The sequence below is a fragment of the Macrosteles quadrilineatus genome, unplaced genomic scaffold (assembly GCF_028750875.1).
Source record: "Macrosteles quadrilineatus isolate MER2022 unplaced genomic scaffold, UCM_ALF_1.0 Scaffold_2__2_contigs__length_208266976, whole genome shotgun sequence".
Lineage (NCBI taxonomy): Eukaryota > Metazoa > Arthropoda > Insecta > Hemiptera > Cicadellidae > Macrosteles > Macrosteles quadrilineatus.
Genome location: NW_026542595.1, coordinates 90,837,684 through 90,909,772, shown reverse-complemented (window position 1 = coordinate 90,909,772; position 72,089 = coordinate 90,837,684). Strand labels below are relative to the sequence as shown.

Here is a 72,089-nt window from a genome sequence, read left to right as displayed (position 1 = left end):
TGCTTCATGAGTACTCCTAAAATTATAAAAGTTGATAAAGGTGGTCAACAATCGGGGGAAGGACGAGTGTGGATAAATCATTGAAAAGAAGAAACGAACAGAACAACTACATGTTCATGCTGAGCGTTGATTCACGAGCATATTATTACGTTAAAAGTTTTTACGCACACAGGTAGCCAGCCTGTAGTGCGAGACTCCTGAATTTATCAGACTACTCACTAAAAAAACCTCTAATCTGTTGGACACAGACCTGGAATTATTGGTCACTTTACTTCAAGTCAGGCCAACATGTGACCTAAGCCGTCAGGGCTCTCACAGTTTCTGGCATTTAGATTCTTTATGACATACTACCGCATCCCGGTCAAGGTCTAGCTTCTTGGCGTGAAGAACACTCTGTATGTAATATGTCACACGAGTCCAAATGTCCCCACCATCCGTCATCATCGGTGTGACCGTGTCCACCGACAGCAGTCCTACGAACTGTCGAGTCTCCTTTCCAAATGCTGGCAGTTGAAAAAAGTTGCTGAAAATTTTGTAAACCCTAATTTGATAATATCCGTAATTGTTGCATAAAAGCGAATACATCTAAGGTGACGGATTAAATATCCCCTCTTGCCCATTCTGTATATTTAATGCAAGTAATCATCTCAAATAAAAATTGAAACCATCACAATATTATAGAACAAAAAACAATCCAAGAGATGTAAACAATTTGGCACTAAGCAGTTTCCGGCGATGGTTTAAGCTTCGTTTAACATTACCCAGACAAGCGTCTTGATACTTGTGGGTCACATTTAAACAAGAGGTTTATCCCTCGTAAATTATATTTAAGTAGCGCACGAACAGCAAAGTGGCGATAAATTTTGCGACTTCCCTAACATTTGGCCTGCTTTATGAGATTAAAAGGATGTCGCAAACACTACAAGGGAAGCTTTAACATGACGTTTTTATATACCACGAGTAACGCATGTCATGCTTTTATGACTTATATTATAGCTGGAAGTAAAATAATGATTTAAAAAGGTTAATATGGTTTTTAATATACAGTGTGATTGAAAAGTCCCGGAACGGTGATATATATATCCTTTATCGATAAAGTAATACAATTTGGTACATGAATAAAAACCATTAATGTATATTATTTCAAGCTGTTATTACATTAAGGGGTTGTACATTTGATAGTAAGTGATTTTATTTCGACTGGCATATGTATCAAGTAACAATAAGAGTGTGTATTCTGATGTTATAAAAAAAACTTGCACTGAAATACTAAGATTATAAAGCAAGCTAGGATAAAGAAATTAAACTTGTTGTTTTAATTATTCAAAACCACTAGAAACGACGCAGTTGGCGCTCAAAGTGGTGTAGCATTGGACGAAATAACCTAACTATATCAGCTGACATCACCACTTTAGACAATTTGAAAATAATCAAACTTATCCGAGCCGAGAAGACAGTTATCTAATCCAGCAAAGTGTGAAAATTAGCACCATGAGAAAAAATGCAGAGTTTGTTGAAGCAGTTTATCAAAAGAAGTCTTAGTTACGCAACAGTTAAAAACACCGTGCATTGTAATGCTAAATACATGTTTTCAACAAGTGTTGAAAATACCTTTTAGTCATAGAAGTTTATTGAAAATAGTAAGATTTTTTATGACTTTCCTAGTTAAGTATATGGCAATCAAATTTTTTTAATAATCATAGTAACTTTTTTCTTTCAAGGATCTATGATGTAATTTCAGAACGAAAAAAAAAACTACAAAGTATGAGTCAATGCTAACAAAAATTCTATTGATCAACTAACATAATCTTAAACATGTCCTAAGTACACACATTTAAGTCCTAATAAATCGCATAGAAATACCGTTAAGTACCAGAATAGAAAACATTGTAATCTATAACCGCTGTTCTGTAAATACAGTAAAATAGCGTTGCGTTAAAATAACCCATCAAATTATAGCCTCCGTTCATAATTGATGACGCAATCGCAGCCCAGGTTGATTGATCACATAGAGCAACATGGACGACATTCGTAATCAATGAGGCAACAATCGTGCCAGTGACATGCACATTATGTCGGAGTGGATAGCAAACTGAATGTCGAAACAGAATACTTACTATGTCACAAATTTTGATGGTTAACATCATCGGGTTGAACTGTTAATTTTAAACAAGACCTAATATAGTTATTCTCATAACCATACTGTATAGTTCAATATTTTGGTTCAATTGCATAAAATGATGTTATAAGCAGTTTATAATTTAGCTAATTTTTAAAATCCTTTTTCTGATCATCATCTTATCAACTTCAACCATCATTTTGAATATCAAAGTAAATTTGATAACTGTATAAAAAATAGAGAAACTCAAACATCTTGATTGAAGAATACGTGTTCGTCACTTTTAAGATTTTGGTATATTATTAAGGTAGTTACCAATTTAAATTAATATTAAAATACATATATACTTATATACATTAAAGTCAAATATATCTATATCAACTCTAAAATCAAAACTACCTTTAAACTATAACAACAATCTATAAGTCTGAATGGTAATCGAAAGTATTTATGAAAATTATACAATTTTTTTACAGTTGACAATACAAAAGTTCCCATATTACATATCTCTTTCTTGGCTGCTAACAGCGTACCTAAAACATCTAATGAAAAATAATTTATTTGTTTTCTTGCAGCTTAAATGAAAAAGATCTTCCCAACATTTTTATATGGGTGAAAAGCTTACAAAACTGAATTTAAAAACTATTTCTCCTTTAACATATCACAGCTTTTATAGATTTTAGTGTAGTTACAGAGATTTTTTGAAAATAATTCACCCTTACAATTTGTTTTGCAGCTAATTTGGCAAATTCTATGATTTGCCTATTACAGCACCTGTAGTAAAATCTATTTCTGACAACTTGAATAAGCAAACAATAAAAATAGCTCTTAAGTCAAATAAAACATAGGTATATCTAGCCCATACAGAAGAACTCTGTTAAAAAGAATTTTTATAGTAAAATATATTTCCTACTTCAGGCCGGAAGCTAGCTTTGAACAACCAACCACTATAAAGATGTTCTGGTGAACAAACATAACTCAAGCGAAGTAAAATTGTAAACCAAATACACGAGGAGATATCTGCGAAAACTCAAACATAACTCGAACTTATCTCTTATTTTATTTGTTGACCTTTTTCGTTCAGACGTTTGACCTCTTTTAGATTAAAGGAGTTTTTACTGCGTAGACAGGATTTAATTAATACTAATTCACGAACATTTTTCAGGCAAATAAAATGCATAAATATCTTATAAATTATACCAGAAAACTAGCGGAAGGCCAAGTCTCTGGCACAGATTGTTAATGTGACGTAATAAGAATCCTAGGCAGCATTGTCGTGGGATCGTATCCCGACGCCCGCCAATAAATTTTATCCGCACAGTTTACTCTTGAACTGTACCGACTCACCTCTTATTTAGCTAGGTATGTTTCACACCCGAGTCTGAGTCATTCGTGGACAGGAAGTAAAAGGTGAAAGAGGCCACCTTTATAATTATCCATCAATAATCAAGAATAATTCCATTTATAGTGAGAAATATTGTGTTTATGATATCATATAAAGTTTTGAAAAAAAAAAAAAACTTAAATTACACTATGAGATTTCAAACCTTGTTGATAGGTTCAAGTTATGATCCAGCCGAACACTCAGTGCATACTGAGCAGATCATGCATTAATGCTCGCCTCCGTTCCCGTTATCTTGGGAATTAATATTGATGATAAATAAATACAACTAAAATCTAAACGATAACGAACAGAATCGGGAATTTACTAACTATTTTTTAATTAGTGCAACAAGCATTTATTATTAGAAATAATCTTCTAAAGTTGAAGTCGCTGTATAATTAGGCTACATGTTTTAATTCGTAGTAAGATTTTTTTATCCATTCTGGTCTTCCCCTTAGAGATTTTGTTTTTCCTTTCTTTAAAATTCTCTAAAGTCGTGTCTAATAGAATTCTCCTCGTATTATAGAAATTAAACTAAAGTAGTAAATTGTTATTAATAGATTTTGTAAGTAGTATATCCAATTATAACAAAAATGCTTTTAAATATACATTGATAGATTTGTTATAAATTGCATTCAAACTGTTTGACCGTAAGAAAATTTGTAACTTTGTGATCCTTTTTAATAGATTCAATAGAACAGTTTTATGTTTAGAAATTCATTTTATTTTTACGCATTGATAGTTTAAGGTTTTTGAATACTAAATGGTGTTTGTTATCGAACTATTTTTGTATTTGAGAGAATTTGTATGAAGATTTCAAATCTTACCTCGACTTTAAATATTTAAAATAACATATTACCCTAAGAATTTTATAGACAACCAGAGTAGTTACTTCTATTCATTGTGACCTCTTCGAGTTCTCTTCAACTTAACATTTTTATCAGTATAATCTTTAAGCGATAAGCTTTCCTTTGAGAAACCAATTTAAATTATTAATCCACATATTTTAAAGTAATCGAATATTTCATAATCGTTTATATTAACGAACCATTTACTGACTTACTTTAGCTGAAGCTTGAAAGATTAGTTCATTACGGAGACTGCCATTACCACTACCGATAATATTAAAACAGTTAAGCTGCCTAAGCTTGGTAAACAAACTTCGTAAGCTTGCATAACAATGAGGTGTTAAGACTAGGGACTAGAGATTTAAATATAATGAATGTCCGGGTTGCATAAACGCACTGAAAATTGGTTATTTGATATTTATTTGATATTTAATATTTATTTGCCACAATATTTATCCATCCATTGTGTTATTAAACGATACTTCTTTATAGAGTAGAACTAGATATGAATTGATAAAAAACTAGCTGACATTCACACTAAAATTATCAAAAGCACATTAAGAGGTCGTAATTAAGTGTCTGTAGAAGTTATGTTTTACCAATACATAATAACACGGGTGAACAGTTATATAATGCAGTTGTTGATGCCCAGTTTAAAACAGTTGTAATTGGAATAATACTAATCTGGAACAAAGCCTGTCATTCAGATGGTTAAATCTGTGTTTCATTAATTTAGTTGCGGTAAAACAATATATAAATAAGCTTACGCACTAATCCAATTTTGAACTAATTATACTCAGATCACATGTCAACATAATCCAAAATAATCTAATGCAATGGTAATTAATAAAATCACCAGTTATCAATTACACTTAATATAGGATATAACGTCATTACACTGTCACATATGCGATTCTGGCGTATCACATGGACAACACTTTTGCATGTAATAATAAGTTAGTGTCGAAGTTACAAAAGTAAAATAGTAATATCTCGATTTTTTATCAACAGTTTTATTAATCGACGATAGGTGTTTTAGTGGTGGATCTTAAAATTTGCGTACCTATTTTAAATGAAAAAATGAGAATAGGTTAGATCCAGGTATAAATGAGTAAATAATCCTTGTCAAACTATTAGAGAAATAATTTGAAAATGTCTTCATTTTGCAGCCATAAAAGACTTTTTTAAGTAACACTAGCTTCCGTACCCGGGCTTCGCAACGGGAATATCTACTATAACGCCTAATCTAAATACCTTTTAGGTAGTTCAAATTTATTTACAAAAAGCCACTAAATTTATACAACAAATTATAACTTTTATGCTAATTGTCTTACTGTTTACATGAAAATATACCAACAACATTATTCTCATAACTTAAGGTTATAGAACCTTTTTTATACCACAATCAATGGCAAAGTTTCGTATTAAATAAACCTGCAAAACAGTTTGAAAAATATTTGGTTTAATTTGTTTGGATCAGCTGTCTAAAATTGTTAAATAGGAATTTAGCACTTCTAAATGTTTACATTGAAAATTTAACGCAAAGGCAAACATCATCATTTCAAACATTGAATTTTCTCATGCTTCCATGGAGAACAATTAATATTTACTATTGAAAACCTCACCTCAAAACTTTGGACATCCAAGTGGCGTAGCCCGAGAGGAACTCAGTTAAGTGAATAGGCCTATGACATTCCTAGATATGTGGGCCATCTGTGTGCTTAATTTGGGCTGCATTGGTTTAGTATTTTAGTCGTGGCAGCCATACAGACAGACAGACACAACCTCAATTTTATTATAGTATAGATGAACGGACTTCTTTTATCATGATGCAAAAAAACAGGTATATCTTGAAATTCTCTATGTTGTGGTGGGGGGCGGGGTATAGCATCTAGTACAGATAGCAAGAAACACAGTGGTAGTACGTAGAAATCTTGCTTTTATAAAAGATTCCGAGGAAACCTTTTAGACTTAAAACTTGCAAAAAGATAGTTAAAAACACATTAAAACTACGAACACTAATTTTATTCCTAGGTGATTAACCGGTTGAAACCCTTCGACAAAACTAGTTTAGCGTGTACCAAAAAAAAGGATCAGTCGCTTTTATAATAGTTATATATTTATACAATTTAAACAATCAATATCATTTAATGTGCACGTGAGAAACTACAATTTCTACATACAACAAAACATAAGACTAAAGTAAACCACTTAGAAATATAAAGCAGGTCATTTGTCAGGCAGTGGCGAGATTTATTGCTACTTGACTCTCCTCGCACCACTTAAATATAATTTACGATGGTTAAACTCCTTGTAAAAACCTAACCTTGCAGCCTAAAGACAAAGGTCTTGAATAGTTTTACCAAAACCTTCCAACGTGCAAGAGTTTTTAAATATATTATAAAGTTCTAAAGAGTGAGTTTATAAAATGCTTTATTATTGATGGTTACATCGAGGGTTTTAAACATATGCTACGTAAGTGATAACGAATGTATGTAAATAATTAAATATAAAATTATTTATGCTATGTGCAACTGACTCATTTTTATTTCCTCGCTGAAATATAAGTATAGTCATAAGCTGTTATTGGAAAACGCGCATTTAACATTGGTTATACAGGGTGTGTCGTAATATTAATGTGAAATATTAATGTTAGTTATAATAAACAACAACTTATACTTATAAATAACAAAAACAAATGATTAAATCAGCTGTTCTTTTAAAACTCCTGATTTACGTAAAACAGATGATTGTAAAGATATTTGGACAATGTAAAAGAAGTATTAGCATTGTTTAAATGGGAAAAAGTGGTCACACATTACGAAAACAACTCGTTTCTCTGTTATTATTTATCCAATCTTAACAAATAAGGTACCATTGAAAACTACATAAAATTTACAAACTTTTGTATCTCTTTCAATTTTTTTGTAAAGTTAACGGTTTTCGTGAAATTTGGCATCAAAAATTTTAAATGGCCGCCATTTTTAAACGGTTAATGATTTTTTAGAATAATTTCTAACGATAATAGGTCATAATAAGGTGAACTTTTTAGCAAAATATCACAGCTGTATCTCAAACCGTTTAGGAGTTAGTAGGTTTTTTGTAAAAAAACCCAAAAATACTGACAGTCGGTAAACTAGACACCACAGACCCATGTTCCTATGGTGACATGTGTTTGTCTTGACCTAAGGAATAACGCTATATACAAGTGTCCAGAGAGTTACAGGACACCCTGTATAATATTTCATGTGATACAATATTCCATATTCCTCCAAATAAAATATAGTTCAGCGAACTAAGTTATTTTTACAATATATAACCTATATAGACAAAAGAAGGTAGGTGGAAACATTAACGTAAAAAACAGTTTGCAGTTTATGATGTTTCGCAATGTTAAGAGAAGGAATGGGATAATAACCAGATCTAAACATGTTTTTAAAGGATCTCGGGGTAAAAATAATTAAAAGTTGTTTTCAGTATTTTGACAGGGGTGGTTTGTAATTAATAACTCTGAAAAACCAAAGTTTTTAAATTAACACTGCAAATATATTGTAATTATTAATCTGCTCATTAAAAATGTTTGATCAAAAGATAAAACTACCATTAATTACCTTAGATTTGTTGTTCACAAAGAGGAATATGTCGAAAAACAAACATCAAACCTAGTAATTTTACCGTACAAAGCCCCAAAGTTTTCATAAACGTATTGGTTATTCATTTGCCGAAATTATGTTCTATCTAATCTGTATAAAAACCATAATTTAAGAACAATGTTTTAATAAAAACATCTTTGAGCAGCCGTTCTTTGTTTGCCATTTAGGTGTACGAAAAGAAAAGTTTTCAGGTAATCGAGTAATAAAAAAAAATATATATAAACAAATAACGTGTTTGAATGTAAATTTTAACTAGAGATTGTGCAATAAATAATAATAATAATACAATAATTGTTGACAAACGAGTGATTTCTTAAGGTTTAGCCGAGAATGTATATACTAATTCCCACAAACTTGTGAACTAAAAAGTGTAGACTCCAAGTGCGTTGGGAGTTGTGTTTTCGACATTGTATTTGTGAGCACAGTAGTAATTTGTTATTACGGGAATCAGCTGAAGTACGGATATATAGAAAAAGATTGTTTAGATAGGTATTTTTTCTATTACCGAAATTATGCCAAAATGTATATTTTTCGTAGTTTATTAATAACATGATGTATAAACTTGTTTTAACATAACTGAAAGGATTTCTGTGGTTCATTCTGTTCTGTATGTATTTAGAACAAATAATAAATGTATTTATCAAGGTACAATTTTAACCAACTTTATTCAACACATATTAAAAACAAAGTGAACATGTAAACATTATAACCAGCTGATAATAGTTATAGAATAAATTTAAGTAAATAAGTAAAGATAGACATTTAGGATGTAACACCTCCCCTTCTTAGTGAGTTTCATAAGTTAAGTCTATCGACGGGTTTATGTGTCCGTTTTGATCGTCTCACTGTCATAGCGGAAGCTGGTGCCACTGGAACATCTGACATGTTGTTACTGGTCTCTGGTGCCACTGGAACATCTGACATGTTGTTACTGGTCTCTGGTGCCACTGGAACATCTGACATGTTGTTACTGGTCTCTGGATCATCTGGTATGTTGGGATCATTGGCCTCTGGATTAATGTTGTGATAATTTTTTGCGTGGTTTTCGGTTGGTTCCTCTCTGACTTCTCCAAAATTTGTTGGTATGAATACTTGATTTTGCTCATTCCTTAATGAAAATTCACACAAGTCCCTCCCTGAGCGTCTAATTTGGTCTTGATGTCGTCTGATTGGGCCACTGCTTGTGGTTATTTCATAATTTCTTGGTCCTTCTTTTTTGTTGATCTTTCCAAACCCCCATTTGTTGCAGGTTCCATAGAGGCGGTAGGCGACAGGGTCTTGAGCTTTAAAGGACTTTTGCCTGTCACGGTCTTGAGCTTTAAAGGACTTTTGCCTGTCACAGTCTGTGTCAAACTTCTGGTTCATTTTTTGTGACAAATCAGGATACAATAAGTCAAGTCTTGATCGAATTTGACGTCCAATAAAGAGATGTGAAGGAGATTGTCCTGTAGTACTATGTGGAGCTCTTCGATAGGCCATTAAATATCTCTGCAGTTTTATTTCGATAGAGCCTTCCTCAAAGTGCATGGCTCTGATGGTATCTTTCAAGTCTTGCACATAGCGTTCTACTTGACCATTAGTAGCAGGATGGTAAGGTGCTGATCTCTTGTGTCTAATTCCATTTGATTTAAGAAATTTTTCAAACTCTAATGAAACAAATTGCCTTCCGTTGTCTGACACTAATATGTCAGGGATTCCAAAGGAGCCGAAGAATTTACGCAAAGCCTCAATAGTTTTATGTGAATTTATGGTTGTAAGTGTTACAATTTCTGGCCATTTACTGTAGGCATCCACAATTAGGAGAAAATAATGGCCATAAAATGGTCCAGCAAAATCAACATGAATTCTTTGCATAGGCCTTGAAGGATATTCCCAATGGTGAACTGGTGCTTTGGGTGATTCATGCTGTACTCGTTGACATCCCAAACAGTTTAAGGTCATATTCTCAATGTCTGCATCAATTTTAGGCCACCAAACATACGAACGAGCTAGTCCCTTCATGCGAACTATACCCACATGAGCCTCATGAAGTTCTTTCAAAATTCTTGCACGAAGTTGTTTGGGAATCACGACACGATTCCCTTTTAATAAGCATCCAAGCTGAATTGACCATTCTTGTTCGTTAGAAGACATCGGGTGATGGATTGGCTCCCCTCTGATTAGTGATTGATAAATATCTCTAAGATCTGGATCAGATTGTGTATTTTTTGCTATTTCTTCAGCTGTGACAGGTAAAGTGTAGATTTGTTCTATTTCATGAACATCGGCTGAGTCAATAACAGCAGCTTCTTCAACATTTTTAGGTAGTCTTGAAAGTGCATCAGCATTAACATTGTCTTTGGTTGATTTATACTTTATGTCAAATGAAAATGCCTGAAGGAATATAGCATAATGTTGTTGTCTTGTTGCGGCCATAAGTGGTATTCTATTTTTCGGTCCAAATATAGATACCAGGGGTTTGTGGTCTGTAACTAGGGTGAAATGACGTCCATAAAGGTATTGGTAAAAGTGTTTAACTCCAAAATAAATTGCCAGGGCTTCTTTTTGTATGACACTGTACTGTTTTTGTGTTTGTGATAGTGTTTTGGAAGCAAATGCAACAGGTCTTTCGTTTCCATCCGGAAACACATGAGAAAGAATTGCCGAAATTCCAGATTGACTAGCATCTGTTGCTAGAATGAGTGGTAAGTGTGGGTCAAAATGGCATAGTATATTCTCTGACATCATTTCCTCCTTCACCAATTGAAAATCATGTTCACATTCTTCAGTCCAATTAAAAGGTACATTAGCTCTTGTGAGATTAATAATGGCTTGCATCTTTTCACTTAAGTTTGGAATAAACTTTCGATAGTAACTTATCAAACCAAGGATTTGTCTAACTTCTTTCACATTACTTGGTCTCTTCAGGTTTCTTATTGCTTCAGTAATATGTTTACTTTTACTTATTCCCTTTGACGAGACATGGTAACCAAGAAAGTCAATCTCTGGTACAAGGAATTGAGATTTAGAAACATTAATGTGTAAATCGTTGTCTTTGAACCGATTTAATACAGCACGGAGTCTTTTCAAATGTTCTTCATCACTGTGGGCTGTTATTTTGACATCGTCAAAGAAAACATCAACACCATCAATACCTTGTAGAATATTTTCCATTGCTGATTGCCAAATAGCAGGTGCACTTGCAATTCCGAATGGTAGACGATTTACTCGATATAGACCTTTATGTGTATTGATTGTGAGTAATTCTCTGTATTCTTCTTTCACTGGCATGTGTAGGTAAGCTTCAGATATATCAATCTTTGTAAATTTAGTCGAATTACCCATTCTGGCCAAAATATCATCAATGCGGGGCATGTTGTGTTCTGGTATTACCAAATGGGGATTGAGGGTTACTTTGTAGTCTCCACACAGTCTGATATTCCCATTTGCCTTCATAATCGGTACAACTGGAGTAGCCCAAGAACTCTGATTCACCTTTGTAATTATACCTTCTTTTTCTAGTCTGTCGATTTCTGCACTAACTTTTGGTAACAAAGCATAAGGTAGTGGTCTAGCTTTTTTAAAAACTGGTGTAGTGTCAGGCTTTAAGTTAAGAAGTGCTTCTCCCCCTTTGAAACGTCCAACTCTTGGTTCAAATATGGATTTAAATTCCATTAAAATATTGTGTACTTTGGGATTTGAGTGTTTAACTCTATCCAAGTCAGCTCCGTGAACGTTATGTATGTCTGACCAATTTATTTTAATGGATCTCAGCCATTCCCTACCAAATATCGTATCTCTATTACCATCGACTATATACAATGGAAGATATTTGGTTTGGTTACCGTAACCAACCTGAACAATGGTTTTACCCAATGGAACAAATTCATTTTTGTTGAAATCTCTTAAGATTATGTCTGGATTCATTAAAGGTCTGTGTTTAGGAAAAAACTTGGAAAAGTTACTTTTTGACATCAAAGATACTCCTGCTCATGTATCTAGTTCAAACGGAATAGGTTTCCCATTTATTTTTATGTTTAACATAATTTTCCTAAATTTATCTTCTGAGGTATTCATAGAACAAATGTCAATAACATTAGTTTCCTTATAGAGGGATCCAACAGAATTGTTCATATTTTGTTGTAGAAATATTTCATTTTGATCTTCGAACGAGTCTGTTATTTGTTTTACATTTCTTGAAGTAGTGTTAAATGTAGTCTTATTTTGTCTTTGCAATTTGATAGGTGCATTAGGATTCCTAAAACAAATCTTTGCTAGATGCCCTATTTTTTTACAGAAGTTACATGTTGTATTTTTGTGTTTGCATTCAGATATGTATTCATGTAACTCTCCACAACGGTAACATTGTTTAATATTGGTACTGTTTTTAGGTTTTTGAAAACTTTTCTGTTGTACAACATTAAAGTTAACCGGCAATTCATTGTTTTCATGATTGAATTTTGATTGGATTGTTATTGAATCGTTTTGAGCCTTTTCAATTACTTGAGCCATGTCTACAGCTTTTTCAAAACTCAAATCACTGTCACTTAGAGTAATTAATCTTGTCTGTATTTTTTCATCCCTTAGTCCGAGTATGAATTGATTTCTCAGGGCTTTTGACAGAAATGTGCCGAAATTACAATATCTAGACAACTTTCTAAGATCCAATGAAAATTCAGAAATGTTTTCTCCTTCATATTGATGTCTACAATGAAATTTGAATGTCTCTGATACTTCATTTGGTTTCGGTGTAAAATGTGAATTAAGAGTTTGAACTAATTCAGCATAGGATTTAGTTATAGGTGATACAGGATGCAATATATCCCTAAGTTTACTGTAAGTGTCTGATCCAATACAGTGAAGTAACGTAATTTTCTTTTTATCTTCCGAAATGTTGTTATAAATGAATGATATCTCTAGTCTTTCCATATACATTTCCCATGTTTCATATCTTTCATTGAAGGGCCCAATCAATGCTGAGTTAATCATTTGAATGTTTTGAGAGGTATTTGAATTACTTGTACTCACCTCCATCGTCGCCAAATTGTTCTGTATGTATTTAGAACAAATAATAAATGTATTTATCAAGGTACAATTTTAACCAACTTTATTCAACACATATTAAAAACAAAGTGAACATGTAAACATTATAACCAGCTGATAATAGTTATAGAATAAATTTAAGTAAATAAGTAAAGATAGACATTTAGGATGTAACACATTCATTAATGCATGTTACAAAAATCAATTAATGCATTTTTTTTATAAATGGTTAACAAATCAACGAATGACTAAATAAATGTAACTTGCTATAGTTTTACAAATTAACATTTCTTCTGGTACACTTAAAATAATCATAGAGATTAAAAACATTTTAAAGGAAATATTTCTTATAATAGTAGTAGGCCTAAAGATGCTTATCATCTTAAAATGTTTTTTGTTAAGGTTGAATACCAACAATGTAACAAAAGATAATCGTGTAAAGTCTTCTTCTACTCGTAACTGAGTAAATAATTGGCGATACATAGCGTAGTAAAACTAATCATAAAACTACAAGACTTTGTCGTTACAATACAAGAGTGAACTGTTCTGACAAAAATTAGTGGCAATTGCCAAGATCCGTACCCAAGACATCGCTGCCTTGGGACCGAAGTCCGTGGCGCTACCAACTGAGCCACCGGTCCTCCAACTGTTAACTAGCTTTTAACAAGCAATCTTTGTTAAATAGTGTATAAATTAATACTAAAAATATAGTGAAATATTTTAAGTTAGAGATTTGTTGATTGAATTGCTTAAAACATAAGTTAACCTAGTAACTTCCTATTAACCTGTATTATTGATTTTTCTTATCTAACGCACACATGAAAGGATGAAGTATACCCTGAAGTGGATATTCAGATTGTTTCAAGAACTTTTCCCTAACACTTTGACTTGTCGATAAGAACCCTAATGTTCTGGGAAGGAAGACAAATGGGACGTTTCTGCAGCAAAAACATGTCCATACGTCTCATTCAATACGCCGTAAAACTTGACCAACATGGGAGATGTTCTGCGTAAGTGATTTACAGTTATGCCTTTGAAAGTCTTGATTAAAAACGTGTAACAAATTAAATTAACATTTACAATAAACGCAAAGACTTTGGAATAATTCAAGGTGATTCAAGCTTTCAAGGCATGTTGCTTTTGGCTGATAGAATCTGTTAGAGATGGATATAGTTATGTTGTACATGTTATTGCAGTATGATTTCTGTTTAATTGGATGGAAAGAGAATTAAAGTTGTGTTCAAGTTTAGATTTTTTACTATGGCACTTTTTACGAAACTATAAGTTGTATGAGTATTAAGTAATTAAGTTATTAAGTTGTATGAGTATTATGTTGTATTAAGTAAAATTATGTCCACATTAGTATGCATGACACCGTCAATTCTGTCTTTCAACGTTCCTTTTCAATCAGGCATCGGAATAAGAATTGTATACAACGATAGGATTGAACAAAATATTATAGGATAAGTTAAATTTTGCTGTATAGCCTAATAACACATAGTTGTTAATTTTTTTAGATAAACTGAACCTTAGTATATAAATTACACACACACAGTTGCCCTACTCCCCAGTTAGGCTGGTGGACTAAGTGGTCTGTCAGGTTACTAAATAGCAAATGCAGCACCGGTCATTCAGTTAATGACACAACGTTTGTCCTTCGCCAAGGGGATCAAGTGTTGCATTTGCAGCTGTCAATGTTGTACATTCTGTTACTGTTGATTTGTAGATTGCAGTTTCAACAGCCACTTTAAATCGTGTGAATGAACTTGGTGTTTAGATTTTCTTTTTTACTGAGAAATGCATTATGCTTTGCAATAATAGTTTTCGTTTAGTAATTTTTTTCTAAAAATAATAATTCGAAGTAAGGTTACGTATATTTATTTATCCGTACTTTAAACGTTCAAATATTTTTAGGACCTAATTAGCTGATATTTTTCAAAAGTTCATGTACCGTACAAAGTTGTATAGCCATTTTCGTATTTCGCGTTTAGGATTTTCCTTGTGCTATCATAGTTCAACGTAGGTTGTTGTTAAGTAAATTTTAATAAATAAACCCACAACTTTTACAGAAATTGTATTTACTTTCGTCATATTAAATGTTTTTGTGTCACTCATGTGATAAACATGTAAAATAGTACATTCATTATTCTCTTCTATGGTAAAGTTTTTGATAACAAATGTATGCAATGTTGTTGATAACAAATAGAGATACTACAACCGTTATTATGCAGTTGCCACAAATATCTTTTGAAAGCGTGTTCCACTTCAGAACAAGTGTAAAGCCAATACATTAGCACCAAAAGAATTAAATATGATTTAATACGATGTTTATAAATATTGTAGATTAAATAGAAGTAAAAAAAACTTACAAAACACGATTGAAAATAATTTTTTTGGGCTGCCTATCATTTGTTTATAACATTGTAAAAAATAAAAAAATTTAAATTGATCCATTATGGTGAAAAATCCACTATATTGACAAATTGTGATAAACCCTAATTAACTTTTAGGGAAAATTAAATCTGTTTATTGAATTTAGCATTGACATCAAAGTATGCTTGTCAGGTTGTTAAATATGATCGAACACGTAAGAATAGCAAAAAATAAAATATATTCTGAGGCTATCTATTGTCAATCAATTAGACGAATCAGCTATTTCAATCCAAGCAAACGTGTTAATAAGAGTTGAGTATTAAGGAAAACAGTAAAACATTAACTAGACAAGTTTTAATGATTGCTTAAACGACTTTTATAGTAAATAAAAAAATATGAGAGAAAGAACAAGCAATCCAAACACTGATCTCCATCCGATAAATAAATATACAATGTGCAGATTTGACGAATGTTTTAAAACGTAGTTTATATGATTCGTAACCAAAAAGCTTACTGGGTGATCTAAAATATCCGATCTATTACACCAGTTTAGAGTGAATGAAACTGAGGAACATCATCCCAGATGTCAGAGCACGTTATGTGGCCGAGATACTGAGCAAATCACATTTCATCTGTAGATGTGATCTTTTGGATCGAGGAAGCTTTCATCTACAGATATTTTTTATACAACCAATTTTTTTTACATGTTCATAAAAGATCTAAATGGATCGGATTTATTTAGGGCCTACATAACTTACGGTCTTTAACGTGTAGTAGCAGTTGCGCCGAGTAGCATTTGCGCCGCGGATTAAATCGTGCTTCCAGCGCCGCGGAGTTTGATTAGTTCAATGATGCAGAAGTGACGAGGGTCATAATTACTTACACATTACTTGACCGAGTTGCTTGTAAATAGTGTCGTTTTCCATACTCCTAATTAACTTGTAATAGTTATGCACTGTTGCACAAAAAAATGATGAAACACTTGTATACCACCACATGCAGTATTGAGTTAGTATAGATATTTTTCCTGAGCTATAATTATTATGACCATTAGATATTTTCTACTTATCACATTACTAATTTAGGAGAAAGGGGGACTTTTGTTTTCCTATGAAATTTTTAGAAAATAGTTGCACCAGGATAGTCTGCGGTGCTATGTGGAATGCAAACAGCTCGTCATATTGGTATTAGGGGGATTTGCTAGGGGTACAGTATATATCCCCATACCTTTCGTAGTAACCCACTCCCTTATGTTACCTTTGGTCACTCAATGGTGTTGTCATTATCAGTTTTGAGTAGAATTTAGCAGAATGAACATCGTAGAATCCACAAAGAAGGGCTCAATTTTCAATCATTTCGTCTACTACAATTCTGTAGCCTACATTATGTCATGATAACACTTAACTAAACAGACAATACCCCCGCCGCAGCAAACCTGCCAACTAAGTGAATTTCCATTTGTCTGAATTGATTTTCAATTGAATGTATGTAAATAAAATTAGGTTTAACGAGTACCTAGGTTAGCTGCTACAATGAAACTATTAAAGTGGAGTTTTAGTAAAATATAAATAGCTTAGTATAAAATAAATAAATTTGAAAGTTTGATCAAAATATATCCATAAACAAGCAAACTAAAATTACTCAAGTTATCGCGTTCACGGACGTATATAAATCTATACAAAATGGAAAAGTAAATTCGTCACGGGCCTAGGTCTTACGGTGCCACATACGGTAATAGCTACTTCCTATAGGGACATTATGGTACAGAAGACGTTAGTATCGTTAATTTATTTATATTATACCTATATGTGTAGGTAAATAACAACAAACAGGTTTCATTCCGATATTGGTGGTTCGTAAACTTAATCAAGGTGATTCAACCTTACACATTCATGCCAAATTTAATCAAAATCGTACGAGAAGCGATAAGCATAGGCCGGGAGCACGCCCGAGTTCACGTGCAAACCTCGCACTGTCAAGTTGATGATTTTTAAAATATTCGTGGGAATGGATGGTGATTTGTAATGTTTATTGAGTTGTATAATAGTATTGAACATTTACATGGGCTTGTATAGGCCGAAAGCAGGGTCATTAGAAAATGGCTAAAAAACTCACCCATGTTATTTTTATGGAGAAAAAGTGCCTAAAGTGAGGTCATATTACTATATTATACCTACTGTACTTTACATTTAATGGGTCAGTAAATGAAAGAATTAGCTTTTTCGCTTGATTCCGAATATAGTATATGAGGATTATATGTAGGGATATGCAGGCAAATATCAGGATTTTTGGAATTAGTGGCTAAAAAATTATCTCCATGTTATTCTTATGGGAAAAAACGCCTAAAGTGAGGTATCTTTGTGGTAATTGCCACTACACGTTTTAGAGAGTTATTTTGTAAACGTAATATGTACTTGTATTTCTAGACTTAAGATAAACTTAAATTGATATAAGCCCGTCTCAACTCCCAGGCTTCACGAACCGCGATGTATACAGTACTGCCAAACATGGAACATAAACAAACTAATTTTTTTCGTAATTTCCTCTCTTTTGAGTTATTGGTAATTAATTGGTTTTATGTAGCCTTTATACTGAAACGGCGGAGTTTACTGTGTATTGTTGTCAACCAGTGAACAATATTTGCAGATATTTTTGGTGGCATCAATTTTGCAGTTATTAGATTTAAAGTTATGTATGTGTAACCATTAGCACGGGTCACGAGGTGACTGCATGCACCCACTTTACGCTGAATGTAAAATGTGGTAGGAACTACGTCCTCAATAATCATATTAGTGCAGTTGATTGGTTCCGCCTTTGTTAACCTGTCAAAACTGCTAACCCTCATTTAATTAGCTGGCGCGGCGCTGGTGCTACGCGGCGCAAATACTACTCGGCGCAAATACTACTCAACCGGTTTTTAACGCGTCCCCATACAATGTAGCGAACATAATGGATGTAGGGAACACTAGGAACAATTGTGGCAGTGTACTAGATATGCCAACCATTTTACTCCCTAGAGAGTAAAATGTTACTGCGGGTGCATTTCCTTAAACGCATGCATTCAAAACGGCTGTTTTTGCTGTAGTATGACGAAAAGGTGTATTTAAATTCTTTGGCAAAAGTATGAATCCTGTTATTTAGTAAGTATACCTTTAATTTTTTTTACCGTCATTATCTTAAAATATTTGTAGCTATTTCTGAAACACCATATGGATTAGTATATTAAATACGGATAGTGAATAGAATACAAAAAGTGGATCCTTTTGTGTGCCTGACAATGGTGGCACTGAAGAACCACCGAAACATGTAGCAAGTTAAATTTCGACCCTACAAAACATGCCAAGGATATTCTGACAAGGTACCTTTTTACCATAATTAGTCAAATAAAATACGTAATATACAATGTTCATAACAGTAGAAGTGTAAATATACAGGGTGAAAATTAAGTCTTAGGACGACTTTATTACTTTAAAATGAAAAGAAATATCACAACAAAAGTTTGAATATCATTACTGGTAATAGTAAGCTATTTTTTTGTGTACATGTTGATCGGATATCACCTATGGGGGACGGAATCTTAAAGGTAAGCATAGGTTGGTATGTACTTTCGATTAAAGGTCTTGTTGAAACCGAAAACCGTACCACAAACAGACAACCGAGTAAAAAATGGCAGCCGTTCAAAGATGTCTTCAATCTGCCATTTTCAATTTTTAAATGGCTGCCATTTACTTATAGGTATTTTTGAGCTCAAATCTGTAGCATTGAGTTCTACTAATAAGTAGAACTTACTTCCTATGGGCCGTCCCCCATAAGACACATTAAATCATCATGTAAACAAAAATGTATCTTATTATTACCAGTAATTATATGCCAAACTTGATTGTGATAACTTTTTTCGTTTTAAAGTTATAAAGTCGTCATATGATTTAATTATTACCCTGTATGTTACAAGTGTTATCAGACGTACTTTTGTTTACTATACCTATAACTAATAAAACGTATTACGCTGATTTAGAATATACCATATAATAATATTTTAAAAACATTTTTGAAAGTAATTTTTTAAAATACACGTTTGATCTGCGTAAAACTGTTTACCAGCACGAACTTTGGAGATGAAAACATTGCATTTTAGATTAGAGCAATCTCGAAGTCACGAACACAATAAGATTTACAAAAATGCCGCAATATTTTCCACATAATGGCATCATTTGTAATAACGTGGTCGCCGGGGAAATAACTTATATCTTGTGGTGAAGACTCACTGCATTTATACTTATTATGGAGCAAGATAAGAAAATAACTGCTTTTTATGTCTGCCCTCTCACGATAACTATCCTCTCTGGGAAATCTTATATATATTTTATATAGTTGTTTTAGTAATATATTTTTTTTATATAACAGAATTAATATAAACCAAAAATAGATTTTCGAATCACTAAATAAATGTAATTCACTATAACATTACTAGTACTATATTTGTTACCAAAATATTTGATATGATGGTCTTTTATACAAAACTGTAGAACTGAACTAGAAAACTAGTTCAAGAACTGAATTAGAGAAACTAGCTCACAAACTGAACAACGCAAATATCATAAAACTAGTATAACCAGTGAGCAAACATTAATTAACATTTTTTTTTTAACGTTTGATTTATGTCAATGTTTTTGCCAATGTTTATTTACATCATTCGAAAACAAATAATGCACGTGAAATCCTGACATAGTTTATTTGAGAAATCCCTGATAGAAAAATGATATATATTTTTTAGATATAAAATTAGTGAAATTCAAAGTAAAAAAATATCTTGTTTATTATCTAAGAAATCATTTTTATTGTGTATATATTGATTGTCTGAGCTACTTTATTTTTATTTTACAGGCTTTATAACTCTACGAAATACATATTTTGTAACTATTATCAAAAGGTTAGAGTTTCTGACCTAAAGAGTAACAATTTATTAGTCAAGCAAGGTCCCTGATTTATCGCCTCTTGGCTATGTCCGCCAAGAGACTTTTGTGTAATTTACGATTTATGATACTAAAATACCTACTCTGTTCGTGTAATGTTTAAGGTCACGCTCCTCATACAATATAATCAACTGTGGAACAACCAACTTTTATGTTTAAAACTTTTACCAAACCCTAAATAAATATTATCAAACTATAACAGTGGACCTTCGAACTTAATTTTAGTGTTTGAAGCTAGACCTTGCTGTCATGTAGTTGAGATACAGTAGACAAGAATTTAAATTGTTAGAACAAACATAATTGGTTTCAATGCTCAAATATAGCATGATTTAATACCGCATAGCTGAATGAAAACATCATAAATATTAGAATTCATTCGGTAGCAATAATAACTAATGAGGTGCTAAAAGTTATCGAATGGGTGCACCCGATAAACACTTCATAAGCGACTAGTGACTTCAAGATTATCGGTAGATTGCCTGATTTATATAAGTTCAGTTCGTCTCACAACCTATAGATGAACATCTTCCGTTTATAATTAAAAGTTTTATGAGGTCATTGCCTTGGTTCGTTAATCTTATAGACCATGAGCCACCAATATGAAACCCTCCCCCCCCGTGGGAATTTATGACTTATACTTTTTTTTGTTGGTATTACCTACCAGATTAAGAATTCAGTTGTTTGCCTCTTTTAAATTACAGCGTATTCCGGAAAATAAAGAAAAACTGTTCAATTTAAAAACCGTTTTATTAAAATTACATAAGGGGACGTTAATTACTGGTGAAATATTTTTTTATGGACTTCTTCAGTATATATTCAAAGGCTTCAAATGAAAATAAAAAAGTTAAAAAAATACCCCCGCTGCAGCAAACCTGCAGGCAATGCGGATTTCAAATTGGCCTGAATTGATTTTCAATTAAATCTATTTAAATAACATTAGATTTAAAGAGTACCTCTAGGAAAGCAATTTTAAGAGATTCTAATTAAATTAAATAAATTTTATTTGAGACATTTTAGACGTAAATTTTACTGGAATGTAAGATTCCAGTAAAATTAACGTCTAAAACTTCGTTTTCCTCGTATCAAAATCGGATTTGCGGCAAAAATTTTATTTTTTTAATTCTCTTTAAAATAATGTGCCGATTGATATGGGTTGCCATTTAAAAAATTTCAACCCTGTTTGCGGGTGGGGGGTGAATTTCAAAATATCACCAAAAACAACCTTACATTACCTAGAAACGTGTATTGAAGCTTGTTTGAATTTTATTTGTGCTGAGACCATTCATTATTTAGCATGTTAGCCCATTGTTCTTTATTTTTACCATTAGCTAGGATTTTTTTCCAATCCCGTGGGATCTTGATTTTGGACATCTCATTAAGAACGTTTCTCCATATCCTCTTCTCTCTTTCAATGTTTTAATAGTTACATCTAAATAGGTATCCACAATAAAGTATACCCTGCTGAGTTTCGGAAAACTGCTGAAGGCAATCTGTGCTAGTTCACCAGAGGTTTCTGGAATATTAGTAAGAACCGAAAAGTAAGCCATACCGTCAATTACATACATACATTATTCAATCTTGAGAGGTTCGTCTATACCCTTGTTCTCCAAAGCATGGAGCAGTTTGGCCTTTTCTGTTTTGGTTGGGCATCCATCGACAGTGGCTGATGCCCATGGTACTGGATCTAATGGGTATGTCATCAGCTTCTCAAGGTTAATATCACGTTCTTGGGACAGCAGTAAAACTCCAGAAAAATATTTTTTATTGCTCATATCTCAACTAATCTGTTTGCATGCAGCTTTCCCTAGATTATCTACATTGAGTAAATTGTCTTCCACCGATTCGGGTACAGGTCCTCCAGCTGATAAACAGACCATCTAGGAATTCTGATCACAGTTTTCAACTTCAAGCAGAATAATGCATTGTTCAAAAGCATCAAGTACAGTACTTGCAAAATACTTTGCTCACTTCGTTTCATTTCATTTGCTTGCATGCCACTGAAAACAATCTGATGACTTCACCATACTTGCATTTTTAAGATTTAACTTGCTGTGGGCCCGTCCTACGCACAGGAATCAACTAATCTAATCAAAACAAACTAAAAAATCTATACTAAACGACCCATGCTGCACTGCGGCGTTAAAATAAATATCATATCCGAGAAATAATCAAATTGATTATTTTTGATTGTGTAATACAGTTTCTTAAACTTAACCGATTCAAACAATCAAACGATCAATAGCTCAAATTAAAGCCTATAATTGACTGATTATTTTGAAACTAAAACATATAAAAAAAAAATTAAACAATACTGAAGCTATTGATATTCAATCATAGAAAAACCTTATAATTTTTTTTTTATGTTGGATGTTCACCTTGCGTTTGCTTGAAAACCGTCCGATTTGAATAACTAATATCTTAAATGCAAGCCGGTATTTCACTGAAGGTTCTTAGACAAAAATATATAGGGTTATATAATTACAAATGGTAAAATACTGTACAATTTAAATTGAACTACGAATTAAAAAATATATCAAACCTATGTTTTTTGGTCGAGTAATAAAGTAGATAAATATACGATGATGCTTGATGTGAAATATATGTAGGCATACTACCAATTTAAGACCTCAATCATGAAGATCGGACGTGTAGAAGAGCCAAAGAAACTCGGAAAAGAAAAAAAACAAATTTAACTCCCTTTAGAAATACATGGGGGGTAAATTTAATTTACATATAAGCCGAGTGGGACTGTTGATAAATATATACTGATGCTTGATGTGAAATCTGTGCGTGCATACCTTCAATTTGAGACCTCGATGACGAAAATCGGGTGGGTAGAAGAGCCAAACGAACTCGGAAAAGAAAAACCAAATTTAACTCCCATAAGAAATACACGGGAAAAAATTTTGTTTACGTATAAGCCGAGTGGGACTGTAAGCAACTATATGCCGATGCTTGATGTGAAATCTGTGCGTTAATACCTTCAATTTGAGACCTCAATCATGAAAATCGGTCGGGTTGTAGAGCCAAACGAACTCACTAAAAAAAACCATTTTTTTTAAATATATATTCATGATATTTTCGTGTTTTCCGGAACATGCTGTAATTCACAAGTGGCAAACACCTAAAACCTTAAAGTACATGTCAATACAAACCAAAAAATGTATATGTCGAAAATTCCCACGGGGGGGGGAGGGGGGGTAAACGCCAGCCTCCGCTCTATTACCTTTGGGTTGTGATTGAGGATTAAATGTACAAATTTTATTCACGTACTTTAAAGTGTTATGGGTAAGAAAACAAGTTCTACCCATCGGTGAATAAATATTTGTTACTGATGTAAACTGATCATACTCGTATATAAATGAAGCCAAATAAAAAAAAAAATCATATTAATAGTTTTATCATGAGTACTTAAAAATTCACTAATTTACTGATCTATAAAATCTTTCAAGAATGTTTTATTCCCGTTCAATTCATAGCAATCAAATGCATACATATTCAAGGTGCTTTAGAAAGTTGTGTTCCTACTATTTAAGTTGCTAAACCTAGTGTTAACTAAGAGATACATTTAAAATCGAAAGTTTTATTCAAGCTCATATTAATTAAGATAAATCAGTGCTACTAAAATTGTCAACTATTTGCTTTTTAAATTGTGTTATCATATTCACAAATCTTTTCACAAGTTAAATTCACATCAAAATTTTAAATTTATCCAATAGGGTTTACGCAGTGCACGCACTGGGACTACAAACGAAATTTCCCTGTAGTGTAAATGTAGTATAATTTAAAATGCACTACAAATCATATGTAAATATTTGTCTGTTAATTATCACATTTTCTGTTCTAAAATTCTACTTTTAATCCATTTACGTTCGAATCAGTTCCATTTGACATATTTCGCTTTATTCTTATTGAAGTGTTAATTCAAAAGATACATTTAGAATCGAAAGTTTTACTCAAGCTCATATTAATTCAGATAAATCAGTGCTACTAAAATTGTCAACTATGTACATCGTTTTTTAAATTGTGTGCGTACCACAAACAAAATGTGTAAGGCTATCATATTCACAAATCTTTTTACAAGTTTAATTCACATCAAAATATAAAATTTATCCAATAGGGTTTACGCAGTGCATGCACTGGGACTACAAACGAAATTTCCCTGTAGTGTAAATGTAGTATAATTTAAAATGCACTACAAATCATATATAAATATTTGTCTGTTAATTATCACATTTTCTGTTTAAAAATTCTACTTTTAATCCTTTACGTTCGAATCAGTTCCATTTGACATATTTCGTTTTGATTCTGATTGACGTAAGTTTGAATTATTTCACTTCTGATCAGCTCACCTCCACTGAAAAATACCTTTTAAATGTTAAAAATCAAACCTAATTAATTTAAATCATATAAGATTATTTTGAGCCATATAGATTATGGCTCAAAATAATCTTATATGATGACATAATCTATTTAAGCTTGACTTTGGTAACCTTTGTCGTTACACACTTGCTCGGGCGATAAGTAACAACTACTACAGCAATCTGGTGGCAACAATGACACTAATAGCCTACTTATACATCACCTGTAACACATGACTGTGCTCGAGTATTCATAACAGTTGGATAACGATCTAATGTCAAAACCTAGTCAGCAATAATTCCTACGCATTGTGGTTGGTTCAGCGACTAATCTTTCGTTTGGCAAATACCTACGCGCGCCGCAGAAAACCTGCAGACTAAGCAAATTTCAATTCGATAGGATTTTGAGTCAAATATTTTCATAAACAAGTCATACTTATTCCATATTTGAGTAACATTAGATTTGACAAGTACTTTGATTTGCTGCTAAGTGGAATGGAACAGTGTTTGGGAGTAGTTTTATTTGAAGAGGATGAAGTAAATAAATTTGATTAAAATATAAATAATCAAACTACACCAGTTATCTTTTTCTCCATTAAAATAACATGGGAATTGTCCCATAATAGTTATGGTATTTATTTAGCCTACATAGCCAGAACATTGAACTAACAATTTAATATGAAACAACTAAAGCACCCATGACATTTAAAAATAAATAAATAACATTTTTATTCGAACCATTAATCTGATTACCGAGTGTTAGAAGTACTCTATGTATACTATCAACTGCCTGCCATTTGAGGATAAAATCATATGTTATTAATTGTTTTTTTTTTTTTTATTTACTTTACAATCTGTTCTATTATATATTGAACAATAAGTAAATACTATGTAATACGAAAAATTGACTTTGGAACATTAAAAATAGCTGTTAAGCACTCTCAACAACAAATTTTTCAATAAAAACACTTTACAAAAATCTGTAGGGCAGGTCGAGAATTGATGGCCTCTTAAGTCTGTAAATTGTATCCACGTTGTTTAATAAGTTAAGAGCTAAATGATTTTGATGAGATTCCAATTTCGTAATATATCGTTCACTTATGGTCATGATTTCGTCCTTAACTGTAGGCATCTTAAGGTCTTGATGTAGTGTCCTATTGCTGACATACCATGGTGCATTTGTTATCTTCCTCAGCATTGTCGATTGGTATCTTTCGAGAATTTCTATATTAGAAGTATTTGCTGAGCCCCATAGTTGCACTCCATATGTCCAGATTGGTTTCAATATAGTTTTATATAGCAATAATTTATTTTCTAGACTAAGTTTTGATTTTCTTCCGATGAGCCAATTTAACTGATTAGATTTTAAATTTAGTTGTTGCCGTTTTCTCCAAATGTGTGTTTTCCAAGTTAACTTCCTATCTAAATGGATACCTAAGTATTTATGATCTATTTACTTTTTTGTTTACTTTTTATCAGTTTTGTTCTCATCCATGTTAATAAACCATCAATTGTTTTTCATCTCTTTTATTTTGTAAAAACTAATCACTCATACTATCTATCATTAACATTATTGGTCCTAAATCGAGCCGGAACAGCAACATATCAAAACACTTGTATCTATATCACTGAAATTTTATTCATCAAAATTTATTTTATGTCTACCAAAATTTGAAAATTCATTATCATTATGGCATCACTGGAATCAAAAATAAAACTCCAAAAATCAAGATTACAACACCTGGAAAATGCTTCAGCCTTTTTCAAAAAACAAAGATACATCTACTATAACTAAGGCTCAACTACAAACAAGACTTGAAGTTTTGGAAGCAGACTGGAAAAAGTTTGACAAAGATCACGAAAGGATCTGTGAGTCAAAGACCGAATTGCTAGAAAATCTCGACTATCTAAATGAAGACCACTACAGCCGCGGAAAAGAAGCTTACCTCATCAACAAATCGGAAATGATGGACCTCCTTGACTTAGTCTCAACGTCATCTCTCCAAAATGCAAGTATTACAAAAAGTAGTAAATCCAACTCTTTTCTCAGACCAAAATTGCCTCAAATATCTTTGCCACAGTTTGCAGGAGATTATCAATCCTGGAAACCGTTTAGCGATCTTTTCGATTCTTTAGTAATTTATAATCCTGATTTAACTGATGTAACAAGATTACATTACCTCAAAAATAGCTTGGTAGGCGAGGCTGCTCAGTTGATATCTAGTTTTTAAATCACTGAGGAAAACTTTATTCCAGCTTGGGAAAAACTAGTAGCTAGATTTGAAAACAAACGGGTCTTGATTAACAAACATCTAGATGACATTTTCAATATCCAACCTTTAAAACAAAAATCTGCCAAAGGTCTTAATCATCTGATCTTAACTGTAAATGAGAGTTTGGGCTCACTTAAATCTCTTGGCTCGCCGATCGATCAATGGGATCACATCTTAGTATATCTGACTGTTCATCGTCTAGATCCTGATACACACGAGGCATGGGAGCTTCACCAACGCATCTCGACAGAACCATCATCGCTGCAAGACCTACAGACCTTCATCGAAGGACGTGTACGGGCTTTGGAAAATATTGAAGCCAGGGAATAATCTCACTCGAGTGGAATGGTAAATCTACCAAAACATCAAGGTAATCCTCAGCATTATCTAAACATCAACACAGCTTTGGTAGCTGAATCAAAACGAAAATATAAACTGTGTAAACTGTGTAGTAATGCTCATTACATAGCATATTGCAAAGAGTTCCATGCTAAAACACCATATCAAAGGAAAGACTTCTTATCAAGTAACAGGTTGTGTTTCAACTGTCTTGGCCCTCATTTGCTCAAAGAATGCCGATCTCAAAAATCATGTGTGAAATGTTGTAATCGCCACCATACATTGATTCATGACACTGTCAGTAGACCTTTTGATACATCTAGTCAAATAAAATCCACTTATCAAACCCCAAATCCACCACATTCGGAAAGAAAATCATCAAACACACCACAAGTGTCCTCAAATCACTCTCTTCCCACTGGAAATCGACACACAGTTCTTTTAGCTACTGCTCAAGTTAAAGTAATCAGCCCGAAAGGTAACAACATTGTATGTAGAGCTCTAATAGACCAAGGCTCCGAAATTTCCTTTATCAGCAAGCATCTAGTGCAGACTCTTCATATTAAACGCTCCTCATCCAAAACATCATTGTATCATTGCCTACTGGAGAATAAAGTAGATGATTTACTTCAGAAGTTTTGGGAACAGGAGGATTTTGCCAAAGATCCAGTTCAGGTTTTATCTCCTGAAAATCAAACGTGTGAAGAACACTTTCAATCAACGCACTCTAGGACTGAAACTGGAAGGTATGTTGTTAAACTTCCTCTAAAAGAGTCTGCTGAAAATCTAGGGAATTCTCGAACATCTGCTCTCAATGTATTGAGCTCAATGAAAAAACGTTTTGTTACTGATCCTAACTATCACAAACTGTATTCTAACATATGTCAAAAGTAGGAAGTGATTCTGTAGTAAATACTCCAACATTTTACTTACCTCATTATGGCGTCCTTCGGGATACCAGTTCAACCACAAAACTAAGGGTGGTTTTCAATGGATCACAGCGTTCTTCTACGGGTAAATCTCTAAATGATATTCTTCATACTGGAGAAAAGTTGCAAACTAATTTATCTGATGTCTTAATTTGGTTCAGACAATTCAAGTACGTCTTCTCTGCAGACATTGAAAAAATGTATCGGCAGATTATGGTTCATCCAGATGACTGGGACTTACAAAGAATCTTATGGTACGACAATGAACAACTTTGTACATATCAGTTGAAAACCGTAACTTATGGTTTATCATGTGCTCCCTTTCTAGCATTGAGAACAATGAATCAACTTGTAATCGACCATGGGAATCAATATCCTTTAGGGGCATCTGTTCTTTCAAAAGGAAGATATGTTGATGACATATTTGGGGGTGCTGACACTATTGACGAGTGTCAAGAGGTCATAACACAAGTCGATAAACTTTGCATGGAAGGATGTTTTCCATTACAAAAGTGGATAAGAAACAACCTTTCAACACTAACTTCAATATCTCCCTAACGGTATGTAAAAGAAGCTTCAATTTCAATCAAAGAATCAACAGCTGTAAGAACCCTAGGATTAACTTGGAAACCAGCAAGTGACAATTTTCAGTTCCAGATTGATTTCCAAACTCCAGTTCCGATAACTAAGCGAAGTGTTCTATCTCATATTGCAAAACTATTTGATCCCTTAGGATTTATCGCTCCTGTAATAATTCAAGCTAAAATATTTTTGCAGCAACTATGGTTGATTAAGTTAAACTGGGATGATTTTCTTCCTCCCTACCTGTTGGCACACTGGAAAAATCTTGAAGCTCAACTAAAAGACTTGTCTATTATATCAATTCCAAGATTTTTAGGTCTCACCAAATCATCTTCCTGCTGTGTGGAACTTCACGGGTTTTCAGATGCATCCCAGTCTGCAATGGCTGCTGTTGTGTATATTAAAGTAAGGTCTGAGTCAGGTATTTTTGTAAACATTGTTTGTGCTAAAACCAGAGTTGCATCTCTTAAGAAAATGAGTATCCCCAGACTAGAGCTTACAGCAGCATTAATGTTGGTGCGTCTTGCAAAATATGTCAGAGATATTCTAGATATCAAATCTGCTCCATTGTGGTTGTGGACAGATTCTCGTGTAACTCTTACTTGGATTCAGAACCACCCATCCAAGTGGAAAGACTTTGTTTGTAATCGAGTTAGCATTATACAGGAAACAGAGCCATTAGCTCGTTGGAGGTATGTTCCTGGCAAAGAGAATCCAGCCGATTGCGCTTCACGTGGGTTATCTCCTAAAGCTCTCGTGGACCACAAGTTGTGGTGGTCAGGACCCTCGTGGCTCGCGGAAGATTCTGTAAATTGGCCCATGAGTTCCGACGAACTTGCAGAGGAAGCCGTGTCTGAGCAGCGCAGTCAGAAATCAACGTATTTATCCCAATCTAAATCAGAACCTGACTTACTTTCTCGCTACTCTGATCTCAATAAGCTACTTCGGATCACTGCATGGTGTCGAAGATTTATCAATCGTCTCAAGAAAATTGACAGTATAGAACACACTCCCTATCTGACACCCAAAGAATTAAATGATTCTTTACTACTTTGGACAGGTATTGTTCAGCTAGAAGCCTTCAATGAAGATCTAAAACAACTCACTAATCAGAAACCAATCAATAAGTTGAGTAAACTCCGCAATTTCACTCCGTTTCTTGATCAAAATAAACTTATCAGAGTTGGAGGTAAACTCAACCAATCCACTCTTGAGTATGACTCAAAACACCCACTTCTCCTCCCAAAAGATTCTAATCTTTCAAAATTAATAATATCTGATTCCCACCTTCGTACACTACACGGTAGTACAAGCATTACATTATCAACCATTAGACAACGTTTTTGGATTCTCGGTGGTCGCCCAGCTATTAAGAAAGAACTACTACGGTGTGTCACTTGTGCTCGATACAGAGCTGAACGAGCTCAGCAACTTATGGGACAGCTTCCTACATCTCGAGTCACCCCTTCACGACCATTTCTCCACTCTGGTGTGGACTACGCAGGTCCATTCGTTATCAAGACTTGGCGAGGTAAAGCAGCAAAAACATACAAGGGATATATTGTAGTATTCATCTGCTCGTCAACATCTGCACTCCACCGATTACTCTGCAGAAGCATTCATTGCAGCATATAAGAGATTCACAGCTCGCCGTGGAATTTCTTCCACTCTGTCCAGTGATTGTGGTACTACATTTATCGGTGCTGATGCAGAACTAAAACGTCTATTCACGGCTTCAACAACGACAAGTACCAAACTAAGAGATCTTCTAACTAAAGATGGAACATTGTGGAAATTTAACCCTCCATCTGCTCCTCACTTCGGTGGTCACTGGGAAGCAGGAGTTAAGTCAGTGAAATATCACCTAAAACGAACTGTTGGTAATACTCAACTAACATACGAAGAATTCACTACCATTCTCACACAAATCGAAGCGGTTTTGAATTCGAGACCTCTCTGCAAATTGACTGATGATCCTGATGACCTATCTACATTGACTCCTGCACATTTTCTTGTTGGTTCATCACTATCTACAATACCAGAACCAGACCTCAAGGAAGTACCAACAAATAGACTTTCAAGATGGCAGTTGTTGCAGCAAATGTTACAAAGTTTCTGGAAAAGATGGTCAAGGGAATATCTTCAGCAATTGCAGACAATTTATAAATGGAGATTTCCAAACACACAACTTAAAGTAGGATCAGTAGTCCTTATTATTGACGAACAATATCCTCCATCAAAATGGCCTTTAGCAAAAGTCATAGAAGTTCATCCTGGGCTTGACAATCTCATTCGCGTGGTAACACTGAAGACAGCTACTGGAATACTCAAAAGACCAATAGCAAAATTGTGCTCTCTTCCTGTCACAGAATAAATTGCCCAGTTCCCTGTTGCAATTGGGGGGGAGTATGTTAGAAGTACTCTATGTATACTATCAACTGCCTGCCATTTGAAGATAAAATCATATGTTATTAATTGTTATGATCTATTTACTTTTTATCAGTTTTGTTCTCATCCATGTTAATAAACCATCAATTGTTTTTCATCTCTTTTATTTTGTAAAAACTAATCACTCATACTATCTATCATTAACACCGAGAAAGAAGAAACATTTTAAAGCCATTAAAGTATTATTCTCTTCTTCAGGTAAGTTGCACTAAACTAAAAGGCAATTGCTGTGTTAGTGTTGACATTTTAGCTTTAATACTGAAACATTTCGTTTTGCTAACTACTAAGTAGTAAATGCATCACCGGTCTTCCTGTTAATGACGCAGCATTTTTCTCCATGTAGTTCCAATTTACAACTGTAAGAGCTCCACATTCTGTTACTGTTAGTTTTTTCATCACCGTTTCAACAGCATAGTTTTAAAACCGCTTAAAGCCATAAAGTAACAATGCTGTATAAATTTGAAATAAAAACTCCACCAATATTTTCAGAATTTTTAATTTTATGAGGCCTTTCGCCAGCTATGCTGCATTATTAGCATCATTAGACGCATCATTAGACTGCTAATAATTAGCTGTAATAATGGCAACTGCATCATTAGACGCATCACAAAACTGAATTTTATGTTTATGTTTAAAAATACAATAATAAATTAATTTTAAAGAATATAACGTATGGGTAGTTAAAAATAAAAATTGTTCTGTACATTTAGCTAAAATAACAATAATTAGTTATATATGTATAAATATGAAATATAAAGTAAAATTAACTTATAACTTCGTAAATTTTAATATTTAGTTATGTTAAATAATGAATCGGACCATTATCAATATTTTCCAAATAGCCCATTTTATTTATAAATAATGACTCCCATGCATTTAGTTTATTGGATTTCGTTATATTTTTTAGTAATTTAGTATTTTTGATTGAAATTGTGTGGTCCATTTCTAAACAATGTTTTGCTATTGCTGATTTTTCAGGTCTGTTGTGTGTTATGTGAGAAGTTTGTTCTTTGAAAAATTGTTCTTGAACAACATACATCAAAAATCAGGAATAGCAAAATATAATTGTTAAAATATAGCAAACGACCGTGAGAAACGCCTTGTTGGGACCAGATTTGCACTAATATTATCCTATCTTGAGTGTAATGTAATAGTAAATTAAATGATAGAATGTAAAAATCTGTTATTTTAACAATATTTATCACGAGAACTGTGAAAAAATACAAATTGGTACAACTGAGCTAGCCAGTGGGCTTTGAATATTCATCACTACACCGACTGCAACTGTGACGATATATCGCATTACTAGGACTAACTGAGTTTGATCATGAATTTAGGCTGTAGTTATCCAACAGCACAATCAAATTTTACATCATACAAACATATAGCGTATTTACAGAAATCGGTCTAAAGATATACGTCAATTGTGTAAAGCAAGTAAAAACCTAATTGATAACATATTCATCGTTAAGTATTTTTACAAGATATTTAGGTTAGTATTGTTGTTAGTCAACAAACAGATTACATATTGTATCATGTATTCACACTAATAATACTGTCAAAAATTAAATATGATATAATTTGAACTTAAATTAAACAACGAACAAATTCATGTAGATAGTTTCCTTGAATGTGCGTTTTTAAGGGAGTGAAAAAGATTCACTCTTTGACGTACAATACTTTTATGTACAAAAATAGATTTTCCTACCAACTCTCATTAATTAAGCAGTAGCCAACAAGAACAGACGCTGAACATTTATAAAGAACTTTATGAAAAATAATCATTCATACGCGTGTGTATTGTGTTTACCCTACGTAAAGAGGTTTCAAACAGAACAACTTCGTAAGTACCTGAAGCTGAAGATGATGTTCTCCCATCTAAACATAGCCTAAACAAACATATATTTATTGACCTGTCGGACGATAGTTGGGTAATTGATTTACATTAGACACTTGTCGTTACCTTGGTTGACGGAAATCGCGCCGTTTTGAATAGTTATCAAATGTAACCAATTAGGCTTATCAATAATCGTCTTTAGATACTGCATGCAAATACATATTCCAGTTGTGTGATCCAGATTAACATTGACTTTGGATACTCCATGTAGACATTCTATTAACGTGAACTAGGCGTACTATTGACTTTGGATGCTGGAAATAGATATACCATAAGTGAAATAAATCGACTTTCGACTTTAAATACAAGCCTTAGTCACCAACAAGACTACAAGACCGCGTCGCTAAATTATTAAAAAGTACCTGGGGACCGAGCTTTGCTCGGGGAAAATTATTAGTTTACTCTGAAAAGTATTGCATTTACATAAATCCACTCCCAATCTCCACACTGCTCACCTTCACTACTTACTTCACCACTCCCTACGTCGTGGACCTGTTTGCCCTCCTTCCCTATACCATTTTAGAATTGCAGATACATAAATGTCACAGACAGTTCCCACACTCTGCACTGCTAGCATTACTGATTCCTACACCATTTCCTACGTCATGGACCTGTTTTCCTCCCTTCTTGTAGCATTTTAGGATTGTAGATACCTTAATGTAATTCCCATAAACAGTTCCCAGACTCCAGACTGCTCACCTTTACTACTTCCTTCACCACTTCCTACGTCGCGGACCTGTTTCTCTCCCTTCCAATGGTATTTTAGGATTGCAGATACCTTAATCTAATCGTCATAAACATTTCCCACACTCCGGACTGCTCACCTTTACTACTTCCTTCACCACTTCTTACGTCGCGGACCTGATTCCCTCCCTTCCCATAGCATTTTAGGATTGTAGATAACTTGATCTAACCGTTATTAACAGTTCCCACACTCCGGACTGCTCACCTTTACTACTTCCTTCACCACTTCCTACGTCGTGAACCTGTTTCCCTCCCTTCCCATAGCATTTTAGGATTGCAGATTCCTTAATCTAATCGTCATAAACAGTTTTCACACTCCAGACTGCTCGCCTTTACTACTTCCTTCATCACTTCCTACGTCGTGGACCTGTTTGCCCTCCTTCACTATACCATTTTAGAATTGCAGATACATAAATGCCACAGACAGTTCCCACACTCTGCACTGATAGCATTACTACATCCTACACAATTTCCTACGTCATGGACCTGTTTTCCTCCCTTCTCGTAGCATTTTAGGATTGTAGATACCTTAATGTAATTCCCATAAACAGTTCCCAGACTCCAGACTGCTCACCTTTACTACTTCCTTCACCACTTCATACGTCGCGGACCTGTTTCTCTCCCTTCCAATGGCATTTTAGGATTGCAGATACCTTAATCTAATCGTCATAAACATTTCCCACACTCCGGACTGCTCACCTTTACTACTACCTTCACCACTTCTTACGTCGCGGACCTGATTCCCTCCCTTCCCATAGCATTTTAGGATTGTAGATAACTTGATCTAATCGTTATTAACAGTTCCCACACTCCGGACTGCTCACCTTCACTACTTCCTTCACCACTTCCTACGTCGTGAACCTGTTTCCCTCCCTTCCCATAGCATTTTAGGATTGCAGATTCCTTAATCTAATCGTCATAAACAGTTTTCACACTCCAGACTGCTCGCCTTTACTACTTCCTTCATCACTTCCTACGTCGTGGACCTGTTTGCCCTCCTTCACTATACCATTTTAGAATTGCAGATACATAAATGCCACAGACAGTTCCCACACTCTGCACTGATAGCATTACTACATCCTACACAATTTCCTACGTCATGGACCTGTTTTCCTCCCTTCTCGTAGCATTTTAGGATTGTAGATACCTTAATGTAATTCCCATAAACAGTTCCCAGACTCCAGACTGCTCACCTTTACTACTTCCTTCACCACTTCCTACGTCGCGGACCTTTTTCCCTCCATTCCCATAACATTTTAGGATTCCAGATTCCTTAATCTAATCGTCATAAATAGTTTTCACACTCCAGACTGCTCGCCTTTACTACTTCCTTCACCACTTCCTACGTCGCGGACCTGTTTCCCTCCATTCCCATAGCACTTTAGGATTGCAGATTCCTTAATCTAATCGTCATAAACAGTTTTCACACTCCAGACTGCTCGCCTTTACTACTTCCTTCATCACTTCCTACGTCGCGGACCTGTTTCCCTCCATTCCCAAAGCACTTTAGGATTGCAGATTCATTAATCTAATTGTCATAAACAGTTTTCACACTTTAGACTGCTCGCCTTTACTACTTCCTTCATCACTTCCTACGTCGCGGACCTGATAAGAGCTGATAAGAGTTGAGAGTGCATGTACTGTAAACTGAGTTGAAATATGTTGAGAATGCATCAGCTATTGCTGCTCCCCCCTCCACCTCTTTACCTTCAAATATCATAGTTGCTGGTTTTACATTAGTACCCTTCAAATCTTTTATAACAGACCAAAAGGATTTAGGATTTCTATTTAACTCCATTTCAGCAGTGTGTAAATATGCCTTATAATCAAATGTTATTTGTTTTTTTACCTCCTTTCTTATTCTCTTAAAATCGTCCAACAAGTGAGGCATATTATAAGTTATTAATTGTTTCCTAATCTTAACTTTTTTCTTTATTAATTTTTTTAACTTATCTGAATACCATGCAGGATATTTTAAATTAGAACTTTTCTTTTTTGGAACACACAAATCTAGAATTGAATAAAATTTCTCATAAAATAATCTAACAGCCTCATCAGTATTTTTCTCCATAAATAATAAACTCCAATCAGTATCCTTCAAAAGATTATACAAGGAAATAAAATCAGCTCTAGAAAAATTATAACTAGCCTCACTTGAGTTCTTCTCCAAGGGGACAATTTTTTCATTAATGTTGAAAGAAGCAATTAATGCTGGATGATAATTATCTATATTTACTAATGGAACTTCTTCTTGCTTGACTAACAATTTATCTATATCAGATAACAACAAATCCAACGTGCGACCTTGGAGGTTCAATATGTTATTCAATGATTTTAATGAATACATTCTCATGAAAAATAGCAACTGCTTACAAATTCTATTCTCTCTAGACAAATCACACTGAGTTCCAGTAATTGGCAAATTAAAGTCACCCAACACAATTAAACGTTCATTTCTTAATTTATAGAGATCAAGCTTATCAAAGAAATTTTTGTATGTTTCAAAATTAGAACTTGGAGCAAAATATACAAGTGATAATAAAATAGAGTAATTATTAGTTAGTTATACTTTAATCCAAATATTTTCACTATCAGTTTCTAACTCAAATAATCTTTTAGCTACAAAACTACTTTTGACACCAACTATGACTCCCCCCCCCTCTATCCATTCCAGTTATATTTGCATCCCTATCCCTTCTAAAAACTGTGTATTCCTTACTAAATATTTCTGAATTATGAATAGAAGAATTTAACCATGTTTCACTTAACGCAACAATATCATAATCATTACTTAATAAGCCTAATCGTAAATCATTTGTTTTAGTCCTCAGACCACGTACATTCTGATAGTATATATTGATCCTACTCATTGAATAAATAATTTAATAACATAAATATTTAAATAGAATATATATAAATAAAAATCAACAGAAATAAATACTATCCTAAATGAATTAACATGCATCACAGCCTAGGCCTATTAATAAACACATGCAATATACAAATAAATAAATACTAAAATATCTAATAAATATTTCATTTGTGTGCGAAAAGAGTAATTATGACTCACATAAGGTTCTGGCAGATCACTTGAGCTTGTCCAAGTCACTTTTCCCGCAGATGTGAATGGGACGAGATCCATCAGTCTTCCGCAGAAACACCTTACCGGCACTGGTAATCCATGCATACTTGTAACCATTATCTTTCTTAAAGGCGCGAACTTCTCCCCACAGGTACTTGGTGAATGGCGACAAGGACAGATTAATGAAAATCTTGCTCTCGCTGATCATGCCTAACTCCGCCGCTGAGAACCCATTCTTCACCCTCGTTTTGCTTCGTAAGGACTCCATGTCAATGCGACGACAGAACTTGATGATTATCCCACGGTGCGCCTCAGGTTTTTTCGGGTTCATGGCCAAACGATGCACAGCATCAATCATTCCATCCTTTAGCTCAAAGTTCATCACCTTCGCCACTCGCTTGACCACCTCCATCACATCTTCATTCTTCACCTCAGGTACTCCGTAAATCTCTAAACAATTACTGCGAGAGTATTGATTACTCACAGCAACAGTTTGTTGTAGTTCAGCCAACTGCTTCTTCACTATCTCCAATTCACTAGACATTGCATCTGTACGTGTCTCATGTAGCAATAGGGTTTCTTTGTTAACCTTAACTTCCTTGTTAGTGTCTTCCAGTTTCAAAAAACACATATCGACAGTTTCACCTATATCTTTCTGAAACTGTTCTATTTTGCATTTCATCTCAGATATATCAGAACTAAACTGAGTGTTGTGATTCTTAATGTCAGATACTTCCTTAAGAATTAAATCAAGCTTCTGATCAGTTGTCAAACTCATGTTGTCTGCTGCGTCGTCTGCTGTAGGTGTAGATGTACTGGCACTACGGGTGATGACAGGAATGAGTCACAGGGACAGCTGTCCAGTCACGTGACTCCGACCGGCTCCTAACCAATGTTATAACCTGTACTATTCACTTGGATTTAACAGTATTGAAAATCACAAATGCCGGGCATAAAATAACTAGTTGTAGCAAATCACTTATCACAAACGTTCAATAACAGTCCATAACTACTTCATGCAGCTTCAGAAATATAACAAAAAGCCCGTTTACACAATTAAAATTGAAGAGCCGATCTAACACACGTTCACTCCGTTTGCATGCTTCCCCCTCTCTTATGTCTTTCCTATGTCTTCTCTTATGTCTCTCTTATGTCTTTCCTCCCTACCATTACATTTTAGGATTGCAGATACCTTAATTTAATCGTCATAAACAGTTCCCACACTCCAGACTGCTCGCATTTACTACTTCCTTCACCACTTCCTATGTCGTGGACCTGTTTTCCTCCCTTTCCATAGCATTTAAGGATTGCAGATACCGTAATCTAATCGTCATAAACAGATCCCACACTCCACACTGCTACCCTTGACTATAGAATCTAGTAATATTCAGTATAATCTTTGCTCAATAGGAACAACTGATGTTTTTCCTTTTGTACTGTATTTTGTTTTGCTAGTGAACTGTGGATAGACAAATTACAAGTCTTTTGTTTACTTTTTCCTTGTTATTTAATTCAGCCAACATGGTTACCTAGCAACCCATAAGACTAATGTTAAAAAGATGTGATTTTCAGTTTCATTTTTCTACGTAATTAGATTTTTGTTGGCAGTTCTAATTGCAGTAAACTCGTTTTTAGGCCAGAAATAAACTATACACAACATTTGAAGAAAATCGTCGGAGCCGTTTTCGAGATCTTGGTGCAAGCATACATACAAGCAAACTTTGCTCGTATTAGAGTATAGGATTAAAAGTATTACAATTGACTTTGGATACTGCAAGTTCACGTCCCATTTACGTAAAACAGTATCATTGACTTTAGAAAAGTATTATATTATTATCGTACTGTATTATGGCTTTACTCAGTACTGCAAGCAAAAAACTGCATTGTACTGTACACCTAGTAATAGGTAAAAACTTTTGCAATACGATTAGTTTAAATGTATTAACATGTAATTATTGAAGTAATTCTCTTGTAAACCTTACTAAGAAAACTAAAACTTATTAAGTATATTTTTAATTCCTTGTGAAATATCAGTATTAAATTTGTTTAAATCAGCTGTGTGGAATTGTGAAATGAAGTGCATTTGAAGGGGTCGGGATAAAAAAGTGCCAAGCATCATTTTTGGCCAAACCGAGCTGGCAGTGCTATCTATGAGTCAATTAAACAAACTACAAGCAGCACTGATCAGATTCCAAAGATCACCACTAGAATGCTCTGTATGTGCATTGCATTTTATTTCCTCAATTGGTTGATTGCAAAGTTTTGGGAAAAACAGTGCCATGCTACTCATACAAAATGGAGGGAAAGAGGAAATGTGTTAGAGACCTGAAAGATTATTATGAAGACATAGAAGACTTGTACGCAGAATTTGATGATACTGACAGCGATCCTGATTATTTACCAAATGATGAGGAAAATGGTGTTTCATGTTTTAAGGTGAGTGTTGCTTAGCATTATTTTAAACCTAACCTATAATTTTGTATAATGTTGGTTAGCATTGGCTGTTATAAGTGAATGTATATTAGTATTATGCAACTTTCAAGCACAAACAAATTAATAAACATATATTTGACACCAAAATTGAGTGTAACCATGCTGGAAAAGGGTTTCTAGTCGAAATAAATCAAAAATTCATATTTGATGGTTGGCACTTTGTTTCGCCGAAAATATTTAAAACGTTGCTTGACATTTTCTTTCCCCTAAATATTTAGTTTTTTTTCATGTGTAAAAGGTTTTTAAGCCTTTGTGCCGTATTAGCCTTGACCTCTTTATAACGTTTTAAATAAGCCTAACCATTTTAAGTTTATAATAGGTTTTGAAAATCATAGTGTTTACCTGATAGCATAGAACTTGGTTTCGACAAATAGGTAAACAAAATTTTACATAAGGGCTTATCAAAATATATCAATGACCCTTATTCTGTCCAACTTGTTAACTTAAAGTGTATGATATTGAGGAAAAACTACTTCAGTATTGTGTATTTGTTTTTTCCAGAGACGTGATGTCAAAGAAGCTGCCATTGAACCTATGCAAGAGACTGCTCCAGAAGCTGTGCTAGATGCTGCTCCAGAAGCTGTGCTAGAGGCTACTCCAGAGACTGCTCCAGAGACTGCTCCAGAAGCTGTGCTAGAGGCTACTCCAGATCCAACCATTGACCCTGAGCCAGTGGATAATGCAGAGGTATTGTTTACCATAATAATATTGAGTGGTTAGAGGTTGAAGATATTTTCATTCCAGTTTTCCTTGCTGAAAATAAAAGCTGGTACATAGAGAGTCGAAAGATCCCATCAAAACAAAAATTAAGTATTGGTGTGCCCTTTAAGTTCATTATTTACTGGTCAAAAGACACATGTTTTAAAAATGCTCGCAATAAAGCACTTGGATTTGTGACTTCAAAAATAAGGAAGCAAAAAATGTAATAGTTTCAAAATGTTTAATGATACCTACACATTGTTTCATACACCCATTGCAAAGGGTATAACAGTTTTTATTTTTCACAGATACAAGAGTTACCGGTACAAGATTACGAAGGGCAACCACCAGCTCCACAACAGATATACGAGGAATACCAGCATGCCGTGGCCAATGCTTCACCCAGATCTCCACTTCTGACTCCGCAAAAAAGCCCAAGGAAAAGAAAGCGTAAGTCGCATATGAAAGAAGTTGATATGAGAAAGAAAAGGCGGAACGAAGGACGAGCATACAGGACAAAATTAGGGAAGAATATACCCGGTAGAACTTTAGGTGAGATGTGCAAATGTCCCCTAAAATGTCATGAGAAAGTCACTGAGGCTCAAAAACTTGTTCTCTTTAACGCATTTTGGGATATGGGCAATTTCAATATGCAAAACGCGTATCTTTTTGGATGTATAGAAAAAATACCAATCAAACGTCGTTACTGCCAAAATCCAGAGGGTTCATACAAACAAAACACATTCATTTTTAAGATTAAACTGCAAAGTGGATCATCTCTCAGAGTTTGTAAAAAATCGTTTATGAGCATTCATGGTCTACAAAATTCAAGAGGTCGAATCAATAACATTATTAGAAAAATAGTTTCTGAAGTATCTACACCATCTTGTGACAAAAGGGGTAGTCATAATACAAGGCCTCACAAGATATCGGCCGAAGCAGAAAACGGTGTACATGATCACATTAAAGCCATACCGAAGTACCAGTCCCACTATAGTAGGTATCAAAATCCAAACAAGGTCTATTTGGGTTGTGATATGACTATTAGAAGTTTATACAATGACCATTACTTAAACTTTTGCCAAGAAAACGAACTCCCCACAGTTGGTGAGGATAAGTACCGAAGAATATTTTGTGAAAAGTACAACATTGGCTTCAAACTTCCAAAATCAGACACATGCAATAAATGTGATAGCTTGCAGATTATCATTAATGATCCCAATGCTAGTGACGAACAAAAGCAAACAGCAAAAATACAAAAAGAACTCCATTTACGCAGGGCAGATAGTGCCAGGAAAAAAATGATAGATTACACAGCTAAAAGTAAAGAGACGCCTAATGATGTGCATGTCATCACTGTTGATTTGCAACAAACCCTCCCTACACCAAAACTGTCTTGTGGACCTGCATTTTACTGCAGGAAACTGTGGACCTATAATGTAGGTATTCATAACTGCAGTTCTGAACAAGGATTTATGTTCATGTGGGATGAATCAGTAGCAAAAAGGGGTAGTGATGAAATAGGAAGTTGTATTATAAAGTACCTATCAGTAGCAAATGTCCACGCAAAAAAGTTGGTAATATTTACTGACAACTGCGGAGGGCAGAACAAAAACTGGAACATAATGTCGCTTTGGTCACACCTTGTAGGTATTAAACGTTTTGAAACAATAGAACATTACTTCCTGACAACTGGCCATACTTACCTTCCATCAGACCGAGATTTTGCCAAAATAGAAAAGTATCACACCAAGCACTGCCAAAATGTGTATAGTCCTGAGCAATGGAGAGAGATAGTAGCTAGGTGTGGAACCAAACACAAGTTCATTGTAACTTGTATGATGAGTGAGGATTTCTTTGACTTGGCTAGGCTGCAAGAATACTTTAACACGAAACGAAAGTTTTGCACAGATGATACTACTCTTCCAAGATTTTCTAAAGCTATTTGCTTTAAATTTGACAGCCATAAGCCTTTTGAGTTGAAACTCAAACATATGATGAACGAAGAGTTCTTAGTGATGAACCTAAACAAACGTGGAAGGACTTCTGCTCCAGTTCTTCACTTAAAAGGGAATGCACCCAACAAAATCAACAAAAAAAAGTTAGATGATGTCAAATCCTTGTTGCAGTACATTCCTCCTCTCTACCATGGTTATTACAATCTTCTACTGTCTTCCCCTGAAGTGGAAGACCAAGAGGAAGATGTAATTTAAAAGGAACATACCTTTTTATGTAAGAGTATTTTAGTATTATTTTGCCAATATTGAATCCAATTTTACAAAAGACTTTTTATTGCTAAGGAAATAAAGATTTGTATGCCATCGTAATGTTTAAAACCTAAAGAAAACAATAAAACTTACCAACAAAGTGTACTTTAATAAAAAGACAAAAAAAAACAATGTGTTTTATTTTGGGTAATATAATGCCAAGCAACATTTTTCGGTGCAGATTTTTTATACAACAATTTAAATTTTTTACTAGTGTTATATTTACCTCCATATTCACACTAAAGAGTATATAGATACATAACCTTTATAATAAAAAACTTTGATATGATGTCTGCATTAAAATTTTATTTATGGATTTAGCCAAACTTTCAACTTGCGAAATCTCAAAACAACAAAAATGATGCTTGGCACTTTTTTCTCCCGACCCCTTCATTTGACAGTTCTGCTTGTTTACTCAGCATTAGGAGATTTTAACAATGAGTTTTCTCTTTGTTGCCATGGATACGAATCAATATTTTATTTTAAAACTCCGACCTCATAATTTTGAAAGCCCACGGGGAAGAGGCCAAGGTCATCATCGAAGTGGAAATAGTTCTAAATGGATCCTCGGAGCTATAGCGGTATTTGTGAGCAATTTGAGCCCTGTTGGTTCAGTAGTTTTTGCTTTTAGCGCATACAATCACACACACAGACAGACAGACATACGCCACCTCCCCCCACCTCTTTATAATATTAACACATTTATCCCTCACCCAGGTAATATTATCATTACAGCTCTAAATGACGCAATCGTGTGGTAGTGGTTTTATTGCCCTTCCGATGCATATTCAACATGTTGATGCACTTGTAACATTATGTTGGGCCAATGCAGCTAAAGATAATTACGTTTCCATTATACGGTGCCAAAAATTTGATCCTTTGTTAAAAAAAGGTCAAGAACATGCATATAAAACTAGATTTGTTTCTATAAATATTTTAAAACTGTTAAATTACTACTAAACTGATAAGTTCCAAATAAAAGGTAAAAATCCCCTAGACCCAGGATAGATTTATTTTATTTTTAGATATTAAATAATTAGTATTATGGCGTCATTGTTCGGTTATGGGTTATGGAGGAAACCAAGAAATCGAAATTTAAAGTTACAATGTTATTGTTATAGGTAATAAATAAACTGTTATGGATATCTTTTGATCAAACTTGGCGAATTTATTTATTTCATACTAAGCTACTATAAAAAAAAAACACACTTTATAACCCTCCCCGTTAAATCTAATGTTATTTAGATAGATTCAAGTGAAAATCAAATCTGGCCAATGGAAATTCGCTTAGTCTGCAGGTTCACTGCAGTGGGGGAATTATTACCATACATATGAAATAAAAAATATTTTCAAATACATCCCAACTTTCCCGCTATAATAATCAACGGGGTACAACGTTGATCCAACCACAAACAGTAAAACCTTAATTAGAGGCTTAAATTAACAAAAGGGTTAAGCCACCCACTGCCAAAACACTTCAAACGACTAGCAATTTGTACTTCTATACTCCACTGATCTCAGCTCAGAGTTGAGTTCCCTATGGAGCAAACATTTTAAATATTCATTTAATTTTATAAATTGTTTTCCTGGATGGAGAAAAGTTCAAAATATAAATTTTAATATTAAAACACATATTATTACTGCGTGTGTTGTGCACCTAATGATAAATTAAATGTTGATACTGTACAAATTTTATTTTTGATTGCTTTCATCAACATTTTATAATCTGACTTGTATTTCAATATTTTTAATTATGTAGTGACCATTACTTAATTACCAGGAACCAATTTAAGTTTTAAGTAATCCATGTTTCAGTAGAACATATTCTGATACAATTTTACATGAACCATATTATTTGACTGGCAAATCTCTTACTGATGGTAAAATATTAAAAGTAATATGATTTTAGTGCATTTTTTTATTTTCTACACCAAAACAATTTTTAACGTTTTGAAACGGTCCAAACTAATGTCTTGTCCTAACGTCGATATCGACTCCGTAAATACCTTTGTAAGAGCACTATATTTTCTATCAGTCTTTGGTTGTACATTCATAGTAAGTGGAAAAGTAAACTTTAATCTGATTTTTCATTTGCATCTGCAAATTTGTAAAACTGACAAAGGGTTCTCACTGTGCAATTTTGATGTTTTTTTTTATGGATAAATGCAGTGAAAACATAATTTAAATGAGAAAATATGCATGCAATACACATAGTTTACTTGAGACGTAAGCCCAGGCACTTTAGGTTAAAAAATATAACAAATTAATAACTAGCTGATTTTTGGTATGGTGTTAGTATGTTATCAGGTAAGTATTTTTTGAAAGTTCCCCTCACTTCCTCCGCTTGCTTCACCCAGTAAAGGGCTAGAAAGGGTCTAAGTGACGTAAAAATACAAAAATCTTTATAGAGTGACACCAGTGTCACCGATTTTAGTGGTTTCGGTCTTAAATAATTTAGAATGAAAGTGGTCATGCTAAATAATTGCCGCAACAATAATTCATAGCACTTTAAGGCGTTTTATTTTATATATTTTAATTTTTGTTTTTAAAAAATATATAAAACTCTTGCATCATTTTTAAGATATGTAATATTGGAATTTCTTTACCTAAGTTTTTTTTAAATCTTATTTACAACTAATACTCACATATCAACAAATAAAAAAATAGTTAAGATAAGTTAATAATTTTCCTGCACATTTTAGAAAAGTACGGATCGGTTTTTGGGGTGAATTTCAACCCGTCCAAAATAAAGCATATTCTTTACGTACATACAACCTTTCCTGTAACTACAATCCCGCATCAACATCTTAATCACCCTGCAGAGATGTGGGAGGTCCATTAGCGCAGCCTCCAAAACAGCGGCTACACATGGCAGAACAAGTTGAGTTTAGAAGCCTCTTCTCTTGATAAACAATCTGTCGATGGATAAACAGATATGAGTCATATACAAATTTTATAATGTCTTCCCTAATAATCTGGGCAGCATCTTTAACTATTTTCTTGCGCTTGGTTTCCAAATCCGACATTCTATTAGCGTTCCATGACCCCCGTAATAGTTTGTGAGAAGTATCACTCAACGTTACAACTGTTACATTTCCCCTTCCCACCTAAGTCGAAAATGTAATTTTCTCCCTAAAATGCTCGGACAGCCTCCTAACTAAGTATTATTAACTATAAATTTCCTTTCCTGGTAAAAATTCTTCCACTTTTTCTAATAGCTCAGTGACGCTATACTGGGATTCGTCGTTATTTTCAATGTAACAACATAATTTTAAAAATGCATCTCTTTTAGTGACGTCTTCCGGTCTACCTACACCTTTTTCTGATGGGTTTCTAAAAAATGTAGAATAACAGTCACGGCAATACTTTGCTTGGGTGGCTACTAAATCTCCAACACCGGCTATTCTGGATAAAATCAACTGACCCCATTCATCTTTACGTTCTATAGCAGGTTTCTTGACGGAGTTAAATATTGGTAGGGCACGCACTTCATGCACAACCTTTCTATATTTTTGTGGGAGTTTTGTACTGGCTCAGTTCAGGGCATCTTTGCCACAAAACAAACAGTGAACTTTAATGTCAAACACCGAATGGATGCTTGAACAAGAGAGAGAGACAACTAGGGCCCTCCTCTGCTTCCGAACAGGACGAATCAGATGACTGACGCTGCGACGCAATTAGCTGCAGCAATGGACGATGGCCGTGTATACAATGTTTGACACTTTTCATGGACCTTTAAGGATGTTTTACCTTCCTAAATATGTCGAACGTTGTCCCCACGCTCTTCACTGGCATGTAAAAGAACAGGAATACCTCGGGTGACGACATTTTGTCAGGTTCCCTGCTTCGAGAAGGCTCTCTCCACACAAGATGCAGCTTTCCATGACAGCAAGCGAAATATGCGTAGCTTCAAAACTGTATTTTAATTCAAGTCCATTTATTATGAAGTTTGTGTGAAAAAATAGACTAAAGTGATGATCCACACCATTTTCCACTTGTCAAAAATCCCAACACCTATATAAAGCAAAATTGTTCTATTACTTATTCACATAACATATTGTAAATGAACAAAACAACTTTAAACATAATTATGTTTTAGCGAATTTTCCCTATAGGGAATAAGCTATTACCGTAGTACTCATGGTAAGCAAAAAAGTGGGCAAAAATTGGGTTTTCCCATTTTTGAGCCTAAAAACTTAAAATTTAGCATTTTCTTTCCAAAACATATTGTAGGACTTAAAAAAAAACGGATAATTTAGTTAATTGAAGCGTTATTATGCGCCTAATGGTTACGGAGAAAATAAAAAAAAAACTGTAAATTTAAAATTCCCATGTTATTCTTATGGAGAATAAGTAAACTGTTGTAGTTTGCTTGTTTATGATCATATTATGATCAAATTTGGAAAATGGATTCATTTCATACTACACTATTAACATTTTACAAAAAAAAAAAAACACCTTTTTACCCTTCCTGATGCAGCAAACCTAAGTTCATGTTATTTAAATAGGGAATAATTAATTGTGATATTTAAAAGGAGACATTTTAGTGTAAATCCAAATCAGGCTAATGTAAATTTACTTAGTCTGCAGGTTTACTGCGGCGGGGGTATTTTACGTATACAGCTGTGTTCGTACTTAATAACAGGTGTGAAAGCATTGTTGGGCAAACTTTTTTTTTCAGAGCTGCCAACCCAAAAATATTCAAACTTAAATTTCTCAACACCCTGTAGTTTTTATGATTTATATTTTCGTATCCATGGATATGAGGGTTTTTAATATTATTATTTATTAGCATTCTTTATGTGAGTTTATTTATTAATTAGACCATTTTAAGTTAATAAATGAGAAATTAAATAGTCAAAAATGCGCGAAGGATTCATATGCTGCGGTTCGGTGCTTTACATCTATAGGGTGGTAAAAAAGTCCCTGGACAGTTAAGTATAAAAAAAAATGCAGATAGAGCTACAATACTTGGTACAAAGTTACAGGGCATAAAACTCTATTTTAACACATATTCAATGATCCAATAACTCTTCAGGGGGACGGCCAACAAGGAGTCGGAAGAAAATCTTAAATGGAAGCATAGGTCAATATGCACATCAAATTAAAGGTCTTTTTTAGTAAAATACAATGCCGCAAACCGCACTTCAAAAGGTTGATCCTGCTCAAAATGACAGTTGTTCAAAGATTCATTTAATTAACATTGCTATTATACGCTTACTCCTCAGGGGGCACAACCCTAGGAATCGGAAGAAAATTGTTAACGTAAGCATAGGTCGATATGCACATCAAATTAAAGGTCTTCACTAGTAGATTACGATGCCGTAAGTTCAAGCTCAAAAGAATGCCTGAGTAAAAAATGGCAGTCGTTCAAAGATTCAAAATGGCGGATTCAAGAAATCTTTGAACATCTGCCATTTTGCGCAGGATCAACCTTTTAAAGTGCGGTTTGCGGCATTGTATTCTACTGCATTAATTTGATGTGCATATTGACCTATGCTTCCATTTAAGATTTTCTTCCGACTCTTTGTGGGCCGCCCCCCTGAAGAGTTATTGGATCACTGAATATGTGTTAAAATGGAGTTTTATGCCCTGTAACTTTGTACCAAGTATTTGAGCTCTATCTACATTATTTTTTAAAATATTGAACTGTCCAGGGACTTTTTTACCACCCTGTATATTTTGATCTAACTATGCCCATCCAAAATCACACTAATGATTTATATAATTGTTTCCTTTATTTTAAAATTTTCTTGAATATATTTTAGGACAAATAACAAATAATAAGTTGGGGTAGTAGCTGTCAAAAACTGAAATTCTCAGCAAAAACGCTTAAAATAACCTAAAATTTACTAAAAAAATTTAAATATACAAAATAAAACGCGATAAAGTGCTAGGAATTATTGTTGCGGTGATTATTTAGCATTACTACTTTCATTATGAATGATTTAAGACTAAAACCACTAAAATTGGTGACATTGGTGTCACTCAATAAATATTTTTGTATTTTTACGTCACTTAGACCCTTTCTAGCCCTTTACTGGGTGAATCAAGCGGAGGAAGTGAGGGGAACTTTCAGAAAATACTTACCTAATGACATACTAACGCCACACCAAAAATCAGCTAGTTATTAATTTGTTCTATTTTAGGGCATTATTTTTTCTAAAATTCCTGGGCCATAAAGCAACCTACAAGAGTGATAGTATCAGCTGTCCCACACAACACGATTAGTTTTTTACAGATGTAAGTAGTCGTAAAAAAATGTTTATTTATTTTAGCTTTTACGTAGTCTTAATGAAACACTGTAAAATTACTCAGCTCAATATAATCTCTGAGGGGAAAATGTGTTTAACCATTCGCTATTAGATACTACAGGTGTATTAATAGTCAAAGGTTTAACTTTGAATGTAATAAATATTTAAAATTATTTTACCAAACAATAAGTGGCAAACATATAGCTATTATTACATATCATACATCACCCGTAATACTGTATTTCCTTTTAAAATATTCATAAAGATTGTTAACAAAGTACACCAAACATTTCCTCTGTTTTTTTTTATGAAATATTTAAAATTTAAATTAATAAGCGTTTAATCCCATCAAATTTAGAAAAAGGAAAACCGTACATAATCTATTATCTCCTATAACTATTCAATGAAGAATAATTGAGTAATTCCTAATCATAATAGGTTTACTACTATGGCACTAGTTCCCTGCTATATCCGCTGCGATGTAATTCTCAAATGGGTTCAAATTAAAAAGTTGTTTATGTGCTCATACTTACCAAGATAATGCAGAAACCTAAATTTAATTCAAATCGTCACTCGTGCTTAGTGTGATATCAGTTTTTACAAAGTTCTAATAATGCGTGTGCAAGTGATTTCAATATTTGTTCAGTAATTTTTCATCACTTTTATTTATTTGTTGTTGAAGAAAATTCAAATACGCTTTGAATGAATTAAAAGATCATTTATCAATCCTTGGTTTGTTTGTTGTGTAAATTTGAACTACTCACAACAACGCATTACATTATACTGAAGAACAGTTTTAAACTATTATAATGTTATTGTGTCCACAGACAAGACAGACCACAAGCAATTCAATCATGAAGGCCGGCCGTGTGGTTGGATGCTTTGGCTGACTAGAATATCGAACCAAACCTATTTAGATGTTTGCCAAATATATTTGTTTGAAATGATCTCTGATGGCACAGTTTAAATAGAATGAGAGTGTTTGTGTAAAATTCGCTTTTTAACAGAAAAATAACGATTGACCAGTTTAGCTAATGGTAAACAAGACCTATCTATTTTCAAGTGACTTGTTTTATGATTATAAGTGGGTTACTTAACTAGCGATTATTACTTTTATATTGTAGAATAGTTTAATACTTTTAAATTGTAGTGTAGAAAATCTCTTGGCATAACAACAATTCACTAATCATTAATTTGGTTTTTGTATTATATTGTTCAGTAAAAAACAGGTATAATATTAGTTAAAATGTAATTAACGTATTGATACATGTATTTCACTGATTCTATGTCAAAGAGTCCTAAACCCAAACAACATTTCATATCGGTGATGATGTTAACGTTAGCGTCGTCTTCTCTATACCCAATCCCATCATAGCCTTCTTTGATATCTCGGATGATGTTTACTTTCCCTTCTTTACACTTATCATTCGGCTCAATAACTCGTGCTATTGGTAATATGGATCGGGATAGGATTTTGCACAGGATATAAATGTGAGGAAAATTGTGTAAAGCATAGGTCAAACGTACTTGCTTAAAGATTTATTGTATTGAGGAGTCAGCCGAAGATAACTTTAAGGTTAGTTCTGTTAAATAACGTTTTCTGTAAAGGAGTTTTTGTAGTTGACGATTTATTTCTTCTCACCATAAAATGCAAATCAATAACTTAAGAGTTTATAACAGGATGATAAGACTTCTTGGCCTATTCGAAGTCAATAGTTGCAAAACAAAAGAGTTAGAGTTTCAATTTAAACAAAATGTATATTCAGTACATATACAGAACTGAGGAAATTCTATACCAAGGAAAGTCACTCCCCCCCCAAGATATATTTATATTTCTAAAATAAGTGACATACTCAATGAAGTAGGCTCATAATGACAAGACTAACATAGGCAATACCGTTGGCAATGACGGGATATAGACCCAGGCGTACTGAACAGTGGTGCATAAACAATTTGCCTAACACACAAATTCCTCCCAGGCTAGTTAAGTAAAACATGATCATATAAAGGTCATAAAACAAGTGTAGTAGATATGACTTCTATAGCTGTATCATGATACAGCGAAGGGGAGGGGTGGAGGCTAGGTTGTATATTGCCCAACAAACTTATTAAGCCTGAATAACAATGAAGTGTTAAGTCTAGAGACTCAAGAGTTTAAGATTATGAATACTCGGATTATAATGTGACCTTTTAGTTAACTGTTAATGGCTCTACTATTTTTATTAAAGACTAGGGTTTATACTGATATGACCTCAATAAGGAATATCTTAGTACTTAGCTTATTTGAGCCAAATATAAGCAGTTGAAGTAAATAGCATTTTATTTTATTTTTTTTTTTTTTTTTGTAGCAATGCATTAAACCGGAGATATGAGAAAATACACATTTACCTATGTTTATTCCGCTTAGTGAAAAATCGCAGATTTATTTATTTATTTACTCATTTCTCATTTCAATGGCACTCGCCATTTTACATAATAATACATGTGATAGGACATACATGCAACAAGATACAACATACAAAAGAAAACATTATATGGATGCGTAAGGGTGAAATTCCAACAGTTACAACATTGTGAATAGGTTAATAACAATAATAACTACCTGTGTAAATAATTATTAACAATAATAATCAGTTGAATAAAGTATAAAATGACAACATTATGAATAAATTAGTAACGATAACAACAAACAGTGTAAATAATTAACAACAATAACATTCAGTGTCAATAAAGTATCAAATGACAATAGTGTGAATAAATTAATAACGATAGCAACAAACAGTGTAAATAATTAACAACAATAACAATCAGTGTAAATAAGTAAAAAAAAAAACAACAACAAAAACTACTGTTTTAATAGCTTTGCTGCACAAAACTATTAGAGCTACACTTAACTAGTATGTCTTGTTTTGAAGGGAATTTAATCAAGTTTCATTTAATAAAGTAGGCACTACCCAAACACAGCTGATTGACATAAATACAGTTATGATTCAATACAATAAAAAATCATAAATGGCGAGTTTACAAGACAAATCTCAGTGTGTTTTGTGGTTTCACGAAACCCAATCCTAACATTCACAATTGTAGAATTTGGGAATGAACCCCCCCCCCCCACAAGTGATTGAAAAAGAAAGGGACAGTCCAAAACTAAATGTTTGGTGCAGTGTAATGCATGATGGAATCATTGGACCATTTTTCTTTGCGGAAGGAAATGTGAATAGGTTTGTTTACTTGGATATGTTGGTGTTGTATGTTGTCCCTCAATTAGGATAACTGCAACCTACGATAATTTTCCAGGAAGACGGCGCCCTGTCTCATTGGGCTAAATGTGTGAAAGGTTTTTTAATCTCCACTTCCCCGGACTCTGGATCGGGCGTGATGGTCCGACGAAATGGCCACCTTGTACTCCCGATGTAACCCCATGGATTTCTTTTTGTGGGGATTTGTCATGGAAACTGTCTTTTATAACCAAGTTCCTAATTTACAAACGATTAGGGAGAGAATCAGAGGTGCTGTGGCGTCTGTTAGCAAGGATATGCTGATTAAAACCTGGGATGAACTGACAAGACGCCTAGAAGATCTGCAGACCACTGGAGGTGCACACGTAGAGTTGTATTAAATTTGTACGTAGATATAAAATCTTAAGAAGTTGCATGTTATATCTGTAAATAGATTTGTATCCTACCATCACTCGTTTTCATACTATGCGGTTTCCTTATCAGGCCAAGACTTTGTGGACTCCGCGTAGTATTCGAGACATGTTAAATGAACCAGAGAACACTATGTCGTATAAATAGCGGTTTCTAATTACTTAACCTTAAGACATCTAATACATTCCAATAAACTTACGGGGAAACAAGTGAAAGGGGATAAAGCAGAAATAATATTTTGTTAAATTCATGAAGAGGATTTTTCCAAAATGTGCAGTTTGAAGCTCTTTGTGGAAGAACAGTTACTGTTGTGAATGAAGAAGTTCATGTTCACCAACAAAATTTGGCGTATATGAATGGATTTAACAAAAATATATGTTTATTTTCAGACTGGATCCGTAATGCTTTATAGCGAATTTTCCTATGAGGAAGTTCCCTATTTGTTTCTAAATTTACATAAGATAAAACATTTAGATTTTTATTTTAAATTGTCGCGAAAGAAGCCACGACAGTTTGTACTAGTTTTGTAATATGATACATGAGGTGAAGGTGGAGCTTAACCCTAACATACTTAAGCTATGTGTGTGCCCGACAAACTTAATAAGCCTGAATAACAAAGAGTTGTTAAGTCTGTAGTCTTTATCGTTTAAGATTATGAAGACTCAGACTCTAATTTTTTTTAGCTCGTTTAGGAGCTACAGCGTGTTAAACTTTGAAAAAGTAGCTTGCCGTGCGGTTATAGTCCTTATGTTATCTGCTTTTTTCAAAGTTTAACACGCTGTAGCTCCTAAACGAGTAGGTTTAAAGAGAAAATGCAAAAAGTAAAGAGTCTTAAAATTGCACCTAGAATCTAACACAATCATAAAATACAGGGTGTTCCATAAGACATTGAAATTCATATTTTTTTATGTCATTAAAAACTAGTTGAAGTTCCCCATTTAATGTTATCTCTAAATCTAATAGTTTCTGAGATCAATGGTGGCAAGGTTAAGTTGTTCACCCTGTATTGTAAATCATAGCACGTTCACCCTTGCGTGTTTGATTTGAATAACTCTTAAAAAGTAATTTAATATTGATTTGAAAAGCCTAATTCAATAATTTAGTTATTCTATGGCATAAGCTCCCCATCAAATATCAACTAACAGCATACTTTATGTCAGACCCAATAAACTATTTTAGACAATAGAAAATTAAATGCTAAATAAAATTCATATTCTGTCATTCTTTTAACTTTTGAAGCTCAACTTAATGTTTCATGTCTCCTCTAACCTAACAGTTAATGTTGACATACATTAGCGCCATCTTCTCTACACCCCTGTAGTACATAACCTTAATGAGAAACAGAACTCAGATCGTTTAGTCAGTAGATTCTCATACGCCCTTAACATTTTAAACTGTAATAATATAATATAATAATAATAATAATATAATATAATAATATAATATCGTGTTTGTCCAATATCCTAAAAATCATTTATTAAAGTTTATAAAAATGTTCTCTTTGTAGATTTATCAACGCTAATGATTAATTGGTACAAAAGAGATCATAAGAGACTTATGCTTAGTTGTTAAACCTTCCATTGTCTTCCATTGTTAGAGCCATGGCCAGTCGTCGACTATATGAAATACTCTCAAAAACTTTCAAAACCTGTTCTTTTATAATTTAACCTAGTCGTTAGACATACTGTTTTATATACAGTGTGTAAATTAAGTCTTGAAACAAATCTGTATTTTTAAAACCAAAATAGATAGAAATATTCTGTTAGTAGCATTGATTCTTAACAAAGGTTCCGCAATTTTTTACACAAACAAATTGTTTAACTCCCCTAACAGGGTTGTTATTTAAAACAATAAATCACCCCCGCCCCCTACCATGTTAAGAATAATAAATATTTTCCTAACCTACCCTACCCTTAACCTTTGTTAACAATCAATGCTACAAACAAAATATTTCTGTATAATTCGGTTTTAAAAATACAGATTTGTTTCAAGACTTAATTCACACACTGTATATATTTCCAGCCATAAATACGTTTAGGGGTTTCATAAAAAATAAATTAATTACCTAATTTTAAGTAATTAAAACTTAAATTAATTAATTTTCACATATCATGACTTACTGAAAGTAGTTATTGTGAAAAAATATTGTTTTTGTAGAACAGTCAAATAACATGGTTAGTATGCAGTATTTTTGTCCAATAAAATGATTATCTTACAGTAATTTTCCGCCGACTATTTTGATTGATTTAATAATAAAATAGCACACAAACAAGGCACACAGGAATACATCGCCAACACATGTTTGTCGATGTAAATGTTTGTTCATATCAACATGCAACATATTCTGACACGAGTAAACACGAACGTCGCATTTGTATATAAATTGACAAAGCCTCATTTCATTCGATTAAATTAAACTACACTTGATGTATGCAAAATGCAGTTTAGTAATGTACACATTTAAGTGACTAAACTGGTTTGTAACATTCGAGAGATTACCCAAAATTGTCTGTTTGAAATATTCTTTGAAGTTCATTCAGATATGTAATTTTTCTGGTTGATAAATGATTTTCAGCAAAATTTGATTTCATAGATATTCTTTTGTTGCTATTAGGTAACCGAATGTGTTTCTTTGGCTAAATTGTCCAACAGCTAAAAATTTTCCCAAGAAATTTACGATAGTGAAATAAACAATTTTGACCTAACTATTTCACGAAACATTGTCAAAACATGCATTTAAAAATTACCAGAAAACCAACGCAATCAGCTTTAAATTCTATCAAATTCTAATCATCCTTGGAAAGACAAACTATCTGCTCTCAGATCAATAGTAAATCGTCTTTTGAACATTCCAATGGCAAAAGAAAACTACAAAATAGAATTGAATAAAATTAAATAAATAGCGTCAAAGATTGGATGCAAACAAAAGATAATCTACAATATAATTTTTAAAAATCAAAAAAATGTAAAATGGAAATCGTACACAATAAAGAAAGAAAGAAATACATACAAATTCATAAGTATCCCTTTCAGTACAACTCTCAACAAGACAACAAGAAACACTTTTCAAAAATCAGAATTGAAAGCCGGATACCTGACGTGCCGGGGGTCGCCCGTCGCAATGCAGATCCCGACCTCTACATCCATGCCGCACTCCCTGACCAAGGACCGAAGTAAGTGGCTTCAAGAATACCCATTGGCAGTGCAGAGCATACATCAACCCCAGCAACACAACAGGGGCACTCCCAGGAACTCCAAGTGAGAGCGTTGGTCACCCTTTTAGTCACCTCTTACGACAAGCCCGGTATGGCTGCGGTCCTATTCTAACCCGGGATCGCACGGGAAGTAATGCGTATAGTGGAAAAGGCATTTGCAATATTAGTCAGTAGATTTAGAATCCTCGAGAAACTATTTCTCTTCTACCTAAAACAATCAAAAAGGTGATCTGTGTGATTGTCTGAAACCAATGGGTTGCAACGTGTAGCAAGAGTCAACAAAGCAAGAAAGAAACGGATAAAAGGGATGCTTACAAAACCTACTTTGCCACCAAGAAGTTGTAGAATGCCAAGCTAAAACGATACAATAGTTATTAGGAAACTAACTAGTGTCAAGAGAGGGTATTATTTAAGTAAAAAATAAAAATAAAATAAAAAAACAAACATATAAGGCTTAAAAAATTTAAAGCTTATTTCTATACTTTGTTTATTTTATTATAACTCATCTATGTTGTTTCATAAAGTTTTGAGTCATAGCATTCTGCCCTCTGTGTTATAAACGAAATGTGTAAAACAATTGTGAATCTAATTACCAATGTTACTTTGGTATCCTTGTAAGCGTTTCTTTCGTCATGAATTCCTTCATTACGTTACTACACTTGAGGATCGGCACATCCTCAGATCACACTTTTTTTCAGTATACACACCTTAATGTTATACGTGGAACTGATTCGAACGTAAATTGATTAAAAGTAGAATTTTAAAACAGAAAATGTGATAATTAACAGACAAATATTTATATATGATTTGTAGTGCATTTTAAATTATACTACATTTATTTACACTACAGGGAAATTTCGTTTGTAGTCCCAGTACATGCACTGCGTAAACTCTATTGGATAAATTTAAAATTTTAATGCGAATTAAACTTGTGAAAAGATTTGAGAATATGATAGCCTAACACATTTTGGTTGTGGTACGCATACAATTTAAAAAGCAAATAGTTGACAATTTAAGTAGCACTGATTTTTCTTAAGAAATTTGAGCATGAATAAAAACTTTTAATTGTATCTCTTGATTTAACACTAGGTTTAACAACTTAAATAATAGGAACACAACTTTCCAAAGCCTCTTGAATATTTATGCATTTGATTTCTATAAATTAAACGGGACTAAAACATTCTTGAAAGATTTTATAGATCAGTAAATTAGTGAATTTTTATGTACTCATGATAAAACTATTAATATCTTTTTTTAATTTTACTTTGGCTTCATTTATATACGAGTATGATCAGTTTACATAAGTTTCATATATTTTAAGTTTCATATATTTATTCACTGATATGAAGCACTTGTTTTTACCCATAACATTTTAAAGTACGGGAAAAAGTTTTGTAAATGTAATCCTCAACCACAATCCAAAGGTAAGATTAACGAACCAAAATATAAATACACAAAATTTCATAATTTCTCTCCAAACCATTTTGTAGATCTTAAAAAAATAAATAATTTTGTGTATTGAAGCGTTGTTGTATTCCCAATGGTTACGGAGTTAATTTAAAAAATTGTTATTTTAAAATTCCCATGTTATTCTTATGGAGAATAAATAAAAAGCTGTAGTTTGTTTATTTATTTATGTAACTAAACCAAATTTGGAAATTGTGTTAATTCAATAATAAGCTATTGACATTGCAATAAAAAAACACGTTTAATATCTTCCCTGTAGCAGGAAACCTAAGTACTCACTAAAATTAATGTTAATTAAATAGGAAATGAATTTGACAATTTTTAGGGCATATTTAATTAGAAATTTAGCCAGGTAAATTGAAATTCACATAGTCTGCAGTATTGCTGTGGCGAGGGTATTTTATTTTTCCATTTTATTATCAGTAAGTATGCACAGTAGTGCGTTCTAGCAAAAAGGTTACTAAGTACCAATTAAAAATCCCATAACATACTTACAGAAGTCGTCCAAGTCGTTCATAGTGGCGTCTGACGGTACTCATGAGTTACATAGTGTCGACAGAAAAATGCACATCCTGGTGAGTCACACCTTCTTAAGAGGCATTATAATAATCATACAACAATGGTCAATGTATTTAAAAGTTTATTTAACAAATTTGTTATTTAAATAATTATTTTTTTAAGCTGTTGTAATGACCTCATATTTTCCTTTTCAAAGGGTCGTCTATCCTCACTCTTTTAGATGGCCCCTTGTCACTGCTATAAACCATTTCCTGCGCTTGCAAGAAGGGTTGTGCTGGAGCGTGCTCTTGTCGCAAAGCTGGTCTGGAATGCTCTTCGATCTGCAAGCACTGTTGTGGCCAACAGTGCGAACATGTCATGCCAGCTAGTTGACGATGAAGACAATTCATAACTAATATTGGAATGTGGAGAACGATACCTGTGTGAGACATTCATGCAACCTCCACAATTGTCCGAAGACAAACCAGGACCATCCAAAAGAGTGAGGATTAGTGACCCTTTAAAAAGGAAAGTATGAGGTTATTGCAACGTCTTAAAAGAGAATTTATTTAGGCCCTAAATAGTAAATTTGTTAAATAAACTTTTAAATACATAGACTAATGTTGTATGATTAATGCAAAGAGGTTTATTTAATCATACACTTAATCTATGATTAATTGTGGGTTTAATGCCTCTTAAAAAAGTGTGACTCACCACGATGTGCATTTGTACTGTCAAAACTATGTAACTTATGACTCATCAGTACCTTCAGACGCCACTATAAACGACTTGAACAACTTCTGTGAGTTTTTTATGGGTTTTTAATTTGTTACTTAGTAACCTTTTTGCTAGAACGCACTACTGTGCATACTTACTGATAATAAAATAGAAAAAATAAAATACCCTCGCCACAGCAAACCTGCAGACTATGTGAATTTCAATTTACCTGGCTAAATTTCTAATTAAATATGCCCTAAAAATTGTCAAATTCATTTCCTATTTAATTAACATTAATTTTAGTGAGTACTTAGGTTTCCTGCTACAGGGAAGATATTAAACGTGTTTTTTTATTGCAATGTCAATAGCTTAGTATTGAATTAACACAATTTCCAAATTTGGTTTAGTTACATAAATAAATAAACAAACTATAGCTTTTTATTTATTCTCCATAAGAATAACATGGGAATTTTAAAATAACAATTTTTTTAATTAACTCCGTAACCATTGGGAATACAACAACGCTTCAATACACAAAATTATTTATTTTTTTAAGATCTACAAAATGGTTTGGAGAGAAATTGTGAAATTTTGTGTATTTAGGGTCAAAAATGGGAATAATCCATGTTTATCCCATAAAACCCCCATATTTTAAGGTTTTTAGCCTGCCAAAAGTTGCCCCGACATATTTGGTGCTACCATTTTTAATATTTACTTTCTAGTACACATATATACAAGTTGCAAAAATAAAATTTACTACCCCACCGTTTGCAACAATCAACTCCTTTACTGACTGGTCTAAGAAAAATAAAACTTATTAAGTATATTAGTAATTCCTTATGAAATATTATTTCAGTATTAAATTTGTTTAAATCAGCTGAGTGGAATTGTGAAATGAAGTGAATTTGACAGTTCTGCTTGTTTACACAGCATTATGAGTTTTAAACACCATGAGATTTCTCTTTGTAACCATGGATACGAATCAATATTATATTTTAATTCTCCGACCTCGTAATTTTGAAAGCCCACGGGGAAGAGGCCAAGGTCATCATCGAAGTGGAAATAGTTCTAAATGGATCCTCGAAGCTATAGTGGTATTTGTGAGCAATTTGAGCCCTGTTGGTTCAGTAGTTTTTGCTTTTAGCGCATACAATCACACACACAGACAGACAGACATTCGCCACCTCCCCCCCCCCTCTTTATAATATTAATAGATTTAGCCCTCACCCAGGTAATATTATCATTACAGCTCTAAATTGTGCAGTCAAGTGGTAGTGGTTTTATCGCGCTTCCGATGCATATTCAACATGTTGATGTACTTGTAACATTATGTTGGGCCAATGCAGCTAATCAGATAACTACGCTTCCATCATACGGTGCCAAAAATGTGATCCTTTGTTAAGAAAAAGGTCAAGAACATGCATATAAAACTATATTTATTTCTATAAATATTTTAAAACTGTTAAATTACTACTAAACTGATATAAGTTCCAAATAAAAGGTACCAAAACGTCATCTATATTCATCTTACATTTCAGCATAAGTCTCCATTACTAAGTTCATTCAGAGACCTGGTCACAGGATAGATTTATTTTAGTTTTAGATACTAAATAATTAGTATATTGAGGTGTCATTGTTCGGTTATTGGTTACGGAGGAAACCAAGAACTCAAAATTGAAAGTTGCAATGTTATTGTTATACAGAATAATTAAACTGTTAATGGATATCTTTTGATCAAACTTGGCGAATTTATTTATTTCATACTAAGCTATTATAAAAAAAATATATAAAAAACACACTTAATAACCCTCCCCGTTAAATCTAATGTTATTTATATAGATTCATGTGAAAATCATATCTGGCCAATGGAAATTCGCTTGGTCTGCAGGTTCGCTGCAGCGAGGGAATTATCATCATACATATGAAATAAAAAATATTTTTCAAATACATCCTAACTTTCCCGCTATAATAATCAACGGGGTACAACGTTGATCCAACCACAAACAGTAAAACCTTAATTAGAGGCTTAAATTAACAAAAGGGTTAAGCCACCCACTGCCAAAACACTTCAAACGACTAGCAATTTGTACTTCTATACTCCACTGATCTCAGCTCAGAGTAGAGATCCCTATGGAGCAAACATTTTAAATATTCATTTAATTTTATAAATTGTTTTCCTGGATGAAGAAAAGTTCAAAATATAAATTGTAATTTTAAAACACATAATATTACTGCGTGTGTTGTGCATCTAATGGTTAAATTAAATGTTAATACTGTACAAATTTTAATTTTGATTGCGCTCATCAACATTTTATAATCTGACTTGTATTTCAATATGTTTAATTATGTAGTGTCCATTGCTAAATTACCACAAACCAATTTAAGTTTTAAGTAATCCATGTTTCAGTAGAACATATTCTGATACAATTTTACATGAACCATATTATTTAACTGGCAAATCTCTTACTGATGGTAAAATATTGAGAGTAATATGATTTTAGTGTATTTTTTGTATTTTCTACACCAAAACATTTTTTTAACGTTTTGAAACGGTCCAAACTAATGTCTTGTCCTAACGTCGATTTCGACCCCGTAAATACTTATTTAAGAGCACTATATTTTCTATCAGTCTTTGGTTATACTTACATTCATAGTAAGTGGAAAAGTAAACTTTAATCTGATTTTTCATTTGCATCTGCAAATTTGTAAAAACTGACACTGTGCAATTTAGATGTTTTTTTATGGATAAATTAAGTGAAAACATTATTTAAACTAGAAAATATGCATGCTGGTTAGACTTTACCATAAATTCTTTATTTAAGTCATATGTTTTCTAATTATTAAAATGTTAGTGTTTACTTTCAAAAATGTAAATAAATATTGAGTTGAGTGAGTAAATGAATGAGAAAACCATGTCCACTTTTCTGAGTTATTATCTATAATTTCTTTATGGTCCTTCTACGCCACGTAATATGAGCCAGCAAAGAGTAACAACATTATTAAAACAGAGGAGTACAGTGAAATCATCCCTTACCAGAATCAATACCTACCTAGAAAATGTGAGTATTACCAGTACAGATAGGGCAAACCTGATTGTAAGGCAAGAAAAGCTTGATAAACTATTTGATCAGTATATTCAAATTCATGAAGAAATTAGCAGTATAGATGAGGAACAAGCTAATGATGACATTTTAGGAGCTTTTGAAAATGATTATTTTGCAACTAAAGCTAAATTATTAAATTTACTAAGTGAATATCAAACTAATGTCCCTAATCTAGTTCCTGTTCCTTCGGTTAATTCTATTCAACAAAGTGTTTCAGTTGACCCTATTTCTCAAGTCAAATTACCTAATTTACATCTACCATCATTTAATGGGAATATTGAGGAATGGCCTTCATTCAGCGAGTTATTTATATCTATTGTCCATGACAACCAGTCGCTTCCAAACATCCAAAAGCTATTTTATCTAAAATCTTGTCTAAAAGGGGAGGCACACCAACTATTGCAGTCACTTCCGTCTACAGATCAAAACTATTTTGAGGCCTGGGACATTCTAAAGCTCAGGTATGACAACAAAAGGCTGATTGTAAATTCTCACCTAAAAGGATTATTCAGTCAAGTACCTTTACAAAATGAGTCTTCACAAGGACTTAGAAAATTAGTTGATGAATCTGAAACCCATATTAGGGCTCTAAAGTCGTTAGGTGAAAATGTAGGTGAATGGAATAGCATACTTGTGTACATTCTAACTAGCAAATTAGATAGTGAGACTAGAAAACAATGGGAAATGTCCTTAACTACACAGGATAGTCCTAATTTTGAGCAGCTAAAATCGTTTCTTATCCAAAGAACTAATGCCTTGGCATCCTCAAGCATATCTAAGACATCTGCATCTAACATTAGTCATTCTAATAATAGATGTATTCAAAGTAAAGGGTCGTTTAACCAAGCAAGGGGAAAGTCTTCTTTTACTCATGTTTGTGTAATCTGTGAAAAACCTAATCATGCAATTTATCAGTGTGACAAATTTAGTAGCATGAGTGTATCTGACAGAATAGATCTTGTCAAAAAGCGTAAATTATGTTTTAATTGTTTAAAACCCAATCATTCTGCTACTGATTGCAATGGTTCTACTTGCAAACTGTGTAACCGAAACCATCACACAATGATTCATATTGAATTGAAAAAGGAAAACGGCAAAGCATGTGACAAGAATAAAGTAACATCTAACTCTGCTAGTCATAATGCGTCTGAACAAGGGTTTGCATCTAAATCTGTTGATCTAAGTAATGCAGAGGAACCAATGTCATCATCACAAGTTTTACTGTCGACTGCTATAGTCCTAATCGAGAATAATAAAGGAGAACATGTAAGAGTGCGTGCACTACTTGATTCAGGTGCACAATCTAACTTTATAACTAAGTCATGCGCTGATCGACTTGGCTTAAAACTATTAAACTCTTCAATAACTATTAATGGTATAGGGCAATCGAAAACAAGAGCATCAAAACGAGTATCATTAAATATTTTTTCAAGAGTTAGCTAGTATTTTACCAACATTTCAGCAGTAGTTTTGCCAACCATCTCCACTAAACTACCTGCTGAGACTATTAACCATACCAACTGGTCTCATCACATCTCTACACTTGTCCTGGCAGACCCGGAGTTCTACAAACCAGGTGAAGTCGATATGCTATTTGGAGCAGAAGTTTACTTCGACCTTATCATTGAAGGAAAGATATCAGGTACCAAACAAACACCTACTCTTCACAATAGTGTTTTGGGCTGGATTGTTGCTGGTAGGTGTGGGCAGTGCCCAAATGAGACTGAGTCAACTTGCAATTTGACTATTGAGAGTCAACTTAAGCGATTCTGGGAAATCGAGCAAGTTGTTATTCCTGTTCTCACTAAAGAGGAACAATATTGTGAGCAGCATTTCAAGGAAAATATCAAACAAGATGAATCTGGACGCTTTATTGTAAAACTACCATTCAATGAACGTCTAAATGAGTTAGGAAAATCACAACACATAGCTTTGGGTAGTTTCAAAAAAGTTGAACAAAGATTGTCATTAAATTCCGAGAGAAAACAGCAGTATAATAGTTTCTTACAGGAGTATCTGAAACTAGGACACATGGAACTAACAGGGAAGCTAAATTTCAGTGAATCAGTAACCACCACAGGTAACGTAACAATTTGTTTCTTACCTCATCACGAAGTAATAAAGGAGTCAAGCTCTTCAACCAAACTGAGAGTGGTTTTTAATGCATCCTGTCCAACAAGCACAAGGGTATCTTTGAATGATACACTTATGGTAGGTCCAAACGTCCAGCAGGACTTGTTTTCCATCCTAACACGTTTCCGACTACATGAAATAGTTATGGTTGCTGACTGTGAGAAAATGTATCGCCAGGTGTTAGTTGATGAAAATGATTGTAAGTTTCAACAAATATTGTGGAGGACAAACAGTTATGAGCCTGTCAAAATATATAAACTGAAAACAGTAACATATGGCACCTCTAGTGCTCCCTTCTTAGCTACTAGGTGTTTGAAACAGTTATCAGAAGACGAGAAGACACGATTCCCTACAGCTTGCGCTGCTGCAGGAGCGGATTTCTATGTGGACGACTTACTAACCGGGTGTCATGATGAGAAGACTGCTCTACAGTTACAGGAAGAACTTGATCAACTTTTACGTTCAGGAGGTTTCAAACTACGTAAGTGGTGTTCCAATAGTTCTGCTGTACTAGACAGGATACCAAAAGAGGACAAAGAGGTTGGTTCTATGAACTTAGATTTAGAAGAGAGTAAACCTATTAAAACTTTAGAAGTTGCTTGGGAACCCAAATCAGACATGTTTCAAGTAAACATCAATGTCACAACTCAAAATAAATACAGTTTAAACAAACGAGAAATTCTGAGGGCTATTTCAAGTGTATTTGATCCACTGGGACTAATAAGTACTTTAGTAATAGTTTCAAAAATCATGCTACAACTACTGTGGTTAACTGGACTAACTTGGGATGAGCCGGTGAGTGAAGACATAGCAAAACAATGGGATCAAATCAAAGGTGAGCTATTAACTATCAATAAATTGTGCATTCCAAGACAAGTCACAACTCACAATTACTTACGTGAAAGTATTGAAATTATTGGATTTTGTGATGCATCCGAGAAAGCTTATGCTAGCTGCGTGTATGTGCGATCTATTTCAACCAATCATGAGGTAAAAGTTAATTTGCTTTGTTCCAAAACAAAAGTTGCCCCAACCAAACAAATTTCCTTACCACGATTAGAACTTTGTGGTGCCTTGCTTCTTTCTCAATTATTAAGTAAGGTAGCATTTTCTCTGAATATTGATGTAAATAAGTGTTGTGCTTGGACTGATTCCACAATTGTTTTGTGTTGGTTGTCTCAGTTGCCAAATAAATGGAAGACGTTTGTTGCTAACAGGGTGTCAGAAATACAAGACACTATTCCGCCTTCAAATTGGAATAATGTTAGTTCGTTTGAAAACCCAGCTGATTTGGCTACTATAGTTCGGCCGCTTAGAAAACGACCTGCGCGCTAATGCTTAACCAATGCTAGAGGAGGTCGTTTTCTAAGCGGCCGACCTATAGAGGCATTTCTGGTTCTCATCTGAAACAATCTAGTCTTTGGTGGCATGGGCCAGAATGGCTAAAGGAAGAGAAATCAAGTTGGCCTCGAAATAACATGAATGTTAACTTAAAAGAAATCCAGAGTTACGAAAAACATCCACTCAAATTTTGTTTTCCCAAGAAAAGTCAACTTTGCTTAAGAAATTGATGAACTTCTCAAGCTATTTCAAGATCATATGTATTGTTGCTTATATCTTGAGATTTACAAATAACACAAGAAAACCTGCAGAAGAAAGAGAAAAGGAGTCTTTAAACAGCAGTGAACTTGAGAAGTCTACTAAAACAATTGTCAAACTTATCCAGGAAGAATGTTTTCAGGATGAAATAAAACAACTGAAAAAACATGGACATGTCAAAAACAAGAGTAAACTGAAAAATTCATTTCCATTTTTGGACGAGGAGGGTAAAATATTCCTGAGGAGGGTATATATATTGGAAAATATTCCTCCATGTAAGTGGCTCACTGCCAGAGTAGAACAAGTACATCCAGGAACTGATGGAATAGTACGTGTGGTCACCTTAAAACGACAAGTGAAATAATCAAACGATCAATCTCAAAACTGATTATCATTCCAATGGACTGATCTTGAGATACAGGGTATCTCAAGGGGCGGAGAATGGTTAGACTTTACCATAAATTCTTTATTTAAGTCATATGTTTTCTAATTATTAAAATGTTAGTGTTTACTTTCAAAAATGTAAATAAATATTGAGTTGAGTGAGTAAATGAATGAGAAAACCATGTCCACTTTTCTGAGTAAATATCTATAATTTCTTTACATGCAATACACATAGTTTTCTTGAGACGTAACCAAAGCAACCTACAAGAGTGATATAATCATCTGTCCCACACAACACGATAGCTTACTGTTTTTGACAAATGTAAGTAGTCGTAAAAAATGTTTATTTATTTTAGCTTGGCGTTATGTTTCATACGATGCGGCTCATTGAGCCCCACGGGTTCTTTAGTAGCTAATATTACATATCATACATAAATTATGTTAGCAAACAAATATCACCCGTAATACTGTATTTCCTTTTAAAATATTCATAAAGATCGTAAACAAAGTACACCAAACATTTCCTCTGTTTTTTATGAAATATTTAAAATTACATTTCAATTAATAAGCATTTAATCCCATCCAATTTAGAAAAAGGAAAACAGTACACAATCTATTATCTCCTATAACTATTCAATGAAGAATAATTGAGTAATTCCTAGGTTTAATATTATGACTTTAGATCCCCGCTATATCTAATGTCATATGATTCTCAAATGGGTTCAATAAAGAATATTTCTTCGTGTGCCCAATACCTTTCTATATTCTATATTCTTTGTGTTTTTAATACTTACCAAGATTACGCAGAAACCTATATTTTATTCAAACCCTCGCCCGTGCTTAGTGTGATCTTAGTTTTTACAAAGTTCTAACAATGCGTGTGCAAGTAATTTAAATATTTCTTCAGAAATTTTCCATAATTTTTATTGATTTATTGTTGATGAAATTTCAAATACGCTTTGAATGACTTAAAAGATCATTTATCAATCCTTGGTTTGTTTGGTGTGTAAATTTGTTCTAGTCACAACAACGCATTACATTATACAGAAGAACAGTTTTAAGCTATTATAATGTAATATTATTGTGTCCACAGACAAGACAGACCACATAGTGGGGGAGCTACAGTAAAAAAACCATAAGAAAACTGCAAATTGTGATAAGAGTGTGCCCTTTGGTGGGAATGTAGTTTTAAGTTAGGCAATGCAAATAAGATGGGGAGGCACCAACCAAAGTTGCTATATTCCAAAATGGCGGCGATTTTTCAAAATGGCTGCCCGTATTTTGGGTTTTATATATTTTCTTTTGATATACATCATGCAAAATGGTGTTTCTGATCAATGTTTTAGTTTTAGCGAATTTCCCTATAGGGAAGTAGCTATTACCGTAGGTGGCACGGTAAGACCTAGACCCGGGACCGATTTACTTTTTCATTTTGATGTCCCCAGAGGCCAAAAACACCATTCGTTCAAATTTTTATATATGTATATATATATAGACTTATATATATATATATATATATATATACGTCCGTGAACCCATAAATTACCCAACTTGAGTAATTTTTGTCCGATTTTGATGAAATTTGGTTTAAAGGTGTAAAGCGGGATAAACTTGAATGAGTTCGCGAACCAGCATGATCGGACCATGGGAACGGGGCTTTACGGGGGGTTTTATGGGGTAAAAATTGGTTTTTCTCACTTTTGACCCTCAAAACACAAATTTTCCCAATTACTCTTTAGACCTTTTTAAAGAGCTTAAAAAAACAATTAATTTAGTATATAAAAGTATTTTTGTTCGGTTAATAGTAACGGAGAAAATTTAAAAAATTGTAAAGTTAAAATTCCCATGTTATTCTTATGGAGAATATTGTCAAATGTTGTAGTTTGCTTGTTTATGGATATATTTTGTATTTTGATCAAATTTATTTATTTTGTACTAAGCTATCAATATTTTACAAAAAAACACACTTTATTAGTTTCCTTGTAGCAGCAAACCTAGGTACTCGTTAAACCTAATGTTATTAAAATATATTTAATTGAAAATCAATTAAGACAAATGGAAATTCGCTTAGTCGGCAGGTTTGCTGCGGCGGGGGTATTTAGGTATAAGGTAAGTAAACAAGTTAAATAATAATGTAATAAACGTAAATTTATTTACAGAAAATGTATATCAGCAAATAAAAAAACACGCTATATTTTATAAGTTGGCGAATATTTATACCAACACCATTTTTAGCTAATTTGCCTATAGGGAAGTAGCTATTACCGTAGGTAGCATGATAAGACCTAGGCCCGGGACCTATTTACTTTGTCATTTTAATGTCACCAGAGGCAAAAAACACCATTCGTTCAATTTTTTATATATGTACCTATATATTTGTGTGTGTGTGTCCGTGAACACGATAACTTGAGTAATTTTTGTCCGATTTTGATGAAATTTGGTTTAAAGGTGTAAGGCGGAATAAACTTGAAAGAGTTCGCGAATCAACATGATCGGATCATAGGAACGGTGTTTTACAGGGGGTTTTATGGGGTAAAAATTGGGTTTTCTAATTGTTGAACCTCAAAACATAACATTTTCCAATATATATCTCTATACCTCTATACCTCTCTATATATCTAATATAGTATAGACCTTATTAAAGAGCTTAAAAACAAATGATTTAGTATATCAAAGTGTTTTTGTAGGGTTATTGGTAACAGAGAAAAATAAACAAATTGTAAATTTAAAATGTTCATGTTATTTTTATGGAGAATATTGTAAAATGTTGTAGTTTGCTTGTTTATGGATATATGTTAATAAAAATGGTGATTTTATTTATCTTATACCAAGCTATTAATATTTGACTGAAAAACTAACTTTATTAGTTTCCTTGTAGCAGCAATCCTAGGTACTCGTTAAAACTAATGTTGTTTAAGTAGATTTAATTGAAAATCAATTCAGACAAATGGAAATTCGCATGGTCTGCAGGTTTGCTGCGGCGGGGGTATTATTGTTCACATTCATTGTATTTGCACGATAATGTGCAAGATAAACGAGCAGTTCTGCAGCTGCACTTGTTTTTACAGAATTTGCAAACACATTTTATGAGCTCTTTGCAGGAATCAGAAATTTCTAATAATTCCGACCATTTAAACTGCCAAGACTCATTATGCAAACTCCAACCTCAATCGTTTGGTGATGTTGCACACTACTCGATACTTGCTGTAGTAATGCACCTTTTATTGGTGGAAGACTTTCTGGTGGATGATTTTTGGTCATGAACAATTTTTCTTCTCAAACTAGTTTATTAATCAAATTATTTCTGATTTTCTGATTCATTTCATTCCACACCGATTTTCATTGAAAACATTTATATCAATATCGGCGGGTAAGCCATTCAGATCATCAAAGTTCTGAAAGTTTTTGACATGCGTTACATGTAGCATTTACATTTTTATTATTTTTTGGACAAAGCAATCTATAATTATCTGTCTTTTGGTGCAATATAAAAATGGTCCGATCAACAGCTTTTGGTTAGTATCCACCCAAGTCACTCTGAGGAACTAAGTGTAACCGCTTTGTCATTTTTAGAATCCAATCTTCATTCACTCAAATAAGAAAAAAAAAACCCCAGAACTAGCATCGTGTTAGGCCCGGTGTGACGGCCACATTTTACAGGGTTTCCTAATAAAACCACACTCAGAACGTGAGTGACACATAATAATAAACACAACAATGACCTGTAGTATCAGCTGTTTGGCAATATTTGTCTATTTAGCATTGCCAACCTTGGTAGAGAAAAATAATTGAAAGTGTCATAATTTTGTTGACATTTAATCCTCTTATATTTTATGGAAAAAAAACATCTCAAGGAAGAAGAAAACACTCTCTTTCCAGTGAATTCGCTTAACTTGTATTTTCCTTATGTCTTAAAATGGATGTTGGCAAAGAGGAAAAATAATAATAATAATAAGAACGTTGTAGGTGAAAAACTTAACTCTTAAAATAAACAGCTTTTTGATGACCTTCAGAATTGGCTGAAAACGAGTACATTTTCAGCCTTATATTATAGAGATGATATAATTGTAATATATTACAAACTTGGTATTAAATTAAAGGCCGGAATCTCCAGATTAAGAATATACCAATATTTAATAGTGTTAATGCCATTTTCAAGCTTTTATCAGTGAATAACTAAGTAAACACAAAATATGGGCAGCCATTTTGAAAAATGGCTGCCATTTTGGATTATAACAACTTTGGGCAATGCCTCCCCATCTTATTTTAGTTGTCGGACCATAACCTACATTCATACCAAAAGGGGTTTTCTTATCACAATTTGCAGTTTTGATATACGTAGCTCCCCCACTAACAAGCAATTCAATCATGGAGGGCAGCCGTGTGGTTAGTAAGGCTTTGGCCGACTAGAATATCGAACCAAATCTATTTAGATGTTTGTCTGATATATTTGACTTAAATGATCTCTGTTGGCACAGTTAAAATAGAATGAGAGTGTTTGTAGCAAATTCGCTTGTTAACAGAAAAATAACGATTGACCAGTTTAGCTAATGGTAAACAAGACCTATCTATTTTCAAGTGACTTATTTCATGATTATAAGTGGTTTACTTAACTAGCGATTATTACTTTTAAATTGTAGAATAGTTTAATACATTTAAATTGTAGTGTAGAATATCTCTTGGCATAACAACAATTCACCAATCATTAATTTGGTTTTTGTATTATATTGTTCAGTAAAGAAAAGGTATAATATGAGTTAAAATGTAATTAACGTATTGATACATGTATTTCACTGATTCTATGTCAAAGAGTCCCAAACCCAAACAACATTTCATATCGGTGATGATGTTAACGTTAGCGTCGTCTTCTCTATACCCAATCCCATCATAGCCTTCTTTGATATCTCGGATGATGTTTACTTTCCCTTCTTTACACTTATCATTCGGCTCAATAACTCGTGCTATTGGTAATATGGATCGGGATAGGATTTTGCACAGGGTATAAATGTGAGGAAAATTGTGTAAAGCATAGGTCAAACGTACTTGCTAAAAGATTAATTGTATTTAGGAGTCAGCCGAAGATAACTTTAAGGTTAGTTCTGTTAAATAACGTTTTCTGTAAAGGAGTTTTTGTAGTTGACGATTTATTTCTTGTCACCATAAAATGCAAATCAATAACTTAAGCGTTTATAACAGGATGGGAAGACTTCTTGGCCTATTCAAAGTCAATAGTTGCAAAACAAAAGAGTTAGAGTTTCAATATAAACAAAATGTATATTCAGTACATATACAGAACTGAGGAAATTCTATACCAAGGAAAGTCACTCCCTCCAAGACATATTTATATTTCTAAAATGAGTGACATACTCAATGAAGTAGGCTCATAATGACAAGACATTATAAAATAGGCAATACCGTTGGCAATGACGGGATATAGACCCAGGCGTACTGAACAGTGGTGCATAAATAATTTGCCTAACACAAAAATTCCTCCTAGGCTGGTTAAGTTACACGTTAATCCACACCAGGGAGTATCTCATACACAGTGCATGCCTATAAATATCCACAATTCGTGACCTCCTAGTAGCTGGATTACAGGACGACGCCACCCGTCCCAGTCTATATGACTTCTATAGCTGTAACATGGTACAGCGAAGGGAAGGGGTGGAGATTAGGTTGTATATTGCCGGACAAACTTATTAAGCCTGAATAACAATGAAGTGTTAAGTCTAGAGACTCAAGAGTTTAAGATTATGAATACTCGGATTATAATGTGACCTTTTAGTTATCTGTTAATGACTCAACTATCTTTTTTAAAGACTAGGGTTTACTGATATGACCTCAATAAGGAAAATCTTAGTACTTAACTTATTTAAGCCAAAAATAAGCAGTTGAAGTAAATAGCATATGCTTTTTTTTATTCACTGTCGCAATGCATTAAACCGGAGATATGAGAAAATTCACATTTACCTATGTTTATTCCGCTTAGTGAAAAATCGCAGATTTATTTATTTATTTATTCATATCAATGGCACTAGCCATTTTACATAATAATACATGTGATAAGACATACATGCAACAAGATACAACATACAAAATAAAACATTATATGGATGCGTAAGAAATGGTGAACAGTTTTGGTGAAATTACAACAGTTACAACATTGTACACAATTGTGCTTCTTATGCTTTTATGTGGTGATATACACCAAAATCCAGGTCCTACAGAAGAAAATATTTTAAAAGAACAATGTCCTTTACATCTTAAATCATTTAATAGATTAGACTCACACATTAAAGCCTCGCATAAGGACCAAGCATCAACTGACAAATCAAAGGTATCTTTGCAAAATGGGTCTATACAAAAAGTCACTTACAGTTACAGTCAAGAACCTGGCCCTTCATCTACAAATGAATTTGCTGTAGTGATACCTCCTTCGCGTGATCCTAAGTACACCAGACCTTGTTTGAAATATTACGGTAATAATGATAGTGACTCAGAGTCAGATTTTCACATGTCACTCAAACCTTATAACCAATTGACTGATAACCTTAACAATACAAATAATATAAATGGCATGAA

General features: G+C 33.5%; 3 protein-coding genes across 3 annotated transcripts in view; 2 read left to right on the top strand and 1 right to left on the bottom strand.

The window, feature by feature from the left end:
* Positions 1-8,799: 8,799 nt before the first annotated feature.
* Positions 8,800-10,419, bottom strand: LOC128984580 (uncharacterized protein K02A2.6-like). Its single transcript, XM_054403919.1, has one exon. The coding sequence runs from the start codon at positions 10,417-10,419 to the stop codon at positions 8,800-8,802; it is 1,620 nt and encodes a 539-aa protein (XP_054259894.1).
* A 16,062-nt stretch (positions 10,420-26,481) lies between these two features.
* Positions 26,482-33,412, top strand: LOC128984579 (uncharacterized). The gene is made up of 6 exons (XM_054403918.1): positions 26,482-26,742; positions 27,209-27,354; positions 27,994-28,091; positions 29,173-30,387; positions 30,470-30,704; positions 33,370-33,412. Exons 1-6 carry the CDS (start codon positions 26,482-26,484, stop codon positions 33,410-33,412), a joined length of 1,998 nt encoding a protein of 665 aa, XP_054259893.1.
* Positions 33,413-62,453: 29,041 nt separating this feature from the next.
* The window catches only part of LOC128984578 (uncharacterized), a 15,951-nt gene continuing 6,315 nt past the window's right edge, over positions 62,454-72,089 (top strand). The window contains exons 1-2 of the mRNA XM_054403916.1: positions 62,454-62,574; positions 62,854-64,151. Coding sequence (XP_054259891.1) covers positions 62,454-62,574; positions 62,854-64,151 — 1,419 coding nt within the window. The remainder of the gene's footprint in view (positions 62,575-62,853; positions 64,152-72,089) is intronic.

Bases quoted from the DNA above. Each gene is read 5' to 3' on its own strand.
- LOC128984580 (XM_054403919.1), bottom strand. From the start codon at position 10,419: ATGGCCGCAACAAGACAACAACATTATGCTATATTCCTTCAGGCATTT.
- LOC128984579 (XM_054403918.1), top strand. From the start codon at position 26,482: ATGCTTCAGCCTTTTTCAAAAAACAAAGATACATCTACTATAACTAAG. The intron at 28,092-29,172 runs GTATGTTGTTAA...CAAGATTTTTAG, and splicing joins TCTAGGACTGAAACTGGAAG to GTCTCACCAAATCATCTTCC. The intron at 30,705-33,369 runs GTCAGTGAAATA...TACATATTCCAG, and splicing joins CACTGGGAAGCAGGAGTTAA to TTGTGTGATCCAGATTAACA.